At 35.3% G+C, this 72089-nt stretch overlaps 5 protein-coding genes across 7 annotated transcripts; 4 read left to right on the top strand and 1 right to left on the bottom strand.

The window, feature by feature from the left end:
• Window positions 1–1025: 1025 nt before the first annotated feature.
• Window positions 1026–2594, bottom strand: LOC140878575 (uncharacterized). Its single transcript, XM_073282184.1, has one exon. The coding sequence runs from the start codon at window positions 2592–2594 to the stop codon at window positions 1026–1028; it is 1569 nt and encodes a 522-aa protein (XP_073138285.1).
• A 16739-nt stretch (window positions 2595–19333) lies between these two features.
• Window positions 19334–22731, top strand: LOC140882407 (uncharacterized). Of its 2 annotated transcripts, none has more exons than XM_073288397.1 (6): window positions 19334–19661; window positions 20558–20652; window positions 20755–20884; window positions 20967–21260; window positions 21704–21805; window positions 21899–22731. In XM_073288397.1, the coding sequence occupies exons 2-6, from the start codon at window positions 20585–20587 to the stop codon at window positions 22553–22555; spliced, it is 1251 nt and encodes a 416-aa protein (XP_073144498.1). In that variant the 5' UTR covers window positions 19334–19661; window positions 20558–20584; the 3' UTR covers window positions 22556–22731. The 2 variants fall into 2 exon arrangements, with proteins under 2 accessions (XP_073144498.1, XP_073144497.1); XM_073288396.1 differs by having other exon boundaries at window positions 20572–20652; window positions 21899–22730.
• An 8786-nt stretch (window positions 22732–31517) lies between these two features.
• On the top strand, window positions 31518–36920 carry LOC140880233 (transcription factor LHW). Of its 2 annotated transcripts, none has more exons than XM_073284507.1 (10): window positions 31518–32486; window positions 33298–33522; window positions 33616–33697; window positions 33893–33934; window positions 34027–34086; window positions 34177–35571; window positions 35683–35784; window positions 35868–36014; window positions 36101–36226; window positions 36307–36920. In XM_073284507.1, exons 1-10 carry the CDS (start codon window positions 32392–32394, stop codon window positions 36460–36462), a joined length of 2430 nt encoding a protein of 809 aa, XP_073140608.1. In that variant the 5' UTR covers window positions 31518–32391; the 3' UTR covers window positions 36463–36920. The 2 variants fall into 2 exon arrangements, with proteins under 2 accessions (XP_073140608.1, XP_073140609.1); XM_073284508.1 differs by having other exon boundaries at window positions 31521–32486; window positions 35874–36014; window positions 36307–36919.
• A 4441-nt stretch (window positions 36921–41361) lies between these two features.
• LOC140878574 (uncharacterized) lies at window positions 41362–42807 on the top strand. The gene is made up of 2 exons (XM_073282183.1): window positions 41362–42073; window positions 42224–42807. Exons 1-2 carry the CDS (start codon window positions 41362–41364, stop codon window positions 42805–42807), a joined length of 1296 nt encoding a protein of 431 aa, XP_073138284.1.
• A 9265-nt stretch (window positions 42808–52072) lies between these two features.
• LOC140884056 (aluminum-activated malate transporter 2-like) lies at window positions 52073–54187 on the top strand. Its single transcript, XM_073290721.1, has 6 exons — window positions 52073–52424; window positions 52522–52662; window positions 52767–53039; window positions 53128–53240; window positions 53352–53495; window positions 53605–54187. The coding sequence occupies exons 1-6, from the start codon at window positions 52133–52135 to the stop codon at window positions 54070–54072; spliced, it is 1431 nt and encodes a 476-aa protein (XP_073146822.1). The 5' UTR covers window positions 52073–52132; the 3' UTR covers window positions 54073–54187.
• The last annotated feature ends 17902 nt before the right edge of the window (window positions 54188–72089 follow it).

Here is a 72089-nt window from a genome sequence, read left to right as displayed (position 1 = left end):
TCCATCATCCTTTGATAGGTGTCTCCTGCATTTTTTAACCCAAAAGGCGTAACCACATAACAAAATGTTCCCTCTGACGTAACAAAACTGACCTTATCCTGATCCTCCCTAGCCAGGGGAATTTTATGGTATCCCTGGTACGCATCCATAAAGTAAAGCAGCTCATAACCAGAGGTAGAATCTACTAATTGATCAATCCGGGGCAGGGGATAGCAGTCCTTGGGGCAGGCTTTGTTTAAGTCTCGGAAATCCATACACATTCTCCACTCCCCTGCACTTTTGGGTACCAGCACTACGTTATATAACCAAGTAGAAAACTGTACCTCCTTGATGTGCCCTGCTTCTAGCAGTTCCCGGACTTGCTCAGCAATGACCTTGTCTTTTTCTGCCCCAAAGTGTCTCTTCTTTTGTCTGACAGGCCGGGATCCTGGGAGGATATTTAGCCTATGCTCTGCCAAATGGGCCGGGACTCCAGTTAGCTCCTTAGGAGACCAGGCAAACACATCCGCGTTCTAGGCCAAGCAGGTTTTTAATTGCTCAGCCAAAGCAGGCTCCATACCCCGAGCCACCCGGGTGATCCTCCCCGGATGTCCAGGCACTACCTCCACCTCCTCATACTCTTCTTTTACTTCTCCTACCGCGCACACCTCTTCCTGTCTGGAACCATCCCTCCATTCTGTCCTTCGTGCCCTCTTGTTATCCATCCGGATGGTGTCTGCATAACACCGTCGAGAGGAGTGCTAATCTCCCTTTACTTCGCCCACCCGATCCCCCACCAGAAATTTGATCTTTTGGTGATAAGCAGAAGCCACAGCCCTAAAGGAATTTAAGGCCGGCCTTCCTAGGATAATATTGTAGGAAGAGGGGGCCTCCACCACGGTGAAGAGGGCCATGACAGTCTTCTTTGTATCGCCCGATCCTAACGTAATAGGCAACCGCACTTCTCCTTTGGGCCGAATGGTATGTCCTGCAAATCCATGCAGGGATGTTTTTACGGGGTTAACCTCACATCCCCGCAAGTCCATTTATTCGAATGCATCCTGGAAAATGACATTCACAGAACTCCCCAAATCCACGAACACCCTTCTTATGTCATAATTAGCCACCTGCGCTCGGATGAGTAAAGCAACGTTGTGGGGTAGACATACTCCATCCAGATCCTCAATCCCAAATGTAATGTCCAGGTAGGGGTCTGGTCTCCGGGCCTTGATTCCCAGGACTTCTCTTTTGCTCCAAGATTTCCGCACCCTATTAGAGTCCCCATCAGTGGATCCTCCCGAAATCATGTTGATCACCCCTTTGGAAGATCCCTCTCGGGGTCCTTTGTCAGGCCCCCGTGACGCTACCTCTCGGGCTTTCGAGGGGTCAGGCCTATTGTCTCGCGAGATGTCAAACCGGGGTACCCAGGGGCGTCCCCTCTGCTTTTTCTCCACATGCTTTGTTTCCTCGGCCACAGGCTGTCCTGGCTCCATGATGAGCCTCCGACACTCGCTAGTGTCGTGTGTGTTAACCCGGTGTATCGAACAGTATTTTCCCGGCCTTTTTGGAGGCAACGGCTGGACATTCTCCTCACATAAGTGGATTTCCCGATCCCGAGCTACCCTATGAGGAGCAAAAGCAGCAAGCCTCCCCGGTTGATCCTGCCTTCTTCTTCCTTGACTACCCTGGTTTTCTTTCTCCTTTTTCTCTTCCCTCCTGTCCTTCTCCCTCTTTTGTCGCTGGGCCTCCTCCATATTGATATATTTCTCGGCTCGAGCCAAGAGGTCCTCGAAGTACCGGGGGGCCCTCTTGACCAAAGACCGGAAGAATTCTCCTTCTCTAAGTCCTTGTGTGAAAGCAGTGATTTTGGTTTCAGGTGCACATGCAGGCACTTCCAGAGCCACTCTATTGAACTTTTTAATATAAGCTCTTAGAGAATCCTCGTTTAGCTGCTTTATCTCAAAGAGGCTGAGAGTGGTTTTCTTGTATCGCTTGCTGCTGCTGAAGTGTTGCAAAAAGACCTCCCGGAATTCTTTGAAAGTCTTAATGCTTCCTTCTTCCAGATTTTCAAACCATCTCTGGGCGGAGTCCACCAAGGTAGTTAGAAATACCTTGCACTTAATTTGATCACCATAACAATGCAACATTGCCACGTTCTCAAACCGGGTTACATGCTCCTCGGGATCAGCGCTGCCATCATACTCTTTGATTTTGGCGGACCTGAAATAGACTGGCAATGGCTCCCCAATGATTTTCGGAGAAAAGGGACAGCCCAAAATTTTGACCCGCGAAGATTCCCGCGGGTCAGTATTCTCCAATTTTTGTATTTTTTGTTTCAACATTTCCAGCTCCCCTGCCATGGTGACATTTGCCGATCCTGCATGTGAATTTCCCTCATCCTCCACGTGTATGCCTTTACTCTTCTCTTTCTCGGGCCTCGTTTCTGGCTCTTCTTCCCCTTCTACTTCTTTTTCATTATCCTTCCTTTGGCCCTCTTTTTCTCCTTGTTGTATCGCCATGATTCTTTGTAGAGCCGCGTCCACCATAGCGTCCACTTGCTCCTGGATTACGGCCACTGCTCGACGAGAGCTTTCAGGATCATTGATGATGGTCATATCTACGCCTTAGACTCACTTTCCCACAGACGGCACCAATGATGCGATTATCACAAAATGACTACCCGGGGGTGAGGAAACTCCCGGGCGGAAAAGATAGGTGAATGATTGTCCCCCAGAGAGTGAGTCATCTCTTGCTTTTATAATGGCCCCCTTGGGCTTTCAATGATTACTGGGTATGGGCAGACTGACGGCTTTTAGGTTGATGGGACGACCATCACGTGTGATTTAGACATCCGTAGTTCCAAGAAAAAGCCCACTCCGTTATAGCATGGTCCATAATGATTTGGTCGGGGATTTGCTTTTGGCACACTCTAAGCAGACGTGGCTGTTTCCTAGCCACCCGGACCTCCCGGGGTCTCCAGAGTGCTTATACTCCCCAGGTTATATCAGGTACACATAGATGCCCTTACTTAACCGAAATGTTCGGTCAACAATCTTCACTATTATTGTTCAATGGAAAACTCTCACATGAAACAACAACATGATCCTTTCCTGACCTATTGCTATTACTAAGAAATTGATTGGATCAATATCAGCTTCCTTCTTAACAAGAATGCACTATACTGGAAACTACCAACTCCCTTGCTTGTCTCCACTGTCAAGTTATCACCTAACTTGATCATACAAGTCAATTGCAATCTTTCAATAGATTCGTCTCTGGCAAACCTAGAGATTCTAAATCATCCAAATTGTCAAATGCTCTGAGATGGTATCCAGTACTCATCCCATAAGCACTACTCGAAAAATACTACTCCAAGTATTTCTTAATTGCTACATCCTGATCAACCTTGATTGGCTCAACCAATCAAACTCGTTGATCTACTTAAGCTCGTACTTATCAGATCAGATCACCACTGATCATCCAACCTACATGGCTCGGTCAATAACCATGACTCAGCTGCCAAAAAGAACCATTTCCAAACGTTGTCAGATCACGGTACATAAGTAGTTTACTTGACACAAGTCCTGCGCCTTTTCAGCACTACTAACCGTTGTCTTGTTCACCCAAGGCAAACATCAAGATAAACTAAGCTCATTTCCATCCCATGGAAAACCTTACGCTCAACCTTTGAAAATATCAGACAGTACTTAGCGCAACCACTAGACTCACTATCCTTACCTCGTTCATTCAGGATGAACATCGCGATTCGTCAAGTCCAAAGTTATACCTAAGGAATTCCAAAGATTCCCAACATTGCCGGACATGCTCCTGATTATATCCCACGCTAAGATTGTGCAACAAATTAAGACTGAGGTAGCTTACCACGATAACCCATCTGGACAATCACCAAGGTTTCACGGGTATAGGTCACGCTTCCCTCACATCTCAATTAATGCTTATACAATCCTTAGCATACGGTATAAACCATCACATATGAAGTTCATCATCATGAAGTAATTCTCCTATTCGAGTCTAAGTCTTGAATCAGTATCCCATCCAGTATCTCGGATGACTCCTATCACAAGAAAATTCTAACCACAACTCTGATGACAACCCCTAGTCATCGCTGGTAGAAATCCATCCACCTACTAGATACACACGTCTAGCAGTAACCCAAAGGTTAAAACCTATCTGCTCAGAGTATACTGTAGTAACCCGCATTTCTGATTAGTGATTAAATGAGTAATTAATCACGTGATCATGTTTAGATTAAGTAAAACATGATTAAGTAAGTTCATGTTGGGATAACGGACTTCAGAAATGGATTCAAAGCACTCAAACTAGTTGAATTGGTTCAGCAGGACCGGACGGTCCGATGAGGAGTTCGGACATTCCGAAGTGGATCGAAAGCTCCGTGCCAGGATCGGAGGCTCCGATCGAGATCGGAAGCTCCGTCGGCAAGATCGGAAGCTCCGATCGGACTCAGCATACACGTCATTGGTTACGTCAGCAAGGTGACGTCATGGCTGACGTAATATCGGGCGATCGGAAGTTCCGATTGTGATCGGACGTTTCGATCAGGGATCGGAGGTTCCGAACGCCGTCTATAAATAAGGGGTCCGAGCCCTCATTCTGTGCACCAATTTCCCCTCCTTTCCTCTGGTTTTCGAACCTTCTTACTAAGATCTACGGAGTTCTAAGCATCCTATTGGGAATCCGGAAGTTGCCTAGCAATCCCGGCGTCGAAGCGGAGGTGTGCCTAAGTTTTGAGACGATTCTACACCAGCAGGCTGACGACGGACGAAGATATAATTTGGCTTCCTAAAAATATTTAGGAGTATGCAATAGCTTAGTTAAGGCTTTTAGAGCTTAATTGTTGATGCAGGGATATTTGCATTGTAGTAGCTAGTAGACTGGACTAGTAGGCTTGGAGTCTAGACCAGCAGAGCTAGGTTTGACCAGCAGTGTTAGAAGTACGTAAGTACTGACCGAGATAGCCAGCATGATATAATTGCTTATATGTTGCATGAGTATGTGCTATATGTTTTATCATGTTTTAGCATGTTTTACCGCCTTAGCACATACATGATTTTACGTGTGACTGCATCTGGAGAGATGTGAGTCATTGACAGTCTCCATAGGGAACGATGATCTCATTTTGGACTCGAGTCAGGTATGACAGTTTCCATATGAGACTCGTATCCCGTTTTGGATTCGGGTCAGGATGGGGTTGGCTCAGCCCTGATATGGAATATACGAGTACCCCACGGAGTAGCTCTCTAGCCGGTACTGTATATTCCCGGCGCCATGAGAAAGTATTTTCAATTAAGTTTTAAATCATCTGTGTGCGCATATTTGTATTTATATCATTGCTTCGTATTGAGCGTTCTAGCTCACGCCCCTGTGGTTGGGTATTGTGTACCTTGTGGCGGGGCAGGTTTGAGGCTGGACGGTCCAGGCGGCTCTCATCAGGATTGAGCTTGGGGAGTGCGAGGTTGTAGAGGGAAGAGATTTATTTACCCTAAACCTTCGATTTGGTTGTATAACAGTATTTATACAATTGTGATAACATCGGTTGTATTCTGCCGATTGGATTTGTTGTATTTTAATTATCCGCACTTTATGCTTTAAAGCTTTTATTGCGTGCGCTTTTACTATAACTCTGATTAGTTAGTGGATCCGGGTTGGGTCACTACATTTTTGGTATCAGAGCGACGCATTGCACTGGGAATATCGTAAAGCGGATTAAGTAATTATCTGTTCTTATGTAACAGATGGCAGATTACGACGAGAGTCACGGTAGCGTAGACGACGGTCGTTGGGGTGATCCAGATGATCGTAGACGACGGGGACAGCCCGAGGAGCGCAGGCGAGTCATCATGCGTAGGTTTAAGGAAGTTAGCCCAAAGCCTTTGACGGGCGGTGAGACAGCCGAAGAGGCGGAGGATTGGATGGAGAGGATGGAGCAGTGCTTCCAGGAGTTCCGTTGCATGGCTGAGGATAGGATTGAGATTCTTGCCTTTATGCTTGAGGGCAAAGCGAGGAAGTGGTGGAGATCTACTTCCGCACCATTCATAGCAGCTAGAGGTGCAGATACTTGGGTGGAGTTCCGTACTGCTTATCAGAGATTTTATTTTCCTTCAGCTCTTCGTCAGGCGAAAGCCAGTGAGTTGTTGAGTTTGCGACAGGGGACGATGACGATCGAGGAGTACTAGCAGAAGTTCTTTGATCTGCTACCCTTTTGTCCTTATATTGCTGATAGTTCTATGGCAAAGTTTGATCATTTCCTTCAGGGTTTGAATCTTGATATTCATCGTATGGTTGTTGTGGGCGGCGATGGGACCTAAGAGGATTTGGTGGACCGTTGTCGCCAGGCCGAGGACAGTATTCGGAGGAATAGGGGACTTTTCTCTTCTTCTTCTAGGCCAGCGAGTGCTAGTGCTTTAGGCCCTAAGGGGCAGTCCTTCAAGAAGCCAGGAGGTACTTCTTCTTCTTCCTCTGGATCTGGTGGAGTGCATAACTTTGGTGGCCAAAGGCCAAACCGTTGTCGTCAGTGCCGACGCAGGCATCCGCCAGGGCAGTGTGGTCGATCGACCACTGCATGTTTCCAGTATGGCCAGGAGGGTCACATGAAGAGAGATTGTCCTATGCTGATTGGGGCAGCGAGTGGTTCTGGGGGTTCTCAGGCATCTGTTCAGCCACCTCAGTACCAGCAGCCACCTTTTCAGCAGCAGTATTCGCAGCAGCGCCAGCAGCCGCAGCAGTCTCAGAGACAGCCTACTCAGACTCCTTCTCGGGGTCACTCTTCTTTGAGGCCACGTGCCCAGGGACAGGTCTTTGCGCTTAACCAGGAGCAGGCAGAGGCTGACAGCGATCGGATGATTGCAGGTATCTGTAGTTTATGTGGTTTTCCTGCATATGTTTTAATTGATACCGGTGCATCGCATTCTTTTGTCTCAGCACGTTTTGCTAAGAAGTATAGATTGTCGTTTATTTCTTTAGACGTGTTGCTAGTGGTTTCTACTCCTATGGGTAGCGAGGTTTTAGCCAAGCGTCTAGTTGGGGGTTGTGTTTTGGATTTTGAGGGACATCAGCTTAGTGCTAACCTAATGATTCTAGCGATGGAGGATTTCGATTGCATCATTGGGATAGATCTATTGACTACCTACCGAGCGATAGTGGATTGCTATCAGAGGTTTGTCCAGTTTCGTCCAGAAGATGACGAGTCATGGTATTTCTATGGTGAGGGAGCGCGACCCCCGATGCCAGTGGTTTCAGCTCTGAAGGCCCAGCGTGCTTTAGAGTCTGGCGGGGAAGGCTACCTTATCTATGCCATTGACGCATCCTTAGGAGAGCCAGATATCCAAGAGATACCAGTGGTTCGTAACTTTCCAGATATATTTCCGGAGGAGATTCCAGGCTTTCCACCAGTAAGGGAGATTGAGTTTGGCATTGAGTTAGTGCCAGGGACTGCACCGATTTCCAGAACTCCTTACCGATTGGCACCGTCAGAAATGAAAGAGCTGCAGAAGCAATTGCAAGATCTTCTCGATAAAGGTTATATTTGACCTAGTGTTTCGCCATGGGGAGCTCCAGTACTGTTTGTCAAGAAGAAGGATGGGTCGATGCGGTTGTGTATTGACTACCGTCAGTTGAATCAGGTGACAGTAAAGAATAAGTATCCTCTTCCGCGGATAGATGATCTCTTTGATCAGTTGCAGGGTACTTCTGTCTATTCGAAGATTGATCTTTGGTCTGGGTATCATCAGTTGCGAGTTCGACAGGAGGATGTTCCTAAGACAGCATTTCGTACGCGGTATGGACACTATGAGTTTCTAGTGATGCCGTTTGGTTTGACGAATGCTCCAGCTATTTTTATGGATCCGATGAACAGAGTTTTCCGCGACTTTCTGGATAAGTTCGTGGTGGTGTTCATCGATGACATTTTGGTGTATTCTCGCAGCATGGATAGGCATGTCTACCATCTCTATACTGTAATGCAGGTCTTGAGGGAGAGACAGTTGTACGCGAAGCTGAGTAAGTGTGACTTCTGGATTGACCGAGTTGTGTTCCTTGGTCATGTCATTTCTCAAGATGGCGTATCTGTGGATCCTAGCAAGACAGAGGCTATTTTGAATTGGTCACGTCCGACTACAGCTTCTGAGATTCGTAGTTTCCTTGGTTTAGCCGGATACTATCGTCGTTTTGTGGAGAATTTCTCTCAGATAGCTAAGCCTTTGACTCAGTTGACGAAGAAAGACGTTTCTTTCGTTTGGTCTGATGCTTGTGAAGATAGTTTTTGTGATTTGAGACGTCATCTGACGACAGCTCTAGTTCTTGCTTTACCGTCTGGATCAGGTGGTTTTGTAGTCTTCACTAATGCTTCTCTCCAGGGTTTGGGATGTGTGTTGACTCAGAATGGCCACGTGATTGCATATGCCTCCAGACAGTTGAAGATTCACGAGGAGAACTATCTCGTACATGATTTAGAGCTTGCAGCCATTGTCTTTGCTCTTAAGATATGGCGTCACTATTTGTACGGAGAACGATTCGAGATCTTCACCGATCATAAGAGTTTGAAGTATCTGTTCACTCAGGCTGAGTTGAACATGCGGCAGCGTCATTGGATGGATCTGTTGAAGGATTACGACTGTGAGATCAAGTACCATCCAGGTTCTTCAAATCCTGTTGCTGATGCGCTTAGTCGTAAAGTTTATATGAGTTCCATTCGTACCAGTTTGGTTTCGAGGGCAGTGGAGGAGTGTTGTTCTTTGGGATTTACATTCCGTCATAAGAAAGAACAACAAGGGATTCGTGTCTCTTCTGTGCTTGCAGAGCCAGCGCTATACAGACGAATCCGAGAAGCTCAGAATTCTGATCCGAAGACTCAGAAGTTGGCCCGGCTGACTGAGGGTGATAATACTTCTGGTTTTCATATGCAAGGAGACGGTCTGTTGTGTCTTTCTGGTCGAGTTGTGGTACCCGAGGATTCTACGTTGAGGGATGAGATCTTATCGCAAGCTCACCGCAGTCGATTCTCTGTACATCCAGGCAGCATGAAGATGTATAAGGATCTTCGCACTCGATTTTGGTGGAAAGGGATGAAGCGCAGCGTTTATCAGTTCGTATCCCGATGCCTTGTGTTTCAACAAGTCAAGGCAGAGTTTAGACGACCCGGAGGGTTACTTCACAGCCTAGAGATTTTTGAATGGAAGTGGGAGCATGTGACGATGGACTTTGTCACCCACTTACCTATGTCTTCCAGGAATTGTGATGCTATTTGGGTTGTAGTGGATCGGTTGTCGAAGTCAACGCATTTTCTTCCCTATAACCGCGATTACACCTTTGATAGGATGGCACAATTGTATGTGCGGGAGATTGTACGATTGCATGGGATTCCGTTGAGCATTGTCAGCGATAGAGATCCGAGATTCACCTCGAGATTTTGGGGTAGTTTTCAGCGAGCCCTTGGTACTACTTTGAGCTTGAGTACGGCTTATCATCCAGAGACGGACGGACAGTCGGAGCGTACTATTCGCACTCTAGATGATATGCTTCACGCGGCGGTGATGGATTTTGGTCCAGCGTGGCATGATCATTTACCCTTGGTGGAGTTTGCCTACAACAATAGTTACCATCGTAGCATTGGCATGGCACCATTTGAGGCTCTTTATAGACGCCGTTGTCGTACACCTTTGCTTTGGGACGAGGTTGGCGAGCGTCAGGTTGAGGGTCCTCAGATGATTCAGCAGATGATTGATGCAGTAGAGTTGATCAGACGCAGGATTAAGGCATCCCAGGATTGACAGGCTAGCTACGCGAACACTCACCGCAGGCCACTTCATTTTGAGGTAGGGGAATATGTTTTCTTGCGTGTGTCACCTTTCCGAAAGGTGATGAGGTTTGGTCGCAAGGGTAAGCTGACACCTAGATTTATTGGTCCTTTTGAGATTCTTGAGAAGGTTGGGGATGTGGCTTATCGTCTGGCCTTGCCACCCGATCTTTCGGAGATCCACGATGTGTTCCACGTGTCCTTGTTGAGGCAGTATGTGGCAGACGAGTCGCATATTTTGCATCCGACCGAGGTAAAAGTAGACCGGGATCTATTGTACGTGGAAAAACCCCTGCGGATTCTTGACAAGAAGGACAAGGTACTTTGTAACAAGCGTATACCATTGGTTATGGTACAGTGGCAGTGCAGAGGTACAGAGGAAGCTACTTGGGAGTTGGAGAGCCGGATGTTAGCCGAGCACCCCGAGTTATTTTGAAATTTTGTACTTCCTTGTATCGAGTTATACTTGTTCAGTTGTAATAAAGAACATTGGTTAGCTATTCATGTCTTCCTCTAAGACTTAAATTTCGAGGACGAAATTTCTTAAGTGGGGGAGAATGTAGTAACCCGCATTTTTGATTAGTGATTAAATGAGTAATTAGTCACGTGATCATATTTAGATTAAGTAAAACATGATTAAGTAAGTTCCTGTTGGGATAACGGACTTCAGAAATGGATTCAGAGCACTCGAACTAGTTGAATTGGTTCAGCAGGACCGGACGGTCCGATGAGGAGTTCGGACGATCCGAAGTGGATCGGAAGCTCCGTGCCAAGATCGGAGGCTCCGATCGAGATCGAAAGCTCCGTCGGCAAGATCGGAAGCTCCGATCGGACTCAGCGTACACGTCATTGGTTACGTCAGCAAGGTGACGTCATGGCTGACGTAATATCGGGCGATCGGAAGCTCCGAAGGGGCGATCGGAAGTTCCGATTGTGATCGGACGTTCCGATCAGGGATCGGAGGTTCCGAACGCCGTCTATAAATAAGGGGTCCGAGCCCTCATTCTATGCACCAATTTTCCCTCCTTTCCTCTGGTTTTCGAACCTTCTTACTTAGATCTACGGAGTTCTAAGCATCCTATTGGGAATCCGGAAGTTTCCTAGAGATCCTGGCGTCGAAGCGGAGGTGTGCCTAAGTTTTGAGACGATTCTACACCAGCAGGCTGACGACGGACGAAGGTATAATTTGGCTTCCTAAAAATATTTAGGAGTATGCAATAGCTTAGTTAAGGCTTTTAGAGCTTAATTGATGATGCAGGGATATTTGCATTGTAGTAGCTAGTAGACTGGACTAGTAGGCTTGGAGTCTAGTCCAGCAGAGCTAGGTTTGACCAGCAGTGTTAGAAGTACGTAAGTACTGACCGAGATAGCCAGCATGATATAATTGCTTATATGTTGCATGAGTATGTGCTATATATTTTATCATGTTTTAGCATGTTTTACCGCCTTAGCACATACATGATTCTACGTATGACTGCATCCGAAGAGATGTGAGTCATTGACAGTCTCCATAGGGAACGATGATCTCATTTTGGAATCGAGTCAGGTATGACAGTTTTCATATGGGACTCGTATCCTGTTTTGGATTCGGGTCAGGATGGGGTTGGCTCAGCCTTGATATGGAATATACGAGTACCCCGCGGAGTAGCTCTCTAGCCGATACTGTATATTCCCAGCGCCATGAGAAAGTATTTTCACTTAAGTTTTAAATCATCTGTGTGCGCATATTTGTATTTATATCATTGCTTCGTATTGAGCGTTCTAGCTCACGCCCCTGTGGTTGGGTATTGTGTACCTTGTGGCGGGGCAGGTTTGAGGCTGGACGGTCCAGGCGGCTCTCAGCAGGATTGAGCTTGGGGAGTGCGAGGTTGTAGAGGGAAGGGATTTATTTACCCTGAACCTTTGATTTGGTTGTATAACAGTATTTATACAATTGTGATAACGTCGGTTGTATTCTGCCGATTGGATTTATTGTATTTTAATTATCCGCACTTTATGCTTTAAAGCTTTTATTGCGTGCGCTTTTACTATAACTCTGATTAGTTAGTGGATCCAGGTTGGGTCGCTACATATACACTTGTCAAGAAAATCCCTCCATGACTGGTTCCCATAGCAGAACACTCAAACTATATCTTTGGCACACCAGATGATATCAAACCATCGATATCAAACCTGATATCTAATCCAAGGTCATACCTCGTCGTGACTGTCACCAAATCCCTAGACTGAGTAGCCTTCCCACCGCCATCTCCTGATGCACAAAGGCTCCCAGGTAACCTCTGAAGTACAAAGACTCCCAGAGTAACACTGGCATAGGGTCGCGCCCCATCACGTCTAGTCCTGGTCATAGTCCACAACTCTCGGCATATACTGGACCTGTATCCCGATGAAAAACCCATCATCACAAGTCTCAACCTAACGAAGGTCAGACAGCCTGTTCTAAGGAAACAACCTAGAACAAAGCCCAAATGTTCTAAACCGAACAATACCCTTAATGCCTCTAGATGAGTCCACTCATCGCTGGCACTAACATAGTCCACTGACTAACTAGGTCAATCCTAGGAAAATGCATAGACTAACCGCAAGTCACACTGTCACAGTCGGCCCACTCAAATCCCATGAGTTACCACAGTTGAACACTAATCAACTAAAACAATGCCAATCCTAGCAAAATCACTCGCAATCATCCACGAATTGCTGGATAAATAAGACATGTATCACTTATTTCAAGTTATGTACAATTTCTCTTTTACAATCCCATGTAATACATACAGTATTCAAAATATAATGAAATGTACAATCGAACTTGATATGATACAACCATAGTATGATGATTCATTACAACTGAAATAATGTTTACAACTACAACGATACAGTATTTAAATCATCGTACTAGTCATCGTTTCTTGAGCATGAAGCTTCTAATCGACACACGCATCGATACAAGCATACTCCCGACCAAGTCTCTCTACATGTCCTCCTACGAAAAACTCTGGAGAAATGGCTCGTGATAGCTAACCATCTATGCTCTGTGTCAGTGCATGTCAGTCGACCCCTTCTGCTCACGATCTACCGTCAGCTTTCTTCTTGTAACCAAATCATGCTTCTGAACATGAAGTTTCCCGTGTGCCTACCGAACGCATTGATACAAGCATACCGGCAAAACTATGTTCCGCATGAAAATCTCTCCAACTACGACTGGAGAATCTTTAGAGTAGTGTCATCATGGTAATGACTGTACAGATGCAAGCATCAAGTAAGTCCCCACCAATCTTCTATCACTGCCTCTGGAATCCGGTACTCGATCCAAAGCTAGGACCCATATGAGTAGAAGTCTTGAAAACTCGGACACGATCCATCACTCCTGTCCGCACTTGCTGGTATCCCATAAGCTAAATCTTCAGAAATCCTGTCGATGATGATAGTCTTCGGGCAAACTAATTGCCGCATCATCACCTCTTTCAAGGTCTGATCAATCCTATAAGGATAACCCAAAGTCTTATTACTATATCCCAAGTCTCTTGCATGCATATGCTCTGATACCAAAAAGTGTAGCGACCCTACCCGGATCCGCTACCTAATCAGAGTTAAGAGCATAATTAAACATACATTAAATAAATCGTTGCGGAAGACTTAAATAAAAATAGACCGACAGAATACAACCGGTTAAACCAATTCGATTTATACAACCAAATCGAATAAATAGCCTAAAGGCAAAACCTACAGCTAATCCTGCTGTCTTCACTGGTCACTGGCTAATCCAAGCTCCGGGTGCTCAATCCTGCACCTACACCTGCCCCGTCGAATGGGGTGTCCAAATACACAGAAAAGACTGGACGTGAGCTCTAAGCTCAATAAGAAAGCACTGGGTAAAACATACAAATATGATGCATGCAAATGATAGGGTATCCATATCTGGGATAACTGTATATAACTGCTCAGTAATGGCGCCTAGGACATGAGTGGTACAACCCGGGGATCAAACCATGTCGACACTGCTCATTCCTATAGGACGTGGACTGTGTCCCCAGATGCTAATCACGCATGACCCGTCAGTCACTGGGCCCTAGACATCAACCGTCCAGACAGGGCTGAGCGACCCTATGTGGCTCATCTCACAAGATGGACAGACACAATATGATATGCACATGCTGCATAATAATATGACACACAAATGCAACATATAAGCATGCAAAACCTGCTGGCTATCTCAGTCTGTACTTACGTACCTTACTACAGGCATTTCCTAGCAGTCCCGCTCTAGGTTTCAAGCCTATATCAACTCTACAATGCAAATACCCATGCATCAATAATTAAGCTCTAAAAGCCTTAATTAAGCTATTGCATACTCCTAAATAATTTAAGGAGACCATAGCTATACCTGCATCCGTCGTCAGCCCGCTGATGACAATTGCCTCAAAACTTAGGCACATTTTTGCCTCGACGTCGGGATCGCCATGCCACTTCCGGATTCCCAATAGGATGCCTAGATCTCCCTAGATCTGAGTTAGAAGGTCTAGGAATTGAGAGAGGAAAAGAAGAGGTGCGAGTTGAAAATGAAATTTCGGACCTCTATTTATAGGCGAAGTTTGGGTCGTCCGAACTCGACTTCGGATCCTCCGAACTGGTTCGGATCCCCCGTTCCTGACTTCGGTGCCTCCGTTCCTGTTCGGAGCCTCCGATCCTGACTTCGGATCCTCCAAAGTCCCATCAATGATGTCACCCATGATGCATTATCTTCGGAGCCTCCAATCCGAGCTCGGATCCTCCGAACCCGTTCGGATCCTCCGATCTTTGGTTCGGATCATCCGATCCAGTTCGGAGCCTCCTAACCCGGTTCGAAGCCTCCGAACCATCCGAACGCTCGAAACCTTCTCGGCCATTTTCGAGTGTCCTGAATCCATTTCTGGACTCCATTAACCCATTTGAAATTTCCTTAATCATGTTTTACTTAATTTAAACATGATTACATGATTAATTACTCATTAATCGTCAATTCTGGATACGGGTCACTACATATTTTTTGGTCCTTGGATCCAAATATAACAATGATGGTACATACCATGTGATTTATTTTTCGATGTGTTTCTTTTCTCCTCTAACATTGGGAAGATTTCTTCATTAAAATGACAATCAGCAAAGCATGCTGTAAACACATCGTCTGTCTGAGGCTCAAGATATCAAATGATTGATGGGCTATCATAACCGATATAAATACCGATTTTCTTTGAGGACCCATTTTTTATCGTTGAGGTGGTGCAATATGCACATACACCATACATCCAAAAATTCTCAGATGAGAAATATTTGGTTCTTTACCAAATGCAAGCTGCAATGGGGAGAATTTATGATATGCACTTGGTCTGATGCGAATTAATGCCGCAGCATGTAAAATTGCATGTCCCCATATAAAAATAGAAAGTTTTGTTCTCATAATCATTGGTCTAGCAATTAGTTGTAGACGTTTAATCAATGATTCAGCTAATCTATTCTATGTATGAACATGAAAAACAGGATGTTCAACAGTAATTCCCATTGACATACAATAGTCATTGAAAGTTTGGGAAGTAAATTCTCCAGCATTATCAAGTCTTATTTTTTTGATTGTATAATCGGGAAATTGATTCCGCAATTTTATTATTTGAGTCATTAATCTTGCAAATGCCACATTCCGAGTTGACAATAAACATACATGTGACCATCTGCTAGAGGCATCGATCAATACCATAAAATATCGAAATGATCCACATGATGGATGAATTGGCCCACAAATATCACCCTGAATACGTTCAAGAAATATGGGTGATTCTGTTTGGATTTTAGCTGGCGATGGTCTTATAATAAGTTTTTCAAGAGAACATGCTTTACATTGAAACTTATTATTCTGAAAGATCTTCTGGTCTTTCAATGGATGACCATGCGTATTTTCAATAATTCTTCGCTCATTATTGAACCAAGATGTCTCAATCGATCATGTCAATTGGTTAATATTGAAGAACTATTAACCACCATATTTGATTTGATTGGCCTTATATGTGTATAATGCAATCCAGTAGGGAGCGTTGATAATTTATTTCAATCAAGTCTACAGGACCTGATATTGTATTCACCATTGTTTTTGTTGATTTTAATTTCAAAAAATATCTTTTATCTCGGAGAATAGTGTGCGTTGTACCACTATCGGGTATGCAAACTTCCATGAGATTATTTCCTTGTTTAGCTTTGTTTATACCATTTTCCATTTTGAACTTCAAAAGAAAATATGCAATAAATAAAATTAATGATATTATATGAAAAATATAACATGTTTCATAATACAACAATACATGAAACATACAGTATGTTACATTCTATTTCCACCAATATATTAATCAATGTCTTCGAAATCATTTAAAAAATCAGCAGCATCGAAATGAGTTGAACCACTTGAATGGTTACTGTTTTCAACAAAATTGGTCTTTTTTCCTTTCCCATTTGTCGATTCTTTATAGAGCTTACATAGGTGCTTAGGGGTTCGACAAATATGTGACCAATGTTCTGGAGTGACACATCTATAACAAATACTCTCAGGTCTTTTTGAGTGATTTTCATTTTCACTCGTATTTTCATGCTGTCTTTTTGGTGGGTGGTTCGTGACGTTCTTTTGAGATGAGTTATTGAAGTAACTATCTCGATTATTTTCATATCCACGGCCGCGACCACGATCGCGATCATTTTTACGTCCACGTCCACGCCCACGTCCTCGACCTCGTCCACGACCAAAATCTGGTCTATGCCTTTGATTTTGGTTTTCATTTTTAATTACGACATTTGCTTCTAGAAATGCCGTTGATCCAGTGGGTCGGGATTGATGATTTTTTACTAACAATTCGTTGTTCTTTTCCGTCACAAGAAGACATGCGATTAGTTCAGAATATCTCGAAAATCCACGCACTCTATACTGTTGTTGTAGAGTTAACTTTGATGCGTGGAATGTGAAAAATGTTTTTTTAAGCATTTTCATTTCAGTAACAACATGTCCACAAAATTTCAATTGCGAGACTATTTGATACATCACAGAATTGTAATCACTGACTTTTTTAAAGTCTTGGAATCTCAACGTATTCCATTCATCAAGGGCGGTCGGGAGTATAACTTCCCTTATATGCTCAAATCTTTCTTTCAGCCATTTTCATAAAATCATTGGGTCTTTTTCTGTGAGATACTCACATTTCAATCCTTCATCAAGATGTCTACGTAAGAAAATCATAGACTTTGCTTTTTCTTGTGAGGATGATATATTATTTTATTTGATGGTATCACTTAGACCCAATAACTCAAGATGCATCTCTACATCGAGAGTCCATGACATATAATTCTTTCCAGTGATATCGAGCACAACGAATTCAATCTTTGCCAAATTTGACATGATGGTACTAGAAAAATAACAATGCATTTTATTAGTTAATTTTCATTAATATGAGAATACAAAATAATGGATAAACGACGAGTACAATTATGTTTAAAAATAGATGAAAAGTGTTCGGTGGATAATCGCTGGTGAGTACAAGACTCGTGAGCATGATGATCATAATCGTTATGAAAAATAGCCTTAGAAATGTCATCATCTTCATCTTCGAAAACAACCGAGGAGAAAATAATTTGAGAGAAAGAGTGAATTTTGGTGTGATTGAAAATGAGTTTGAGTGAACATATTTATAGGAAAAAACTAGCTGTTTACCGTTTGTGACCGTTGGGGGTAAGAAAAAAAATTGAGTATGTGTTGAATAAAAATTCGTGATAATCATGTGATGCATATAATGATAATCATAATTAAATAATTATGTATATCATATCACATTTTTATAAATTCGGTGTCATAGACATCCTTTTATATAATAATATGAGATTATACGAATATGATTAGTATATAATACACAATAATATATATCATATCACGTTATTATAAGATCAGTGTCATAGACAATCTTTTATATAATAACATGAAATTATATATTAATACAGTTAGTATATATACATAATAAATATATATCATATCACGTTATTATAAGGTCAGTGTCATAGACAGCCTTTTATATAATAACATGAAATTATATATTAATACAATTAGTATATATACATAATAAATATATATCATATCACGTTATTATAAGGTTAGTGTCATAGACATCCTTTTATATAATAACATGAAATTATATATTAATATAGTTAGTATATATATATAATAAATATATGTCATATCACGTTATTATAAGGTCGGTGTCATATACAGCCTTTTATATAATAACATGAAATTATATATTGATATATATACATAAAAATATATAAACAATAAAATAAATATACTTACTTGTTGAATATTTTTGTCTTCTCTTTGTATTTTGGAGCGTCGGAAATTATAGAGAACCTTCGAGCGATCGTGCTGATAACGTGTTGTGAAAAAATAAAAATATATGATAAAAAGTAAAAATTCCAAAACTCAAAATATATCAAACTCTACACTTTATAATGTTTTTCTCTCAACTCAATTGTGTTTTTTTACACAAATGGAGAGACCTATTTATAGATCTCATTTGGAGATTAGTCCAAATATTAATACATCATCATCTACATCATCACACACTAATTTTCCACATTTTACAACTCAATAGTCAACATTCAACATTCAACTTTAAATAATAATAATAATAATAACATATTTTCAACAATATATACATATATATAAGGATTTCATAATTAAATATACAAAATACTAATATCAAGCAAACAAATTATATATATATATATATATGAGTTTTGCTATCCTGCCCACCCACCGTGCCCACCTAATGTGCCCACCATGAGGTGACACTCAACTATTGGACGCACAATTCATCACATCCAATAGTTGAGTGCCACCTCATGGTGGGCACATTAAGTGGGCACGGTGAGTGGGCAGGATAGCAAAATTGTATATATATATATATATATATATATATATATAAAGTTTTGTTATCCTGCCCACCCACCGTGTCCACATAATGTGGCCACCATGAGGTAACACTCAACTATTGGACGCACAATTCATCACATCCAATAGTTGAGTGCCACCTCATGGTGGGCACGGTAAATGGGCAAGATAACAAAATTATATATATATATATATATTTCATAGCTAATCATTTGACAGGTAGTAGAATAATGGAAGCCGTAAAAGAAAAATTAGATTGGAAAATTTTGTATAAAGTGTATTGCAAAAATTAGATTGGAAAATTTTGTATAAAGTGTATTGAATTATGGATCCCACTATCAACCAAATTATATCATATTTAAAAATATAAAATTTCCCAGAGAAACTACTCGCTGTGCGTAATTAGACATGAGGCATGCCCGTGGCTATACGGTAAAAATAATTCATCATCCTCAAATTAACTTAGCCCAACAATAAATAAATAATAAATTATGTATATTATTTTTTATTTCACGAATTTCTATTTCAAATCAAAATATACAAATTAAATGGACATATATATGTTAATTGTATGGCCTTTTCTCTCTCGGCCGCACCTTCTTCTTCTTCTTCTTCTTCTTCTTCTTCTTCTTTTTTTTTTTTTCTTCTTCACCATTTCGATCCTTTAACCGGTTGTCTCTGATTCTGCGGTCGGTGATCAAAATTCAGAAACGAGAGTAGATTTGGAATCTTCGAGACGAGGGCTATCTTTCCATACCCGTTTTTCTTAGTTTTAAGCGCGGCCCTTCGAACCTATTTTGCGGCAGCCGTCGTTTTGCCGCCCTTCGCCGTTTCCGACCGCCGTATTGACTAGTAGAAAGGTTATTTAGGTTGTTTGGAGCTCTAATTCGAAGTCTTGAGGTATATTTCGAAATTAGGGTTTTAAATTTGGGGTTTTTTTATAATTCGACTTGTATAATTGATATGTGATTATTTGTTGGTTTTAGGTGCTATATTTGAGCCGAGTAGAGTATCGATCGAATTTCTGAATTTTCTGGAATTTATTTCGAATTTTCAGATTTAATTATTTAGGGTTTCGAATTTTCGGAATTGAATTTATTGATATTTGACTATCTAAATTAGATAGTAAATTAGCCATGGTTTATGAATATCCGTGGTAAATTTAGCCGCGGATTATTCCAAAACCGTGGCTACGGTAGAAACCTTGGTCGTGGCTAAGTTTAACCACGGTGGAATTAGTCACGGTTTCAAAAATCATGGCTAATTTGCTAAACTTTTTTGTAGTACGTAAACTTCGTATGTGTCGTCCTTTGTCATAATCTTAGTGAAATGATGAGAAATATATATTGTCTCCATGACTTCGTACGTAGATATCGTTCTTTATCGTTATCATAGTGGTTTAATATCATTCACAAATTAAGACATGCAATGTGTTTGATAAGAAAAAACAAAAGAGCTGTTATCACTTCGTAGATGTCTTTTTTTTTTAATTATTGTAGTGCGTGATATGATCAAATATGTAAATTATGTCTACAATTTGTTTCATAAAATGTATTTATCAATTCGTACATTAGTTAGATCACTTTTTGAAGAGATGGAGCACGGAGTAGGAGAAACTAATTTGAGAACAATGGTTTACAGAACTTAGGGATACTTAGGAGGCTTTCATTCCATTGTCTGAATAGTTAATACCCTTTGCGCTGAAATATAATAAACTTTGCTGCCTACTCAATATATTGTTATTGGTTATTTATCCTTTAGAATATGAACTACTTTTGAAATATGAAACTGTGTAGTTCTGTCGTGACAGAAAATATTCCATCATGGTAGCAAATACAGATTATGATGAGCCTGGGGATCCTAGGGAGTTCATATGGGTGGAATATGACAAGTAAGCTATAAATTAAAAATATATATACTAATCGTTGCGCATCATTTTGATTTTGTTACACGTGGTTGTCTGTTATCAATAAAGACCTTTAATATTTTCGAGGTTTGCGCCTGAAAATCACAAAGTATCCGCCTTTATCACATCACAATTCAAAATACAAACATGTGAGGAAGGAATATCTTGGAAACATGTGACGCAAGCTCAACGACAATGGTATTGGGATAAGTTTGTGGTACGAACTCTTAACATACCCTATAACTTTTGGCAATATTTTGGACATTGTAGCCTTGGTAAATGTGTTTTGAATTGTGCAGAAGAACTACAGATGGGAGGAGAAAGATGACCCACAGATCCGGCAAGTTTGGTATAATAATACGAAAGAACTTTACCGTCAAACCATCCACAAATGGCGATCGAAGAGGAAACATCCAGAGTCAGTCAATGAAGAACAGTGGGAAAATTGGACTTCTATTTGGGATAGTGCAGGTTGGAAGAAGACGTCTGCCAAGTACAAGAAAAACAAAAACTCCGAGCCAGCGGGTCCAGGGACCGGCACGACAAAACATATTGCGGGATCAAAGTCTTATGCCATGCATGTACTCACTATGGTAACTCATTTCTTCCTACAATTTATCATGGATACAATTTTGGTGATATTGAATGCTTTTATTATTATTATTATTACGATTTTTGTGGCTATGGCTAATGTTATTCATGTTAAATAAATAGTTGATATAAAACAAAAATTTTTGTACTGAGTCTAAACATCACGCTTTTATCGTAAATAGTAATTTGGTATGTATAAAATTGCTATGTAAATTAATTTTCGAAATAGAAACTAATATTTTTAAGTAATATACATAATTATTCATCCGAATAAACCAAAAAATATTCTTCAATCACACGTATCGATGTTCGAGACATCAGCAGCAGCACTGGTACAATACCTTTCTACCGAAATTTATTTATCTTAATTCAGAAAACATTGCTATATAATTGTGTTCAATTAGTAGCATGCAGTTAACAAGTATGTGTTCATGTATTCCTATAGCGTAAGCAATTGAAAAAGGAGCCTACAAGCTGGGAGATATTTTTGCACACACATCAGAGACCAGATGGCACCTTTGTGGATGAGCGCTCAAGACAGATTCATGTAAGTTTAGAAAATTTATTAGGTTAAAAAATTATTAGAAGAATTAAGTTAAAATGAACTATAACTAATTTAATCTCTAATTATTACGTCCAGGAACAAATGGACGCTTATTTTGAGCAGGCTATGACTCCATTTGAGGATGGGACTATGCCCGATGCACCTTCATCCCACGAGATTAATAAACAGTTTATGACCATCATTGGTGGCCCAAGAAAGGGGAAGTTATATGGTTTGTCAACGGTAGCGTCTACGATATATCCCGAGGCCATGACTCCTCGTCCGCGAGGCTCTGTCGGCGCAGGGTCATCTTTACATGCTTTACGTGAGGAGGCACGTAAATCACGAGATGAGGCACGTGAATCACGAGAGGAGGCACGAGCAGCTACGCAAAGGGCCAAAGAAGCAGATGAGTGGGCAGTAGAAGCACGTCGAGAGCGCGAGGAGTTGAGGGCACGCGTGTCCTCGTTGGAGGAGTCGGTTCGTGTACTAGTTGGTGGTATGCCACGTGGATCCCACAGCAGACATTCGTCACAGGGCCGAGGATCAACACAGCTACCTCAGGTTTCACCACATACAGGGAGGTCGTCACAAGGTAGCAGGGAAGAGAGTAGGAGTTCTCCTGCGTCTAGGGGGTCACCGGAGGACAGGTTCATCGATGGAGAGGGGTTCGACGGCGGACAGATAGATCATCACACAAGGGGCCATCGTTCCAGGCACGTGCATCATATCAGCACATGGAGGAGTACTTGAACGTGGGTGATGACGAGTACGACGACGCAGTCGTGAGGAGTTAGTTTGTTCAAAACTCTTTCTGAATTTGTCTCTAGTTTTTATCTATACTACTGGGTGTTCGTACAATATTTATACATTTGCGTATGAAATGTTTTTCTTCCTTTTAATTATCGCAGTTATTATTGACTGTTGTAGTTGAATTATGTACAGATAATGGGTAAATTACAGTACTTTAAAATTTTGGTAATTAAAAAAACGGTTTAAATTAACCAGAGTTTTTGAAATGCGTTGTTAATTGTTAAGTTTAGCAACAAAAACCGTGGCTAAACGATTAGCAACGGTTTACTAAAATCCGTGGTTAAGTTTTGCCACAAAAACCGTGGCTACGTTTGGTACCAGATTTAATCAAATCGTGGCTAATTCAGACAAGGTTTTAGTTGTGGTTAAAACCAAAAATTTTTGTAGCGAAATAATGCAAAGATGTTGAATCTCATTATTTACATAAAATGTGGCTAAAATAATATAGAAACATTCGTACAAATAAAGAAAATTTTGATTTTATATATATTATAAAGAAAATTCAATCTCATATATCATAAAAAATTTGGTAAGATCGTCCCACAAATTAATTTTGTGACCTTTTACTTAGACTTGAAGCATGTGAAATATTATCTTATGTTTAAAGTATAATTTTTCATTACAAAGTTACTGTTTTCTTTTTAACAAATAAATATTGTGTAATATATGTTTATTTGAATAAAAATATTATTATATTAATTTTTTTTTTTAATTATGAGTCTCACGCGTATAAAGCTTTTTAGAGGATACGAGAAGTTAAAATGTCGGGAACCCAATGAAAACGTGTCACCATGGCATTGGTATTATCATAATAACGAATATGCTTTAAGCTATATTTGTTTTCTTTTAATAAGTTTCAGATTCATTTCTAATCTGCGACTATTGAAAATAAATTATTTAGTTTTCCCTCAAATTTTTAAATTTCGTTTTGATCAAATACAACTTTAATTAGATCGTTGTATCAAATCATAAAAACTCTGTTTGACGGATCTTCTATTTGAGCCGATATATGAAAAATATTAATTTTTATATCAAAATTATAATTTTTCATTTTATATATAGATTAAGTTAGCATATCTCACAGATAAATACACAAGACTGTCTCACATTACACTGTCAAATGGGGTCATCCCCACTGAATCACAGACTTAGGTGAAGTTGACTTGATATATTACCAAATTCATGAACATGAAGTCGCCTTAGCAAAATCTAATTTAAGTATCCTAAAATATCTAATTTATAGCTTGATCAAAAGAAAATTATTTGGTTGGATTTTTAAATTTTTTTTTTCATTTGAAGGACTTAATATTAGGTTGGATTCTACCTAAATGAATAGTGGGCCGGAGACACTGCATTTAGTTTGATTGGCCCACTCTGAGGCCCAGTTTAACGGTGAGAACAGAATTTAAGCCTACACAAGGTCATTGTGTGCAAATTTAGGAAAGAAATTAAGCCCACAAAATTTGCGGTGGTACAGCCCTTGTTCCATGTTTGTACATTATTTTTATTAGATGGGAAAATACTATAAATCCATGCTCGAATTATATATATACATATATATGTATATATATTAGAATTTTATAATTAAATTTACAAAATACTAATATCATGCTTTTTACATCATACTAATATGTTATTTTATAATATAAATAATTTAATTATATACAATAAAAATGTTTTTAACCATATGCTTATATGTAATTATTTTTTAATAATAGAAAAGCTAAAATTAAAATGTCAAATTAGAAGAAATGATTTACCACGTGGACACAAGGTTTTTCAACTAGTTAATAAATATTTTTCCACTCAAAATGAGGTGAATTGAGCCCATTAACGACTTCAGGCCCACCGCAAGTTCCCATCAAAAACATATATCAAGACTCGCATATTACCCCCACTACAAACAAACAAACAAGAAATTATCCTCGATCATCTTTTTTAAGATATAAATTTGAGATGTAAAGTAATTTTTTCCAATTTTTTTTAACTTACTAATTTTCTTTATCCGTGCTATTAATTATCGATAATAGCAACCAATCGGGACAGCTATTTGATCTGATTTATCTCTAATTCTTTGTAAAATTCTAGCCAAACAAAAAATATATGAACATTTTATCATTCATATCAAATAGTCAACACGAGTAAACAATTAAATGGACATATATATATATATATATATATATATATATATTTATTTATTTATTTATCTTTCATAGCCAATCATTTGACAGGTAGTAGAATAATGGGAGCCGTAAAAAAAAAAACAAAGAAAAATTAGATTGGAAAATTTTGTATAAAGTGTATTGCATTATGGATCCCACTATCAACCTAATTATATCATATTTAAAAATATAAAATTTCCCAGAGAAACTAATTATATCACATCACTCGCTGTGTGTAATTAGACATGATTTGGTCAAGGCATGCCCGTGGCTTATGGCCTACCCAAGCTACTCTAACAATAATTCATCATCCTCAAAAACAATAAATAAATAACAAATTATCTATATTATTTCTTATTATTTCACGAAAGTACATTACAAATTCACAATAATACGTAAACCTTTATATTCTGAATCTATTTTCTTCAATTAATAAAAAAATGAGTGTTAAAAGTGGAGACACAATGAAGACTAAAATGAAATGAAATTAAGAACGTCAAGATTATCAAGCTCTGTCCCGTTGTGGCGTATCTTCGATATGATTCTAATTTTTTTGCCTTTTTGAATCGGGATTATTTGCAAATGTCATCCCTTTGTCTGCAAGCACTAGCTACTTGCTATATAATAATAATAATAATAATAATAATAATAATAATAATAATAATAATAATAATAATAATAACAATAATTACTAATAATAATAATAATAATAGTTATAATTTTTGAGTTTTTACCATGAAAGGCATAAAATAATGAAGCACACTAAATTATATATATTTTATGGATTTATTACATGTGCCTTTGAAATAACAACCAAGATGGTTTTTATTGATATAAAAACCAAGATGCCATTATATCGAACTCAACAAACAAAATAAGGAGAAGAAGAAAGATCAACACGTATTTGAATCGATGCGTTACGTATTTGAATCAATGCGTTTGGATCCTCGGTAGTGTACAATAACATGTTCTTCAAAGCACAATAATTCGATCACGTGGCCGAACATAAGGTCGGGCGACTTGATTCAACATCTCTACCGTACGCAATACGTTGTTGTGCACCGCAGAAAATCTAAATCATCGAATCCAATTCTTCTTTTATTTTTCTATTTCATCATATGGAATTTAAATTTATAATTTTGATAATAACGAGTAATCACATAGTGTAATTAACAGATTTAACACGAGATCTAAGGCTCGACGAGGTTTAAAAACGAACAGAGCAACTGAGCTATCCCCAAACTTGATACCGTTTAGTTTGTCCCTGATTGTGTATTTGTCCCCAATCTCGGGTCCTACTAGCCTGCTACTCGGGTACCTACTCCCTTTTATTATATAGTGTGAAATCATATTTATATTTCAAAGTTTTCTGGGTTGGCTCCCTTGCTAGCTAGCTATTATAAAAATATTCATGATCTTATATGTGGACCAATCAAATTCCATCAACCAAAATTCAGAAATATAACCAGAGACAAAAAGGAGCATCTAAAAATCCAAGGAAAATTTATCAAATATATTATATAGTATAGTTTAAAAAAATGAAAAATATATATATATACGCAAGAAGAATGATGAAATTGAGTAGTTGGGATGGGAGTGGTTTCCAAAAAAATACAAAAAAGCTTTCGAGTAAGTGACAATGAGTAAGGTTAAAAAAAGTAGTAACAAAACCCAAAAGGTGCACTAACTCATGTGCATCCAACTACGGATCCATCTTTTTATGCCTCCTCTCTCGCTTTCTTTATTATTTCTATTACCAACTTTATTTTAATTTAATTTAATAGCACATAAAGTTTAATGGTTTATATAAAAGTTTCTTAAGTTAATGTACCATAAATTTTTTGAAGTTTTAAATATTCCATATATTAGTCTACCATAAATATATATATATAAAATAATCTGACTAACCATATTATTATTATTATTATTATTATTATTATTATTATTATTATTATTATTAAAGAAAAGATTCGGAGAATGGCGTTTCATATTTCATATATATAACCGGCCGTTGATTTTGAAAACTTTGAACCATCCCACGGTTGGGATGCACTTCACAGTCCGAGAGTAAGAGTTATATATATATATAGGCTGGAATTATTGCATGTACAATTTTGATAAAATCTCGAAAATTAACGTTTAAATCAGACCTAAATAAATACAATCTCACAACAAAAAGATTACTGTCGAATACATACGTGTCATTTTCTTAATACCTTCTTCTTAATTATATAGGCTAAATTTTCTTTTTTTTTAGGTCTGAAATATATAAATGCGTACTATATATATTTAGTAATATTGTTCACTTTTTTACAAATATGTCCTTATTAACTAAAATTTGAAAAATACATAATTATTTTTGAATGAATTAAATATGATTAAAATATAAAATTTGCATATAATTAGTTTATCCAATAAATTTTTTAACCGGCGAGGAAAAAAATTTATATGATCAAGACAAAAGACAAAAGAAAGATACTCTCTCCGTCCCAATTACATTGTCCTATTTTATTTTTCACACATATTAAAAAAATTTATTGAAAAAATAAATTTTATATAAACTTTCTATTTTATTCTTATTTAATTATTAAAAAATGATCACAGTTTTTCAAGGTGTAGTTAATAGGAATATATTAGTAAAAAAATATAAAATATATTACTAAATATGATATATAACTATATATTTGAGACAAAAAAAACGTGTACAATATAATTGAGACCCAGAAAATATAAAGTAGACAAATTTTCATGTCTCTAATAGGTTAAAATTCACTGGCGTAGGCCATTTAGCCTAGTAGCACTCAATGTTTTAGCACGAAACTTTCATACCCCAAATATATGTATATTACCAGTAATGTTTCTAATCGCATTAAAAAATCACTGACGTATCCCGTAGGTCACTTAGATTACTAAAACATAACTTTCTTAACTAAAAAAAAAAAGAAAAAAAGAAAAAAGAGTAAATCAATCTGAAAAATTAGCATTAGTTACAGGCACACACTGACCAAGACGAATAAAGATGTATTTATTAGTAGAATAGAAACATCATAGTTTCACAATTATCAAAGCAAAAAAAAAAAAACATTTGATTAATGGGAGTACTAGTACATATTAAAAGAAAAGAAAGTGATTGTTTCGAGTCAATAAAAAGTTAGAGGGCAAGAACTGGGGTTTGTCAGTTAATTACAGTCCCCAGCATACTGTAATTTTAAGTAAGGTTTTAGCCTGTACTTTGAACACCAAAAGAATTCAACAACTTGACTCGAATAATCAACATTATCATTACCCTTTTTAATTTATTAATTAATTTCAGGTAAGGTCTCCATCACTGGCCAAAATAATGTCACCGCCCAGGTTTAAATTATATGTGCCATTCCAGCAACATTTGGAAATAAATTCACTAATTTTAACAAATCAAGCTGATAATATGTATTATTTATTTATAACGAGACGAATGTTTTGTTTCAACGTGGATTTAATCCACAAGTTTCTACGTATAAAATTAATAAGACCTAAAATTAATTTGGGACTTCGAAATAATAATGTGACACTTGCATGTATCAAGGGTTGAGTTCAACCTAGCACATGTGTATTACTCCAATGATAGATCTAATGTCCCATGATTTATCACGTCAACATTATATAATTAATTACGTCTATGTGTGAAAAAAATAAAACATTGGATATATAATTTGGGTATTACCCATTTGATAAGATCTCATTAACCTGTATAAAGTGTCTTTGGACATCAGGCATTTACCATTCAGAATTATACATACATAGGTAGGAATAGGGTGGGGGGAACTTTATGGGCTCAAAGCAATCTTTAATCTCCCAAGAAAAATTACACAACACTACCGAGAATTATTCCCATTTCTTCTCTGGAAAATTATTTTTTTTAAAAAAAACTTCGTTCTTTTTTGTTAAATAAATAAACTTAGTCTCCAATTTTATTAATAAATTAGCTCACAAAATACATGGCCATCATGCTATAAAATGCTTGAATTTGTCCAATTGCGCATCTAATCATTTGGGAGTAAAAGGGCCGACGAATATCATCATTAACGTGGAGATACCTTCTGATAATTTTTTTAAAATATATTATATATATAAAAAAAGTAACATTATTATACAGTTTTCGGTGACCTTTTCAGGTTTCCACCACACAAGAATAATTATATGCAAGCAATATTGGAATTTAAAAATACAAAATTCGCAATTGTTATTCAGGTTTTTAATCTTTAATTAATTGGAACTTGTTTTTTGGAACAATTTTTTTATAACTATGACTGTAAAATATGTGGGAAATACTAGTTGTATTTAATTAAGTGGTGAATAACTAATTCTTACCTACGTCGTGTCACGCTTTTATATTAAATTAAATCATGGAAATATTTAATTAACTAGATGAGTTCGTTGGCTTATTAGTAATACGATATAATATATCACATACATAGACTTCATCACTCATAATTTTTTTTAACATATTTTAATCGAGTATAGTTTGAATAATAATTTTCACATAATATTATACGATTTCGGAATGCTTGAATTTTCTCAACAATTATTTAAAAAAATTAATTAATAATTAAACACCTTTTTTTATTTTCTTTTTTTTCAAAAAAACAAAAGTATCTATCCATCTTCTAGAATTTCTTACTCTTTTTACTTCTTTTTTTTTTTTTTTTTTTCCTATTTTCAATGGATCGGACTCACGTTTTTTTTTTCATATTAAGATAATTTTATATCATTACACTGTTAGAGACATCGTCACTGTCTCGTTTATCAACATAATAAAAATAAAAATGTAGATTAATAAATTTAGTACGTCATTAGAGTTTCACAGGCCATTTTTTAATTTAATTTTAGTTAAACAACCACGACAAATAAAATTATAGTAAAAATTATTATTATTATTATTATTATTTATTTTGTTTTTTTTTAAAGAAAAAGTAAACGAAGTGACAAAAGATTAGCGTCATTGTCCAGTGGTTCGTGGTCCTGACCCGACAGAGATCCTGCGGTGGAGAGAGACTCCTCTTTTTTAAGATTTGTGTCTTTCTCGTAATTTCAAACAAAGTGCGAGGGTAATATTGGGAATTCAGCATCAGAGACCAGTCATCAAGTCCCTCGGTGTTGTGCAACAATAACCTCTGAATTCTGCTTCCGACTCTCAATTCTAAAATCTAAATCTTTAAACTGGCAAAATTGGAACGAAACAATCATGCAACATTGTCTCGTGGATCAGACGAGTTTATGATTTGATTCAAAATCGTGAAAATTATTGTTTTATATGTCAAAAATATTACTCATATCGATCATATGCATTCAACTCATAAATATAAACTTATGTAAAATGAAAATGTATTTATGGGACAATGCAACTTAATGTTTCAACAACCTAATTACCTTTTTCCCCAAGATTAAAGACACAACTCGGCTATGTTAATTGAAATATTAATTCAAAAAAAATTAAAAATTATTTGATTTATCGGCAATTGGATTCACGTGTTTGTTTGAATGAATTAAAAGATGAATACTACAGTCCAACACGAATTTTCGCATTATAAAAAACTCAATACACAAAATTTATTTATCAAATTTTACTATACTTTGAATAAAATACAATTGTTGTAAATATAATCGTGCGATATATTAATAGGGTCTTTAACATTATTAGAATTGAAATTAAAATTGGGTGAACATCATCATTCATCAATTTCATTTAGATGTATTTATCAAGATCATGATGGATTTCAAATTTGTGCCATATAAACACTGTTTTCATGTAAGGAATTGCTTTCTGTGAAACAGTTTTATATATAACAAATCAATCTTATTCATATCATAAAAAATAATATTTTTTTATTCACGTTAATATAATTTTTGAATGAAAAAAATAATTGGGCCACACTGAAAAAAAAAAGAAAGAAAGAAAAACGGACGTGATGTTTTGTGACTTTTGTCTATGAACTCTGTTTTAATTGGTACTATACGAGCATCTAGCTTTTATTTCCCTGGTATGTCAGGTTATAGTTTGTATGCAAAATATGTGATATTAGTAAAATAACACATTTCCAAATAATGTAAAAATTAAAAAGATAATAATTTTTTTTTAAAAATGGATATGTTCCAAGGATTTGGATTCCCTGCTCTGCTCTAGGGTAAAAGCACAAAACACTGCATTTTTGTATATAAGATGATTAGTTGATCATCCAATTTATCCGATTATTTTTTTTTTTTTGAAACAATATTCGATAATTTATTTAACTAATATAAAAATAGTTGATCATTCGAATTTTTTTTAAATTTTGTATATAAAATTTTTAAATAATTTTGGTTTAATTTGGTGGTAGCTCGGGTAGTTTAATTCAAAATATTAAAGGATGTAGGAGCTTAGAATTTTAGCCCGATAAACTAAAAATCTTGGTCCGTCATTGAATTTATTCGTATATTAAAAAAAACACGGCACACGAATATCGTACTTACCCAAGGAAGAGGATTCAAATCTATATTTCAAATCTATATATATTTTTTTAAAATAAAATCTATGTTTGAAATTGTTTTTGTTTTTGTTTTTTCCAGCTTTTGGGGTGATAATTTAAAGAATACAGTTCTCTGGACTGAACCAATTCCAAGATTCTTCGTTCAGTCCCAAAACACAGACACAAAATTCGGACTGCCCCTCAAGTCACCCCACCCACCTCACCCCCACCATCATACCCCTGAAATTAGTTGAAAATCAACAGATAAAAAAAAGCCGACAAAAAACAAAACCCCACAGCCCAAAACCTTTGCACCAGTGGCAGCAATGGCAATTCCACGCAAAGTGGAGGCCCGTTTTGGTCACCCTATCTTCTCATTGATTAATCATCATGGCGCATTTTAGCACACTCCCACCAATCCCATCCATCATCCACACCTGTAGTCAAGTAGTGTAACAAAAGCAAAAGCAGTGCACAGACATCATTCTTTCATACATAGTTCGCCCCCAGAAAAAGAGAACACAACACATTTTACTTCAAGAAAGACACATGCTAAGAGTGACATCCCACGTATTCCTCCAACTAAGTTTCGCATAAAGCTCCGATCTTTGCTCCCACACTCGAGATTTTGCACAAAGATTGTCGTAGCTCGCATTTCTTTCTGTTGTTTCAAGATGGAGAAACTCATTCTTGTGGTCAACTGCGAGCTCAAAGCTTGTGGGATAGTGTAGGATTCGCCCAAGGATCTGCTACTTGCGGCGGTCCTTCTTCCGCTTCTTTCTTTTTCTTTTTAGTTTTCCAACACTCCTCCGTTTTTCAGAGGAATGGGTTGCAAGAGCTTGATAATAGGTGATTTGGGACCGGAGAGGAAAGGGAGCGGTGGGTTGAGAACACAACAGGCTGGGCGTGCGTCTTGCAGAGGAAGTTAGGCTAATATTTTTGTGGAAAGAGAGATACGAAAGGGGATGAAAATGGTTTCGCTCTAAGGGGAATAGTTCAATATTCCTTTGTCCTCTCGGTTCTTACTTTGAATCTCGCGGTACATTTTCTGTTATAGATAAATACAAGAATATTCTCAAATTCTGCTGTTCGTTGGCGCATGTTGCTGCTCTTTTAAGTTATATATACCATGGGGTACTTGTTGAAAGAGGCTTTGAAGACTCTCTGTGGAGTCAACCAGTGGTCTTATGCTGTTTTCTGGAAGTTTGGTTACCAAAACCCCAAGTGAGTTTGTCAAAATCAAGCCTGTTTCTTTTCAATCTTTTTTGCAGGATTTGTGGAAAAACCATCCTCTCTCTCTCTCCCCTCCTTACAAATTTGATTCCTCTGTTTCTTTGAATATAAACTTTCATTCTTTAATTTCATATGTTGATGATAATCATTTTTATTATGGATGGAGGCATTTTAACATGCTCCTTTTCCAGTTGCCTTTGATTACTTGGGATGCAACAATGCTCTGTTTTCTTGAAATTTTGCTACCATGGTGGAGAGCAAATAGGGGATAAAAAGATTAGCTCCACATGTTCTTTTTCCCTACGTGTAAATAACGGGCCAAGTGCAACCCAACAAATTATGGTCATATTAATGACATTTTGTTGTTTGATCCTTAATTATAAGTTTAACTACGTGTCATATACAGTTAAAGCATCCAAATTTAGCGGTAAACAAGATTTTGGTTTGACATTTTCAGATTTATTGGGTACGCTTGTCGTTTTTTCTCTTTGTGATCAAATAACTTTCCTTTTCTAACTTTGGAGTTTTGTGGTTGGTTCATTCAATTTGTCTAGGGGAATCTTAGTAAAGGGTACAAATATATTTGTTTTAATATCATGAAAAAAGCCTTTCAACTGTTATGATTTCCTGTTTAAGAATTTGTTCGTTTCTGATATTGTCCTTATCTGCACCAAATTTCTAGCTCCTTGGATCTTGTTTCCTTTTTTGAAAATCTTCAGTTTTCACCACGAGTTCACATGGTGTTTATGTGATATTCTTAAAGTTTAAAAATGCTAATATGAGCTAAAATCTGAATTGGCAGGCTTTTAATTTGGGAAGAAAGTTATTATGAATTGGATTCGAATTCGAGACGTCCATGGATTGTTTCGGGAAACAAGAATCTGGAAAATGTTTTCCAAGATTTCAGTAATTCTTGGGTTTCAGAGGAAAATTGCAATTTGCCTTCTGGTGTGCAAGCACAGGACACAGTTCATTTGCTAGTAAACAAGATGATGATGGAAAATCATGTTAATATTGTGGGCGAAGGGTAAAGAAATCTAATGTTGTGCATTCCTTGTGCTGGGATTGCATTAAGATTCTCTAAATGTACTTAGATACTAGCCTGATTTTGTTTTTGCAGATTAGTTGGAAGAGTTGCATTTACTGGTAACCATCAGTGGATACTATCTGAGATTTATTATGGAGAGGCCAATCCTCCAGAGGTATAATATCAAATGCTTGTGTTAGATCCGTCGTGTCTCGAGGCTCAGTTTTGCTTGTTATAAGCTCAAACATCCGATTTGCAAATTCGTTGTTAGCTTAGGAATACTGTTTTATTCCTCTTGGGGTTTTTAGTACTGAGTGTTTTACAGTAGCGGTCAAAGGACTAATTGCTTTATCTTTTTGTGGCCTTCTAGGTTGTGAAAGAGGTGTGCCAACAATTATCAGCTGGCATTAAGGTATCAAGATCAAGTTTTTGTCACGGTTGATCTTTAATTTTTTTGCCATGATTTTATCCTTTAGCTAATTCTCTTATTTTATTGTCGAACAGACAATTGTCGTTATTCCTGTTCTTCCTCATGGTGTTGTGCAGTTTGGATCTTACTTGTCGGTATGTCCTTTCCATTTGATTATTTCCATTCAACTTTTACGATCATAAAAAGTTCATTTCCTAAAATGAAGTTGTTGCATGCTGTCTCAGATATCGGAGAACATGGGATTTATTAACAATGTAGCATCATTAGTACTTCAGCTGGGAAACATACCTGGTACCTTACTGTCTGATGACTATGCATCGAAAGAACTCGGCCCAAAAATGGGGGTTCCAGCATGTCTTGGAAATTCTACTCCTTGTGACCCGTCTTTTGAGTCAAATACTATCGCTACCTCATCTTTCGTTACTGACAGCCTAGACCATGTCGGTAGCTCGATTCCAGTTATTCCCTCGACTACAGGAATATGGAGGAACCAACATGCTTCTCTTTATGTCCCAAGTTCCTCTCTTGTTTTACCTTCTGGCAGTTCGTCTTTAGCGATTGGAAATACGAAAACTATATCATTAATAGGTTATGGTTCAGATGGAAACAGAACTGGTAATGAAAATATTGCTTCCAAGTGTTCAGCTTCTAGTGGGCATATAAATGTGAATTTGTCTAAAATGGAGTCTTCTTTCTCTGTTTCTGTCGACAATTTGACAGCAAATTCCTTGCATTGTTATAGCTCTGTAAACCAGCCTCATCACTTCGACAAGAAGTGTGCACAAGGTGAGTTCTTTGCTAGTAACAAAGAAATTGGACAAAACGTAAATGAAATCAGTGATACTACGCTGCCTCAGCAGAATAAGCATCTGAATATGAGTCATTCTGGTAATCATTCCAAGTACGATGATCCATGCTCTCAACTTCAATCAGGGGACGATCTGTTTGATATTTTTGGTGCAGACTTTAAGAATAAAATGTTCCGTGGTTGCTGGAGTAGCTGTATGAACAACGAATCAACCCCTGAAAAGTATATATCTGATAACAATAATATTTGTTCCAAGAGTTTGGCTTCTTTGGAACCAAATGGTACTAGCCAAGGCAACTTGGATAGTGTGATTTTCTCGACTGGCACTGACCATCTCTTGGATGCTGTTGTCGCTACTGCTACACCTACTGTGACAACAAATGACAGTGTTTCTTGCAGGACGTCATTGACAAATTCAGGTACCTCTTCTGCACCAAATGGTTCACTTCTCCCCTATGGGCGCTTTGACCAGGTGAAGGGAGAACTATTTGGTGTTCCAAAATATTTGGCAACGGCAGGAGCAGTGAGTTCTTGTTCATTGAGAACCTTGTCTTCCAAAGAAGAGAAGGGGACATATTCCCCGAGTAGTTCAATTTATGGATCACAAATTAGTTCCTGGATTGAAAAGAGTCAAAACACGAAGCAGGATAACAGTGTGTCTACTGGATGTTCCAAGAAACCGAGTGAAACTTGCAAAACAAATCGTAAGAGGCTTAAACCAGGAGAAAACCCAAGACCTAGGCCAAAAGATCGCCAAATGATCCAAGATCGTGTCAAGGAGTTGAGGGAGCTTGTCCCAAATGGTGCAAAGGTAATATTCCTGCTCGAGTGTCCATTTTTTCTGATTTTCTTTCTGTGTAAAGTTTGGCCGGCCCGTTACTTAATTTGTTGTACATTGTTTCTCCTTCCCTTGTGTTAACAGTGCAGCATTGATTCTCTTCTGGAACGGACCATCAAACACATGCTTTTCTTGCAAAGTGTCACCAAGCATGCAGATAAGCTAAAGCAAACTGGAGAATCCAAGGTGCGAACACCATATTTCCGGCTTTTTTTTGTTGGTATGGACCTTTTTTGATGAACTAATGTTCTTATGCTTGTCTTATCAAGTTTCAGTTAATTGGAAAAGATGGTAATTTGCTTCTGAAAGAAAACTTTGAAGGAGGAGCGACGTGGGCCTATGAAATAGGCTTGCAATCCATGGTCTGTCCTATTATAGTCGAGGATCTAAACCAACCCCGTCAAATGCTCGTGGAGGTAATAACAGCCGTCTTTTGGTAAACTTCCCTGAAACCATAAACCACTGCATAAATATTAAAGCTCAAAGATGTTTTTCCTGACAGATGCTCTGTGAGGAAAGAGGTTTATTTTTGGAAATAGCTGATATAATCAGAGGACTGGGATTAACCATTTTGAAAGGGGTCATGGAAACTCGTAATGACAAGATTTGGGCTCGGTTTGCTGTTGAGGTACGCCTTCTTCGTTAAGAACAGTGAAAATAACTATTAGAATTGCTTCCTCTCTCTTTACACGTCCTCTGCGGCAACAGGCTAACAGGGACGTCACGAGGATGGAAATCTTTATCTCATTAGTCCGCCTGCTGGAGCAAAGTACGAAAGATGTCCCACAAGACAAGAAAATGGTCCAACAATTTCACCAAACCGCCGCTCTTCCAGTGTCTGGTATATCAGATATTATGCACTGATCAAATCCGTGACTAGTAACTTGTTTTGGAAGCTTTAAGAGCGGGCAAACTCAAAGCTTGCTATGACTAAGATTTCCAACTGAAATCACTCATCGTTATGATGGAAACACGACTCACTGTCTTCCTGGAGCAAAACCGAATGTTTCTGATGTTCGGTTTACAGCTGTGATTGGATATATATATGGATTGAATAAGTTCAAGGGCGATTCGATTATGACAATCCTGATCATAAGGGACGAGTTCCTGTTTCTGCTTGCTGGTGTTTCAGGGGCCTCGGAATGTATAGAAATTGTGTGCAATGGTATAGCTAGGAGCCTAGGGAGACTGGTTTGTTTGTTTTGCTTGTTTAATTTACGATTGTATCTTTCTTTGTTTCAGATTTATGGATTTGTGCTTTTCAAACTATGGCAGTGTCTGTGTTTTTGTTACCTTTGTACAAGTTCAACCTGCTATTAGGACAACTTATATATACACATACATTCATTAGGACATCATACGGGCAAAAAAAAAAAAAATGTAAAAACCAACAAAACAAAAATTAGTAAATTACTAATATAATTCATTAAACTAATTTTGTTATTTTTAATAATTTATATTTCTTTTTTATTTTATCTTTTTTCGAATTTTCAATTTTTAAAATCAAGTGATATTTCATTTTAATATTATATATGACCGTACGTACACATTTTTCACAATAGGGAAAAATGACCGTAAGTTAATTTTCAAATTTAATCAAATCAATATATTTCACAATAATATCTTTTATAATTAAAATCATACAGTGTATCATTAGATATTTTGTTAAAAAAATGATATAAGAAAAATAAAAAAATTATTTTTATTTCAAAATTTAATATATGTTGTATTTTATTCCAAGCTTTAATAAAATATCGATAAATTAAAAATTTTCACTCCCCAATATTTTTAAGTATTTTCAGAAAATAATTAACTGATAATTTGCTTACCACTACAAAATTTTAAGATAAAACAGGAAATATATTATGCGTCAATATTAAAAATAGTATTTTTTTCACTATTTTTATTAAACACACATAAATGAATAGTATTATTTACACTCCAAAAAGTGTTAATCACACTCCAAGTTATATTTTTATTATACTTGTTGACAAAATTATCCTTACTTATGACTTTCTAAATATCAAGGTTCTAAAACGCGTGAAGCGCGTCGAAGCGTGGAGGTCAGGCTTCAAGCTTTTCAAGCTTAAGCGAGCTTAGAACGAGCTTAAGCGTGAAAAAGCGTTTTCAATTTTTACTATAATTTTAATTATTTTAAGACAAACATTAAATAAAATGTTAGATTAACCATAAATATATGATTTAATGGATAATTCAAATTCCAAACTATAAATATACATATTTATAAAAATGTTTTCATTTTAAAAAACAAATGAAATCTTTCGTTCTAAAAAGCGGTTGCTTAATCGAGTTTAAGCGTATTAAAGCTTAAGCGAGATTAAGCGTCGCTTAAGCGTGCTAAATATATATAAAATCTTGTTTGACCTTCCAAACATATATTTGCATTCATTATAAAAATTATTATGTTTAAATCACTCATATTTTTATTCTAGATATAATCAAACAATAATATTTTAACAATTAACGTGCAAAAATATTTATATATTTTATGTTTTATCTCGAATTTCACAAAATATTATAAAATTTTGGTTAAATCAAATTAAATATTAACTATTATCTAAATTCGTGTATAATTTGATTTGGTTATATCATGATTAACTCGATTATTAGTTTTAAGAATATATATTATATTACTTCAATTCATTAAATATTTGAAAATTTGACCAGATAATAAATTGAAGTTCCAAAAAGATATTTTTTAATTTTATTTTTTAAGAGAGTATTTAATTTCTTTTATTTATTGAAAATATTTACTTAATTTTATTGCTTAGAAATAAATTATTTTAATTAGTATTATTTTAATTATTTTATTTTATTGGTTTCTAAATCAAGTGATTACACAATATTATATAATTTATACTGAAACTAATATTATAAATTCACGACATATTTATAAAAAAAATAAAAATAAATATTATATTCTACCTTATGAATATACTACATTATTATTGAAAATTATATTATTACATTGATAAGAAAAGTATCTAGTCATATAAACTAATGCAATTAAAATGTATAAAAAAAATAGATAACTATATCAATATTTAAGAATTCATTAAAATTTTAATATTATTGCTATATGTAAAAAAAAAAACTCTCCAATAAGATGATAAATTATATTTGTAGGCAATTTACTATATAATTTTTTTTTTTTTTGTATATTAGTTTAAGATTTTCTCTAAAAATAATGGATTGCTTATTTATTTGTTTATTAATTATACAAGGAAGTTAGTTTATAATAATAGGTATTGATAAGCACGAATCCTATAGCTTATTTGACATTTTATTTTGTCTTATTCGTGCTTATCTGACATTTTTATTCTGAGTTTTGCGCCTAAATCGTCATACTTTTATGTGTTTGTAGGTTTGACTAAAATTTGAGAAGACTTAAATATTGAAGAAAAAGTCAAACAATGCGATGCCACGTTGGAACTTGGCCGAAAGACACGGAAAAATCATAAGAGATCAAGAGTATTGAAGAGAATAAAATACACGGACCCCGTGCACCTTTTGGAAGAGGGTCCGTGTATTTTGTGTAAAGGAAGGATTCGGTTCCAGTTTAATGCACGGACCCTATGCATGCTTTGGAAAAAGGTCTGTTCATCCTGAAGATAATGAATATTCACTCTAAAAAATGCACGGACCCCATGTATGGGTCTTGATAAGGGTTCGTGTATCTTCGTAAAGAGATCGGTGTTCCAGTTAAATGCACGGACCTAGGCACGAACCTATGTCCGGGGTCCGTGCATATCACGAATTTGTAAAAAAATATATTGCTAGAATTTGGAAATTTCGAGATTCTGATTATTGGAGGCAATATTGGACATTATTTGGGACAAAAAATAGGGTTTTTGGAGAAAAATATAAAAGAGAATCAAGCCCTAAATTGAGAGAACTTTTGACTTTTGAACTTTTGCCAGATTTTAGAACTGACGACAAGAGCTTAGAGAAGAATAAGCGCGCACGGCGCAACACAAGCAAGATTCGGCACCATCACTAAGAATTTTCTAATTCTTCTTTTTATGTTTTATTTGTCATGAATTCAAACATGAGAATTTTGTCTCTTTTTTATATTATGGAGTATTCGTCTTTTGACCGGGGTCACGATAGAGCCAGACTATTGATTTTTGTTCCTGGAATGGATTGATTGATGTTTTGATTTATTTTATATTTATTGATTAATATTTGTGCATAATTTTTACTTTTAATCTGGCCAATTAATTGCATGTCTGTTGTTCGATCTAGACTTGAAAAAGAAAAGATTGAAATTAGCTTCAAAAATATTAATCAACACATAGTTATACCGACTAAAAATAGTATTCGGTTTCAGTGTGCGATTTTAGGCAAAAGCTGAAATTTCATAGTTGCGAATGCGTTTTTGTTTAATTAAATTCAATTAGATTAATAATTATTCTAGAAAATTTCGTCGTGAATATGAAGAATTCTTGCTTGATTAAATCCAATATGTGGCAATCATCGATGTCTGGCACCGTTGTGTGTTCCTGGTCATTTTCTTGAAATTTGAATTCGTCTTTAATTTATTTTTCTCTTTTAATTTAATTAAAATATTTGCTTTAGAATAATTTAGTTTATTTTCGTTAGTTTAATAATTCATAAAAATCCTTCCTTTTATTTAGCCTAGATTAAATTGAATAATTTATATCTTAGTATTTAAACAATAATTTCTGTGGGATCGACTTGGACTCTATCCAATTATATTATAACTTGACCTAGTTCACTTGCTAGAATTTCCCAACCAAAATCGTCGGTCAAGTTTTTGGCGCCGTTGCTGGGGACTATTTGTTTACTATTATGATCGATTATTTATTTGAGACTAGGTTTTTATTTTATTTTGTTTACTTTTTAATCAAGTGGTTGATTTGTGCGCTTAATTTTTTTATTTCAGGAGTATATTTCATGTTATATGAGTTGTGCTCGAGATATTGAAAACATCATACCACTTGACTTGGAGATTTAAAGCACTATTCGTCGCATACGTAGAGCTCAGAGACAACATAACTTGGTCTTTGATTTCGAATCTGAAGAGGAGTTAGAAGATATGGCCGAAGACGAGAGTAATCGCACTCTGATGGACCTTCATCGACCATTGGTTGGAGGATATGGATCCAGCATTGTTCGCCCTGCAGTTCAGGCGAATATTTGAGCTTAAACCATCCATCATTCAGATGATTCAAATGCAAGTCAGATTTGGAGTGGCGCCTTCTGAGGATCCGAATGCTCATCTGGAGAAATTTTTGTCAATATGTGACACCTTCAAATTTAATGGAGTGACTTCTGATGTTATTCGGCTGAGGCTATTTTCATTTTCTCTACAAGGAGAAGCGATTGAGTGGCTTCGAGATTTGCAAGAAGGATCGATTACTACCTGAGATGGTCTGGTTGAAGTCTTCATGCACATGTATTTCCACCAACCAAAGTTACACAGTTGCAAAATGAAATCATGTCTTTTAGGCAGAAGGATGAGGAATCATTGAATGCAGCATGGACAAGATTTAAAAAGATGTTGAGAGTGCGTCTTGTGCATGGGTTATCAGTGGGCCAACAAGTAGAGACTTTCTACTATGGGGTGGATTCATCTGTGCGTTCTATGCTTGATGCAACTGCCAATGGCAGCCTCTATAGAAAGACTCCTACAACAACACTCGAAATTATATCAAATATGGCTGAAAGCAATGTTGGTTGGCAAGATAGTAGGAGAAAAAAAAAGTCGGATTTCTTGAGATGGATTCTCTGACAGCAATTACAGCAAAATTTGATGAACTGACCCATAAAGTGTCTCAAATGCAAGCTAATAAATCGGCACCAGTAAAACAAGTGAATCAAGTCCAAGGAAGCACTGAGGCAGCTGAAGGATCAGCGAGTGGCATTCCATTCATGCCAGATTCATTTTTTGATGGGATGTCAGTTTTTGAAGGAGATTCAGTGAATTATGTCGGGAACCAAGGGCGACAACAATATAATTCATTTAGTTTCTCATATAGTCCGGGTTGGAGAGGTCACCCAAATTTTGGGTGGAAACAAGCTGAAAATTTGGTTGAGCCACAATATTTCAATCCTGCTCAACAGCCTACACAACAAAGACCCCCTCAGCAAACAGTTAGACCTCCACAAGGTGTTGGACCTTCTATGCCACCGGGTTTCAAGCCATCCGAGAATAAATCAAATCTTGAAGATATGCTTGCAAAATACATAGCTGGGAATGAGATGAGATGGAAAAATCATGACGCCATGTTGCAAAGAGTGGAAACTCAATTAGGACAGTTGGCGAACCAGTTCTCTACAGGGGCTCCAAGCTCACTACCTAGTGACACAGTGAAAAATCCTAAGGAAGTGAATGTCATCTTTGTACAACAAGCTATGACAGTCAAGACAAAAAAGCAAGAAGTCAAAGTAGAGCACACACCAGAACAAGTCATTCTCTCTCCACGCAAAGGTAAGAAAGGTAAGAAAGATGACTTAAATTCTTATGTTGATATTTCTAGTATTTATTTTTCCCAAAGAGTTATGCAATTAAAATTTGATCATCAATTAAAAAAATTTCTTGAAATTTTCAAGAAACTCCATGTTAACATCCCTTTTGCAGATGCCTTAGCTCAAATGCCGAGTTATACTAAGTTCTTGAAGGGAATTCTAACAAATAAGAGGAAGCTAACCAATTTGGATACAGTGACTTTGAATGAAAAATGTTCGGTGGTACTTCTAAACAAGCTCCCACCAAAACTTCGAAATCCAGGGATTTTTTCTATACCTTGTAGTATGTCATTTGATAAGGCTTTATGTGATCTAGGTGCTAGTATAAAATTAATGTCATATTCACTTGCAAAAAAATTGGATATAGGAGTGATGGAACCTACCACTATGTCCCTCAAGCTTGCTGATAGATCAATTAAACATCCTAAAGGAATAATGGAGAATGTGTTCCTTAAAGTTAATGAATTTATCTTTCCTGTGGACTTTGTGGTACTTGATATGGATGATGATCGTGAAACTCCTTTGATATTAGGACGTTCATTCTTGGCAACCAGTAGAGCACTAATTGATGTTCAAAAGGGGGAATTAATACTTAGGTTGAATGAGAAGCAAGTTGTGTTTAATATGTTTAATAATAATTCCTCTTATCATAAAGTCAATTATTCTTGTCTGAATGTTGATGCTCGTAGTACATGAATAGGTGACAATGTTGAGGTATGAAACGCAGTGAAATCGTCCTCTTTGAAGATGAAAGGATTAACTACAACCTCGCAAAATACAAAACTTTCTATCGAAGAGCCTCCTGGACTTGAATCTAAATCTTTACCCTCTTATTTGAAATATATAACGTTGGAAGATTCAAGTATACCTGTAATTGTATCATCATCTTTGGCAGGTAGGGAATAATCAAAGCTTGCTAGGCTCTTACGCGATTATATTCGCACAATGGGGTGGAGCATCGATGATATAAAAGGACTTGGACCCATAGTGTTGGTGGATGATAGCGTAGGCAGATATCGTGGTGTTGAAAGACATAGATCCACGAAATCAAATGATCCACCTTGAAATTAAAAAGGGAAGCAAAGTCGGGCTATAGACTATAAATTTAGCCCTTGCTGGGAGGCAACCCAGTTTCTTTCCCTTTTGTTCGTTTAATTCGTTTCATTTTGTTTTAATGTTTAATTTTTTTTGTCATTTTTTTAGTTAATTCCAGCGATTTGTTATAGGTGCAGGTAATTTACTGAAGCGGATACATCATTGATTGAGGAGGAGAGCGCGTATATTTTTGGCAATCGTATCATTCAGGGGAGTCTCTTTAAAATTTAGCATCTTGTGTGCTTGAGTGTTTTAACTGAAATTTTTAGATGCAAATTAATTTGTGTGGATTCAATTTGTGAGTTTTGGGTGTCAACTTTTGTGCCATTTTAATTTATTTTTTTTTAAAAAAAGGCACGGACCATGTCCGAAAACCGTGCAGTGGTCCGGATATTTAAATTGCTCAACTTGGTCAAAATGTGAAGCTACACGAACCCTAATCCGGACCCATGTCCGAGGTCTGATTAGTCCTCGAAGCAAGAATTTGAATGATTATGACTTAGAGATGATTTAGACGATCTTTGGACCGTTTAAGCCTTTCAAGCCTACCTAGTGCATCACTTTTGTCCCTAGTAACCCTATTGAGTCTGATAAAAATCGAATGGTGTGTGCCAATGGCACACAATTAGACCTCATTCGTCATTTTTTCTGTTCTACACTGACTACTTGATTTTTAGCATATACACTATTTTTTCTACCTGAATTTTGAGAGAAACAAATATTTTAGCGTTTTTAAATTTACATAAACTCCAAGTATTCACAAAAAAACATTTGAAGGAGTTGGTGAACTATTTTTTAATGAAGAAAAAATTGAAAAAAAGAAAAAGAAAAAAGAAAGTACCTGAAAAGAATTCAAGGGCTATTGAGAAAAAAAGATAAAAAAAGATAGGAAATGGTTGTATTTATGAAGCAAAAGGAAGCGATGAAATTCAATAATCGATGGGAATTGGAGTTATTTAATTATCCTAATTGACATGTTTGTATGTTGTCTCTCACTTTTGAATTTCTATCATTTATTATAACTGTGAGTCGTGGCCTAACGTTATAAGCTTAAAAGACCTTTTGACCATTCGCTCCACATATAATAGAGAGGGATATGAAAGACAAGCATATGGGGCGAGAAAAAGAAAAAAAATGATGAATAAACATGAGGGATCCTTGAACCGAATAACTTCTGAGGAGTATAAGTTCTGACACTCACACTACACATGTCTCATTCTGTTGATTTTTTCTGGGTAGTGTTCGAGTTTTGAATTGCGACGAAAGTGAGGCTTGTGATTTTCGAAGTATGAGCTTTTGACTGTGTGTGACGAGATTTGGTAGATTGAAAGATTTTGATTGTGCACTCTGTGTTGTAAATCATTGATATTTCTCATCTCTAATTTCTTCTGATTTGTTCGAGGACGAACAAAGGCTAAGTGTGGGGGGTTTGATAAGCACGAATCCTATAGCTTATTTGACACTTTATTTTGTCGTATTCGTACTTATCTGATATTTTTATTCCAAGTTTTGCGCCTAATCGTCATACTTTTATGTGTTTGTAGGTTTGACTAAAATTTGAGAAGGCTTAAATATTGAAGAAAAAGTCAAAACAATGCGATGCCACGTTGAAACTTGGCCGAAAGACACGGAAAAATCATAAGAGGTCAAGAGGATTGAAGAGAATAAAATACACGGACCCTGTGCACCTTTTGGAAGAGGGTCCGTGTATTTTGTGTAAAGGAAGGATTCGGTCCCAGTTTAATGCACGAACCTCGTGTATGGGTCTTGATAAGGGTCCGTGCATCTTCGTAAATAGATCGGCGTTCCAGTTAAATGCACGGACCGAGGCACAGACCTATGTCCGGGGTCCGTGCATATCGCAAATTTGGGAAAAAAAATATTTTGCTAGAATTTGGAAATTTCGAGATTTTGATTATTGGAGGAAATATTTGACATTATTTGGGACGAAAAATAGGGCTTTTGGAGAAAAATATAAAAGAGAATCAAGCTCTAAATTGAGAGGACTTTTGAGTTTTGAACTTTTTCCAGATTTCAGAACTGATGGCGAGAGCTGGAAGAAGAAGAAGAAGCGCGCACGGCGCAACACAAGCAAGATTCGGCACCATCGCTGAGAATTTTCTAATTCTTCTTTTCTGTTTTATTTGTCATGAATTCAAACATGAGAATTTTGTATCTTTTTCATATTATGGAGTAGTCGTCTTTTGACCGGAGCCATGATAGGGCCAGACTATTAATTTTTGTTCATGGAATGGATTGATTGATGTTTTGATTTATTTTATATTAATTGATTAATATTTGTGCATAATTTTTGCTTTTAATCTGGTCAATTAATTGCATGTCTGTTGTTCGATCTGGACTTGAAAAAGAAAATATTGAAATTAGCTTCAACAATATTAATCAACACATGGTTAAACCGACTAGAAATAGTATTCGGTTTCAGTGTGCGATTTTAGGCGAAAGCTGAAATTTCATAGTTGCGAATGCGTTTTTGTTTAATTAAATTCAATTAGAAATAATTGGACTGTTAAATAAAAATAGGATTGTTAATTCTAGAAATAGATTAATAATTATTCTAGAGAATTTCATCATGAATATGAAGAATTTTTGCTTGATTAAATCCAATACGTGGTAATCATCGATGTTTGGCACTGTTGTGTGTTCCTGATCATTTTTTAAAATTTGAATTCGTCTTTAATTTATTTTGCTCTTTTAATTTAATTACAATATTTGATTTAGAACAATTTAGTTTATTTTAATTCATAAAAATCCTTTTTTTATTTAGCCTAGATTAAATTGAATAATTTATATCTTAGTATTTAAACAATAGTCTCTGTGGGATCGACTTGAACCCTATCCAATTATATTATAATTTGATATAGTTCACTTGTTAGAATTTTCCAACCGAAATCTTCGGTAAGGTATGATTTTAAATTTTAGAGTGATTTAAAAACTTACTAAACAATATGAAAGGATAATATTTTCAATATATAAAATAAAAAACTAAAGTGGAGTGTGATTAGTATTTTTTGGAGTGTAAATAACATTACCATACATAAATATTTAAAGAAAAATTAAGTTAGATAAACATAATGCATGCCTATACAACCACTTAACTAACACACGCACATCCGCACACAGTAACACGCACTGTTCACATACTGTTCACACACTTTTCACTCTGAAAAATACAAACACAGAGAACACACACTGAATTTTTATATATGTGTACATAATTCATCAAATCACTTCTAAATTATTAAAAACTCGTAAAAATCTTTTAAAACAACTATGACTTCAAAAATACATCAAAGAAACGGATTTTTTTTGTCTTAAACCGAAGTGGAGATTATTCTAAAATGTTTCTGCGATTGAAATGTACCAGAGCACGTTCGGAAAGATGAGGTTATCAAAAATCTCTCCTTCAACTCTCACACCCTAGTCGCCTGCCTCTTCTTCCTCACCTTTTCTCTTCTTTTTTTTTTTCTACTAATACATTTTTTTTTCTCTCCTTTCTCTTTTTTTTTCTAGGCTTACTACCCTGCCCAATAAGTTGTATTAAAACCCAAAATACTAAACTTTAAAAAAAAACCCAAATAATAATGATTAAAGAGGTTCAGCCCACTCTCTAAATTAAAATTTTAACATAAATAAATAATAAATTTTTAAACTTCTAACCATGCTCGGATATCTCTTCTCCAGAAAATGCTAGGCATTAGGGCATCTTCAAGGGGCGAGGAAGCCTAGCGAGGAAGTGGGCTTCCTCTCCTCGTGCGATGTTGCAGCGGGGCCCGCGCGGACCCTCCGAGCGGTGACCCAGTCTGCAATCTTCTTTTTATTTTTTTTAATTTTTTTAATTTTGTTTTTAAAACTTGAAATTGATCTAATGGCCAGATTAATCTGGTCGTTGGAGATCCAACGGTTCAGATTAATCTGGTCTTTTAAATTATTAAAAATAATTTTAAAATTTAAAAATTAATGATAAAAAATTTAATCTAATTGTTCTAAATCAATGGCCAAGATCTGTCTATCCTTAAAAATTATTTTAAAAAATCATTTAATTATTTAAAAAAATTAAAAAATTTCTTAATTCGTGTATTTTTTAATTTTCTGTAATATTTAAATTTTAATTATGTGTAATTTTAATTTATTTTAATTGTGCAAATTTATTTTGTGTTTAAATAAAAATATATTTAATAAGATAAAAAAATTAACATTTAAAACATTCTATCTACAACACCATCTTACTCTCGCAAAACCAAGCAATGAAGTCTTCATCGCTGACATCATCATGCAATGAAGTTACCAACTTCATCTCACCAATATCATCCCACCATTGAACATGCTCTTAAATATTTAAAAATCTAACACCCATAAAATTCAAACTTTAAACTCTAAAAAAATCAAATAAATAGAATTCATGCGGTCTAGACGGTCACTTAAATTTCTTGACATTACAGATAGAGTGTAAATAACATTCCCTAGCCTATACAAACTATATATATATAAATATTTTTAAAAAAATTAAGTTAGATAAACTTAGTGCATGCCTATACAACCACTTAACTAATTCGAAATCACTTTTATTTTTCTTTTAGACGAGAATAAAAAATGCCTTACGGAATTACAAAGCAGGCTTCCCATTTTGGCCCCAACATTGGTTTTGTTCATTCATCACCCCTTTTTTTTGACATGAATGCTCAAGAATTAACCGTCGCCTCATATCAGAATATGACTGGTACGGTTAATTAGATTTTACGGTGCATTGTTATCCTCATTGCAAATCTAATATTATCGTTGGTTTAAACATGTGAGATTCATATTCCACTCGATCGTACAAAAAATTTAAAAAGACATACTAACAATGATGGTCATTTATTTGATCTATGCTAGCTGACTCGAGCAGATCGAACTAAACCTTCGATAAATTTGTCTAGTCTTAATCAAAAGTCTACTTCATGGGAAAATGACATGAATAATTAATATATATTTAATAAATTTATATAAAAATAATAATATCGCGCGACGTGAACCTAATCAAGCTACAATGTTTTGATAGAAAATCGTTGCACACTGACCACTCAAATGTTGATTAAACATAAAACATGTCAAAAACCAAGTTAAATTGAAATTATTATGCAAGTTGTCTGATGCTTTTTATATACTTTATATAATTATTATGGGGAGACCACATTGTTAGATTGAGGGGTATATTTTAATGTTTTTATCAAATTAATTTTTTTTAATAGGGAAATCATTAGGATAGGATATGATAATATTTGTTTTGCAAATATAGAGTAAGCAGGATCAGGTTCACTTTCCCTTTTCATTATCAATTAAGTATTGAAGACAATACTAAATTCTAATTATTTAATTTATGAAAATTATATCACCCGTCAATTCACTCTCTCTTTGGATTATTTTGTTGTTGGCTAAGGATGTCTATTTATTTCTTATCACAGTAGCATCAAACAATAAAGGCTCTTAATTGAGATGCTAGAATATATATTATTATAAATAAATAAATAACAAAAATTGAATGATTGAATCGTGTGCAAACTCAAAATGTCATCTCAATTTGAAAAAAAAAAAAAGATTTTGAAGATGTAAAATGATTTTTAGTAAAGGAGGAAAATACTTTTTTTTGTCGTGTTAATAGTCCATTCACAATTTTAGTTCGCTAATTTGTAATTTTTTCCTACAATTTTAGTTTTTTTTTTATATATCGAAGTATTGAAGTGGTATTAGTTAGATATATGATCAGTACGTAACATCTCAAGACATGTAATCAATTTTCGATGTTATATCATCATTCTGTGTCATGTCAACATCCCAATAAAAAATGACTAAATTTTAAAAAAAATACAAAAAATAATAAAATAAAGTATGAATTGTCTGATAGTAAGATAAAAAAAAATGAAACTCTCCAGAAAAAATAAAAAATTCCTTTCGTTAAGGTTTAAATTTTATAGCACAGCCATCATACTTTTATTTCACATGGCAGATGCATTCTGCCTAGAATTTTATATATTATACATAAAGGAAAAACTGCAAATTTGATCATATATGTTTGTCACTTTGCGATTTTGGTCCTCTATGTTTTCATATTTCAGTTTTAGTCCCGCATGTTCCGATTTTTGGCAATTCGGTCCTTTTTACTCAAAAATTCTTACGTGACACTTACACGTCAGCGTCACGTCGAAAAAAGACTAAAATTGCCAAAAAATAAATATAACGGACTAAAATTGAAATCTAAAAATATAAAAAACTAAAATCTCAAAGTAACAAATATACAGGAGAAAAAAGGCATTTTTTCCTACATTAAATTAGAGCTTAATAGAGACAAAATAACATTTCAAAATACCCTTATTTTCTTCTTATAAAAATATCTATACACTCCATTATTTATCCAGTAGAATCACTTCAATCACGTGATCATTATCAATTCTTTATCTTAGGGATAAAATTTCTAATAAAATTTAAATTTGACTTTTAATTTTTCTAAATATAATTTGTAATTAATTTTAACAACAGTACTTATATTTAAAAAATAGATTGAACAAATTAATTAATTCGTAACGTGTACAACATGACACTCATATAAATTTATGAATGACAAAACTAAAACTCAAATAAATTGGTGGTGACTGGTGATCCCATTAAATTCTTGATGATCTCTTAATTGGGAATATATTCATTTCAAGTTTCATATACCGAGAAAAAAAAATTCTCTATAACTCAACTAGAGCATAATAAAATTTAAATATATATATATATATATTTTACATATATATGCACAAATTACTGTAACTCTATTAAATTGAAACGATTTCAAAGGGTTAATGAGACCCTACCCTACGGGTAATATCCAAATCCTATATCAAATGGTCTACATCTCAACACGTAGGCATAATTAATATTATAGTGCTGACATGGCAAATCATGGGTTGTTAGGGTCTTGTCTATGCTACCTCATTGGGGTAGTGCCGAAATGAGATCCAACGGTCCATTATTTTTAGTATTTGATATGATATTATTTTAAATGAGATCAACTCAAATAAAAAATATATGGGCCCTTTGATCTAGCACTGTCCATGTGCTAGCATAGACAAAGTCGGTTGTTAGATAACAAATCAGAATAAAACCCGTAAGATAGGTTGAAATAAATCATTTCGAAGAATGGAAAACTATTAATATAGCCAGCATGCATGCATGCTAGCTAGCTACAAGATTTACTATTCTTTTTCTATATATGCAACATACTTCATTCCGAGCTCATCCTGATATATAAGAACACATATTCGTAACTGATATAAACAGCAAAGGGATTATAAAATATATATTAATCGTGCTGAAAGTGGAACTTAAGTAATATAAATCAATATATAACAAGTTTATATTTTAAATACGGTATACATAGCAAGGCACAATGCAGGGAGCTAGCTAGCTAGGTGGACGATTGCTGAATACAATCTATATGATCATATATATATATATCCAATTTAAAGTTGGAGGATTGGTAATTAATTGGAATTATGGGTGTCTGATAATATGAGTAACTTATGAGTTAAGATATTCTTTTTGAAGGGTTGAAACACAATATCTCAGAAGAGAACGTACGAGTGAAACAACTTTAATTCCAAGAACATATTCACTGCCCGATTAGATCAATGTTTTTTCATCTGCCAAAGCAAAAGATACACAGGGCGCTCCAAATTACAATACAATATAATGGGGTACGTTTCATCGTTGCATACTTCAAATCAGAATAAAATTAGAAGCCTTCACATTTACGTACGTAGATCGTGTCTGCAAACCATGATCTTTTTCATTAGTGGCCTTAACTGAAATTTCACCAACATGGCTACGTTATTTAGCTAGATTCTTATGTTTCTTGTCTTAAAAGCTGGGTTCGTCGCCTTTCTTTTCGACTCATATACGGTAATCAAGATTTCATTCGAGATAACCGGTTAAAAAGCAATTGATACCAATTACGCTCTTTTCTGGTGTAGTAACATAAACCTCTCTCAATATAGAGACACGTCGACTTGAATATATATTTGTTAAAACAAATCAATATCCCATCCTACCCATTGTAATAATAATAATCATAAGAAAATAATGCATTGCAATTGACAAATCTGAATATTATTAATATATAGTTCAGTTTAAGGAAATTAATCAATGCTCAAAAAGATATATAATCCGGAAAATATAGGATTTGTATACTCTGTTGTGAGAGTAAGTATAGTACAACATGTGATGCTGTGCATTTGTGGGATCATTTTGCAAGATCCATCAATTATTTTTAAAAAAAAAACGCGCACAACACCACATGTTGTCCTAGTCCTCACAGCAGAGGATCCAAATCCGAAAATATATACTGCAAATTATAAATCTGACACCCCAAGAACTGTGATATATTTTCATGGAATACAGACATGTCAAGTGTGTGTATGTATGCGTTACAGTTCATATAAACACTCGAACTATCAACTTGGCTTGAGATAACTATCACCTAATGTTAAGTGGACCTATCGATCTTTCTATTCCTGGCAAATATCTGAGCATGTTTTTAACTTTACCAGAAGAAAAACACTGTAAAATAGCAATGTCAAAAGACCCTTTTCACCTTTAATTTGGTGCATTTGTTTGTGGATAACAGATACATCTCTCGTGGTTAAAATCCCACCTTGCTCATCTCACTATGGAGACCCCTTCTTTCCTTTAACTTTCTAAGTACTTGCATGGTACATATTAAAAGGCACCAAAGTAAAAATTTTTTATGAAAAATTAAAGATGAATATATTCTTTTGTCCATATCTGAATACCTTCTCTTCTTATATAAGTCACTCACTTGTGGAGTTGTACTCTCACTCAACATTTCATGTAAAATAAGTTACTGTTTCCTGGTTCTATTTATTAGATGACGATGGAAATGGAGTTCGAAAATACTGAAAAGGAGAGTGTGTTTTTTAGTGGATGGTTGTGGATTAAAGGCATTCTAGCAAAGATGATGGCGAAAATTGATGAAATCGCAAATCAGACGACAAAGATGGCGAAAGAGGATCCTAGAAAATTGATACACTCACTAAAAGTTGGGATCACACTAACTTTAGTCTCATTGTTTTACTACTTTGAGCCTTTGTACAGCAACTTTGGTGTATCTGCAATGTGGGCTGTGGCGACTGTGGTGGTCGTATTTGAGTTCTCTGTCGGTAAGCTTCCGTGTATTTTTATGTTTTGTTATGATCAAATCATCGTAAATTATCGACGAACACATGAAATATGTCTTAATTTCCCATTCTTTGACAGGTGCAACACTAGGAAAAGGACTAAACCGAGGAGTTGCGACGCTGGTAGCCGGTGTTCTAGGCGTTGGAGCACATCACTTGGCAATTGTAAGTGGAAAAACAGGCCAACCGATCTTGATTGGGCTATTTGTCTTCCTACAAGGTAATATATATTTAATTTCCTAGGAAAAAGCTTAATCCCTAGAGTTCTTAAGTTCATTTTTCACTGATACATATTGTCCTGTGGCATGTATACATATGTTGCAGCTGCGGTGTCTACGTTTATACGATTCTTTCCCAAAGTGAAAGCTCGATATGATTATGGGATGCTGATATTCATCCTGACATTTTCTATGGTTTCTATATCCGGTCTGCGGACGAATGAAATACTTGACATGGCGCAGAAGAGGCTATCCACGGTACTTATCGGTGCAGCTACATGTGTCGTAGTATCCATTTTGGTGTGCCCGGTTTGGGCCGGTGAAGATCTTCACGTGCTGGTTGCTCAAAACATCCATAAGCTCGGAAATTTCTTGGAAGGTATATATATTTATGATGTTGCTTCATTAATTCCCATATGTTAGCAGATTATGTAACGTAAATTTGATGATATATAAAATTGTGACAGGTTTTTCTGATGAGTGTTTCAAAACATCAGAAGGGGGAGATTCAAAGAATGAAAGGTCAACACTTGTTTGCTTAAACAGTGTTCTTGATTCAAAAAGCAATTTAGAGAACTTGGTATGTGAATGAAATCAACATTTTCTCCTGTCACATTCATTTTTTAAAAAAAATATATATATACATCTGCATATATAAAATATTGATTTTTTGAATGTTTCCTGGTGACAGGCAAATTTTGCGAAATGGGAACCGTTCCATGGCGGATTCATGTTCCGACATCCATGGAAACAATACCTCAAGATCGCAAACTTGACAAGGCAGTGTGCTTGCAGAGTTGAAGCCCTTAATAGCAACATAAACTCCAAAACTCAGGTATATACTATATATATATATACATATATATAGCCAACCTTAAAAGTTAAAACAGTCTTTTTCAATGGAAATAAAATATATATATTTATTTTGATTACCACTATTGCAGGGGCCCGAGGGGATCATGGGGATAGTACAAGAAACATTTTCAAGAATGAGTTCAGAATCTGGGAAAGTACTAAAAGAACTTGCTTCGAGCATTGAGACGATGACTAAACCGCCCTTCCCTAATCCTGCCGTGGCGAACCTAAAAATCGACTCCAAGAACCTGAAATCTTTGTTGAACTCTAAACTGTTGGAAGATGCCAACCTTCTGCAAATAATACCCGTTGCTGCAGTTGCATCGCTGCTGATAGACACCGTGATTTACGTGGAAAACATCACAGAAGCCGTTACCGAGCTGAGTTCCCTCGCGAAGTTCAAATGCAAGGATGCAAATGGCATTCCAGGTGATCAATCAGCGACCAAGAATAGCAATAATCCTAAACATCATGCCACGGGTGACATTTCATGTGTTAGAATTGACATTGATCCTGGAGCTGATCCGATAAAGAAAAAAGGGTTACCCTCTGTTTAGAATTTTGAAATAATGTAAATATATATATTTTTTATATGGTAACTACTTCAAGAACAATATACAACTTGAAATACATACATACCCGACACTGTTATTCTTTTGTAATAAAAGTTTAATTACCTAATTCTTGTGTAATTCGGGGAATAATTATAATATTTATTGAATTCTGATATCTTGAAAGTTGAAATTTTTGTGAGGTGTAAAATTATATAATGCTTAATGATTGAATTTTAGGTGCGAATGTTGCCGTAATATCGAATAATGCATGTATCTAGCTAGTGTGTAGAGCTTGAAAATTTAAGGGTTTCAAATAAATCTATTCCACTTGAAATCCATAAATTTAAAGTTATATGTCCTTTATGTTTTTACCTTATTTAGTTTATTAACTAACATAATGGATTTACAATTCTTATCCCGACTCGTCATGTGCCTAAGCGACTGTGTTTTGTGCCATATATAGACGTTATAATTACTAGAGTCAACTTATCAAATTTAATGATGTACATGTATGGTTAATAAGCATAAATTTTACTGATTTGTGGCTCTAAATATTGTCAATCAATAGGCGAAATAAATATATAACTTTATTTATGATGGCGTTTGGTATGTAAAGAGACGTAAACAATTCAATGAAAATGAGATTTGGGTGAGAAACAGTGGAGTTTGAGTTGATTCCCACTTAAACTTTATTCATTCAATTCAATGCATATTGTTGAACGCGGTGTCGCAATAATTTGGTTACCTTGAAATCTCGATCAAAATGTATATATATATATGAGACCGGTGGTATTTGGGGAACGCTTGATCAATATTTATGAATTTAATTCTTTTTATCGATACTTTTTTGGATTAACGTATTGTTAGATATATGTTTTACATCGGTTGGATAGATTGTTTGAAATTTTATATATGGACTTGGACGATCTTTTCATTTGAGCTAGTTTTTGGTCGAATTAGGTCTAAGTTCATAATCTTAACATCGTATCAAAACCTAGGTTTCATTATTATGTGTTGGACTATCCATAGTTGGAAAATCAGTTCTACTCATAGCTGGGCGTGAGGGGCGCGTTAGTTTCCCACATCGGTTGAATAAATTTTCTGAGAGTTGCATATATGAATGTGGACATTTATCACCCTTTTAAGCTGGTTTTTCGGATTGAGTTAGACCAAAATACATAATCTTAAGTTCTTAACACATGTTACATAGAGAGTTTGTCCAATGCGATTGATGTAGCAAAAAATTGATATTACCCGATTAGAGAAAATTTGGGTAACGTGTGGAGATCTGGATAGCGGGATTAATACTCGAACTGTTCCAAAGATCGAACTTCGTGGGTTGTCACCTGCATCACAAAGCAAAGTGAGTGGCGCCGAGGGTTGCCCGGCGAAGACACTCCGACGCTCAAGTCAGTATTTGCCCAATAAAAGTTCTAGAGAACTAGAACATGTGACTATAGAGATCGTACCTTAATAATGAGAGAACTTGAGCTATTTATAGATAGTCAGAGAATTTCATGAGCTTGAGCCTCTTATGGGTTTTGAGGTATTTATGGGCCTTGATAAAGTGTTCAAATAAATATCGGAGTAATATGAGACCCATATGGATTGAGCCATTGGGATGGGGCCCGGGAAAAAGTCAAATTGGGTAATAACCCATCATAAGCCCCCCCACTCTCGGGCATGTCGTTTTAGCGAGATGACCGAGAGTAGAAAATTGAGATACCGTTACAGAGTAATTGTAGTAGAAATGTGTTGCAATTGAATCATATATAGTAGGAAGCAAAGTACTAAGTTGAATTAAAAATTGTTGGATTTACAGTCCTGTCTGAATAATGATCGTAGAATTGCAGTAGGATTGTGGTGTAATATGATATGAATCAAAGTCCTGCCAGAATAATAATTGTAGAAACTCAGTAGAACTCTGGCTGTATTACTATTATAAATTCAACACCGTAGTGTTTTCATCACAACTTACTAACTCAATAGTGTTTCTGAATTTTTTTTATTGCAGCAGCCGCGGATGAAAAATTAACAGATCAAAGAGAGTCAAAATAATATCATGATAGGTACAAATCAAATCTATTTTTCTCTCTCATCTTTTCTTCTCCTATCCCAATATAAAATATGTATTGTATGTATATGTGTATCTATGCTTGCAAATATGTGTATATCCCCATCTATGCAATCTTCCATCATCACCATGGATCATCGCCAATGAGTTGAGAGGCGACGGCATGGCGGAGAGAAGGAGAGGCAGCGACGGCGGCGGCAGCTGGGAGATTTGGCGACGGCTCATGTCGATTTCCAGCCATGGATTAGCTTCCAAGCTTTCCTAATCTGGCTCGACAGAGGCGGTATCGTTCGTGGCATTTCTGTTCAAAGAGCATGACCGCGCGAGAAGATGGAGAAAAACAGTGCCCGGAGTCGACTTACAGCATGGAACGTCCACCGCCGGTGGATGCTCCATTTTCTGGCTCGATTTGGGCGCGTACGGCAATGACGCGGCAACGAAGCGATGATGAATTCCTTGGGCCGTGAGATGGAAGGATAGATGCATGTATATACACGCATGTTATTTGTTGTTGATAATAATTATTTTATTTGTGTTTAAATTCATGGTCTGCTTCACCATAAAATCGTGAGAATTTTTATTGTCTCACTTTTACAACTTTTGTCTAATATTTTAAAAATATTATGACTTGGTTATTTGCATTGAGTGGTAGTGAAAAAGGTGTACTAGATATATATTTTTAAAAAATATATATATTTGATGGGGTGTCCGTACCATGATAGGATATTGTTCTTCTTGGGGGTGAAGCGAAATACCAACATGTTTGTTGATCCCGCGCAACCTTCTACGTATTAGTTCGAGTCTACGTCAAGACTTAGATTCCAAGCCTTCGTCCGTAGTTAGTCCCGTTGATGTCGAAATTTTGTGTTCGAAATTATATTTCAAAAACTTTGAAACACGTCCCAACAACTAAACCTAGTCAACCCAACACTGACAGGCGGTCGACGGCGGCCGGCTGACGGCGGAGATAGGCGGCACGGCGGCGGTGGCTGGAAAATGGGTTTCTGGGAATCGCAATAAAACTTTGCAAAATCGGTATCAATAGATAGCTCTTGTCGAGACGATTCCAACTGTACATTTGGTTTTGATTTTTGGCGACCGGAGGCGGCCAAACGACGGCGAAAAAGTGAAGGCTGCTGGAGTTGGGTTCGTCGGAATCGCGATTAAAATGGGCAAAATGGGTGTCCGTCGATTAGGGGTGCAAATGAACCGAACCTGTTCGTGAGCTTTACGAGCCCGCTCGATAAATATTTGATTCGTATTCGAGCTTATCGAACTCGAGACGAATTCGAACATGTTCGAACTTTATTTCGAGCCAAGCTCGAGCCAAAATTACTCTATTCGATAGTTCGCGAATAGTTCGTGAGCCTTAATATTTAATTAATATAATATAATTATATAATAAATATATATATTTTTCGAACTTTTTCGAACATTTCGAGCTTTTCGAACCATAATATCCGAATAGTTCATGAATAGGTTCGAATATTTCGAACCGAACTCGAGCCAGAATATTTGAAATTATCGAACTTCGAATCGAGCTCGAACTCGAATATACTCTTATCGAGCCGAATTCGAGCCTTAAAATTTTACTATTATTCGGCTCGATTCGGTTCGTTTGCACCCCTACCGTGGATAGCTCTCGTCGCGAGGAGTCCAACGGTATATTTAGTTTTGAGTTTTGGTAACTGGTGGCGGAGTTACGGTGGTTTGAAATTTTCGTGGAGGAGAGAGAAAAAGGTGGACAGAAATATGAACGAAGATGATGATGAATACTGACGTGAGGGAGAAATTAACGTGATATACATATATATGTATATCTCAGTGTAATCATGTACACGTGTTTACATATGTGTGTATTCTTTTATTCTCTTGGCCCGATTTGAATTATTTTAATTTTTAGTCGATATGACTTTTTCTGAAAAAAAAATTTATAGTCACTATGACTTCTTCTGAAAAAATTTTATAGTCGTTATAACTTGATAAATTTTTTATAGTCACTATGACTTCTTCTGAAAAAAATTTTATAATCTCTATGACTTCTTGGATTATTTATAGTCGCTATGACTTTTTTGAATTGTTTCTAGTCGCTATGATTTTTTCTGAAAAAAATTTATAGTCGCTATGACTTGATGAAATATTTATAGTCTCTATGACTTGATAAATTATTTATAGTCACTATGATTTTTTTGAATTGTTTATAGTCATTACGACTTTGTGAATTATTTATAGTCACTATGACTTTTCCTGAAAATTTTTTATAGTCATTATGACTTCTTCTGAAAATATTTTTATAGTCGCTATGACTTCTTGGATTATTTATAGTCGCTTATGACCTTTTTGAATTGTTTATAGTCTCTATGACATTTTCTGAAAAAAAAAATGTATAGTCGCTATGAGTTGATGAATTATTTATAGTCGCTATGACTTTTTTGAATTGTTTATAGTCATTATGACTTTGTGAATTATTTATAATCACTATGACTTTTTTGAATTGTTTATAGTCACTATGACTTTTTGGATTATTTATAGTCGCTTATGACTTTTTTGAATTGTTTATAGTCGCTATGACATTTTCTGGAAAAAAAATTTATAGTCGTTATGACTTGATGAATTATTTATAATCGCTATGACTTGATGAATTATTTATAGTCGCTATGACTTTTTTGAATTGTTTATAGTCATTATGACTTTGTGAATTATTTATAGTCACTATGAATTTTTTGAATTGTTTATAGTCACTATGAATTTTTGAATTATTTATAGTCACTATGACTTTTTTGAATTGTTTATAGTCACTATGACTTTTTTTGTGCTCTAGGAGAAATAGCGTAGTGCTTAACATGGAGTACTTAGGAGTGGATCAAGTTCCTAAGATTTTGTCTCATGGGAAAGTCCTGAACCCACTCTATTTGCTAGGTGGTGAGGTATCCCGGGACTGTAATTTTGTCGTCTTGACCTCTTACAGCATCGTGGCTTAGGTAGTCCTACAGGGCTGGCCAAGCATCTGATGGATGAGTAGCCTTAACGAATGCATGGGTCGTGACGTATGAGATAAGCATTCGTTGACGGAGCTGTGTTCCTTCCTATATAATTAAATAGAAAAGTAAACAAATCAACGTAAGTTTATTATTAAACTTAAAATAAAAGAGAATTAAATAAAATTTTTGATCTGCAGAGCAAATAAAGTAGCGGCAAGAAATTTATTTTAGCTTGCAGGTGTTTGCTCTATGAGTATAGAGTTTCTGTAGATTGACACGACTCTCTGTCCTGCGTTATATTTCATTGTATTCTTTATTTTGTTTTCTTTTCCTCGAGGTGTGCAACTCATCAGTTTCCTCGATGCGAATGTATTTTTCCGCTCTAGACAACAACTCCTCCAAGGTGTCCGGAGATTTTCCTGCTATAGATTTCTTGAACCTTTCAGGACGCAAGTTCTGCTGCATTATTCCAGATAACATATCGTGGTTCACGTGTGGGACTTCGTGAACCGCGTGAGTAAATTTCTTAACATAGTCTCGCAAACTTTCTCATTCTTTTTGAAGAATTATGAATAAGTATGCTGCTGTTTTTGGGTATTTCTTGTTAATTGAGAATTGTTGGATAAAGCGCTGGATGATTTTCTCCAAGTTGGCGATGGATTCAGACGACATCTTATTGAACCATGTGAGAGCTTTCCCTGATAACGTTGTTCGAAATATCTTGCAGTAAGCCGCATCTGTGATGTCATATAAATCTGCTTTCGCGTAGAATTTGTCAATATGATCTTGAGGATCACCAGTTCCATCGAACTCAAGTAGGTTGGGGATTTTGACTCCCTTAGGCAATGATTCAGATAAAATGACATTAGTGAATGGGCTCCGACGCACAGTCAAGATTGTTGACGAATTCTCTCCAGTTACAATCATTGGTTTTATTTTCATCAGAGACGTCGTGAACTGTCAGAGCATTTGTTTCACCCTCTTTATGAGTAGTATTTTTCTCGGTCCCCTCAAGATCTGTCTTTCACTTTAGACTTAGTTTTCTTTGGGTCTTTGTTACCGGGGTCATGAGATGAGAGCCCTCTTCTATGAGCTGTCTTGTCGGTGCATCGGAGTTGACGGGATTCCACGAACTGAGTGACCGCTTCAGTTGCTGCGCGTGAGGCTGTTCCTTCCATTAAGACTGTCAACGTTTCTTGGGTGAAACTAAATTCAGGCGGTGGTTTGGATATTGGAGGTGGGTCTCCATTGCGATTGTTTCCTTGAGATGTTTGTGATGGAGTATGCATTCTCAATGATGCAGTGAACACTTTCCCACAGACGGCGCCAAGCTGATGTAGAAAAAAATTGATATTACCTGATTAGAGAAAATCTGGGTAACTTGTGAAGATCTGGATAGCAGGATTAATACTCGAACTTTTCCAAAAACCAAACTTCGTGGGTTTTCACCTGCATCACAAAGCAAAGTGAGTGGCGCCGGGGGTTGCCCGGCGAAGACACTCTGACGCTCAACTCAGTATTTGCCCAATAAAAGTTCTAGAGAACTAGAGCATATGACTATGGAGAGCGTGCCTTAATAATGAGAGAACTTGAGTTATTTATAGATAGTCATAGAGTTTCATGGGCTTGAGCCTTTTATGGGCTTTGAGGTATTTATGGGTCTTGATAAAATGCCCAAATAAATATCAGAGTAATATGGGACCCATATGGATTGAGTCATTGGGCTGGGGCCCGGGATAAAGTCAAATTGAATAATAACCATCAGCGATTTACTTGGATAAACAAGTTTGCAGCCCAAAAGTTTGCCTTGCACGGTTGCACCGAGAATGTGTTGTGCTACGATCGTCATAAAAATATATATATTATATATAAGGTTTTAAAATTGTTAAAAATGTCATATAAATTATAAATTTCAGAAATTAAATAATCTCGAAAAAAAATTGAAATATATTGTATAATTTTTTTAAAAATTTATGAATATAATTCTTTTATTTTTTATCTGAACAATATTAAGGGCTATCCCTATGTCGGAACTGTTGATGCTACCAACAGGATAGTGCTCTGTGGATAGCGTGACGAGTTCTGATTGGTCCAAATCAATGTGCCCCACGTGAGACCTACTGATTTAAACAAATCATGGGGATATATGTTGCCCACAGAACACTACCCTGTAGGCAGCATGTACAAACCCCCTATGTCATCCTTGGAATAACATTAATGGTGTAATTTTAAATTTATCTTAAACACCGTTTATATCTTATTATGGTTTTATTGTATCATAACAATATTTTTATTTATAGTTTATTTTTTTCTCATATCGTTTCAATTTTAAAATTTAATTAATCTTATTTTAAATATTTATTTTTACCGAATGCGTTCACATATTTCACGATCCGCAAATATATATGAGATAGAGTTTTAGACTTGGAAAAAATGAGTGATAAACTTAACGAGCTACTTATGAAAACGTTATCATATGAAAAAAAATGCATATTATATTATTACTAGTAATCATAAACATATTAGTGAGACTACACAACTTATAAGAAAGTATTTTATTAGAACTCTAGAAAATATATTAATTACAAATTTTATCAATTTTCTATATTTTGTTACTTATTAATTAAAATTCGAAGATAACCAGAATTGAATTAATTATATTGCCACGAGGACCCTCTCGCGACATAAAAATTAAAAACTACTCCGAGGTTTCTTTTTTTTTTTTTGCTGGACAAAGAGTAATTATTGCGAATCTGTCAAAATTAAAAGTAGAAAATAAATACTTTAAGCTTACATCATGCGGAAGAGAATGCGGAGAAAGTTGAAAGTTTAATTAATAAATTTCGAAATTTGTTGTTTAAATGGAAAGAAGAAAGACCCACTGAAAGTGCCCATTTCATTTGCTTTTATTGGTAGCCCAATCCCAATGTAGTTCATTCGATCAAATTTCAGCCCGAAAAGAAAAAGAATGGCATCCCAAAAATGAAAAAAACCATCGCCAATGTTTTATCTATTTGGGAAGTTAAATACTTAAATATGTGGAAATTTTTTTTTTTTTTGCTAAAATTTTTTTTATGGTAATTTGAATTCATTTTTTTTTAGAAATAATTGGTTTCGTATGTATCAAACATATTACAAGTAGTATATTATTAATTTAAACTTTTTAAGGAGATACTTTAGATTAGATGAGTACGATAAGTAAACTTGTATTTTTAGTTTTTTGTATTTGTTTAATTGTGTTTTTTATACTCTTATGACCTATGTTATCAAATTTTAGAATATATCATTTATTTTTTTGATTTTTGATAATATTAGTTATTTTTTTATCTGAAACATCGATGTGTGATAGTACACACTTTAGCCAAATTAGCTCCCCATTAGTGACATATCAACGTCACGTTGGAAAAATTACTGAAATTGTCCCAAAAAAAAACAAATAAAGATAATTGACCACGACTGAAATTTGATTATATAAAAATCAAAATTGCAAAAAGATAAATATATTATACCAAAAATACAGTTTTTTGCAATATAATATAATACAACGTCATTTTGGAAAAAATAATGGAAGAAAATAAATATTATGTTTAGAATTGAGAAAATGAAGAAAGATTCATTTTAAGAAAAGACTAAAATAATGAAATAATATCCAAACAATAGAATGAGAAATGATTTTGGTCCCGTGACATGGTAGCAGCACATCATATGACTCCGATTGAAACCTTGAAGTATGTCGCGTCCATATCATGAAATTTTAGGAAATGTTGAATAAAAAGAAATCATCAAAAAAAATTGTTTAATAGTAGAGATTAGTTATTAATTATTTCTGATTTGACTGGGATCTGTGCTAATTAAGTGTCTTTAGGATTTCAGTTGAGGCCTGAGGGGACAAATTAAAATGATTTTATATATATCACGAATTAATGTTTTTTCTATGTTTAGTTATTATTATCCAAAATAGATTATGGTTAGTAGCGTTAATTAGATAAAGCAAAGGAGGTCAACTGTCATCATATTATTAATGATTTTGCTAACTTTATGCTTTGAATTTTCGACTTGCATTGATTTCAAGAATCCAATGCTTTCTTAATCATATTGAGGTAATTTTTTGAAAATGTTTTGGACTTCTCTTTAAAAAAATTCAAAATTTGTAAGAAAAGTCCATAAATACTTTTTTAAGTATTTGCATACACTAATTAAATATTTGTTCATCGGCTAATCCAACATAATTTTCTTGAAATATATATACATTAATAATGATGATCCCCTTTTTTTTGTAAATTTATTATAACAATATAACTTCTAGGATAGGTGGCATAGGTTCGGCCGCTGGGGCCTAAACGGCTAATTTAATGTGAATAAATTGTACGTGCTATATATATATTATATAAAAATTTAGATTTTTTTAACAATTTTAAATTCGGTTTTTAAAAAAATACTGAAAAAAATATCACTTGGACATATACGTAACGCGTGCGCACAGAAAAATAATATATATCACTTAATTCCTTTAATATTAATATCCAAATCAATATCATATAATAATACTGATACATCTCATGAAATCTATTTTTGTTTTTAAAGGCGATGGATTTATTACGGTGGATGGGCGTATATTTAATTGATATTAATACAGACGTGTTGTGTGTGTATAATTCATATTTTTTTTAACAAAAAATATAAAATTAAAAAAGAAATCACAAAAACATCAACACATGAATAGAAGTATAGAACTATAGAAGATAGAGTTCCTAAAAAAAGGACAGAGAATAATTAAAAAATATATTTGTTCCTAAATAAATACTCATAAACAATAGATGTGCATTAATTTTTAAACGTAATATTTTTATCAAAAAAAAATTGAGATTGGTCGTACGGACGAGTTCCAACACAGAAAAGAAGATAGAGATTGTCAAATGCTGAAAAAGCATGACACGTGCGAGTTGAGAATGAGGGACCCTTATTCGGCAGACACGGATTATTCTGCGTGACACGAATTTTTTTGTTTTTATGATATGGTCAAATTATAATTTTTGGATCATTAATATTTAACACACATGTTAATTTTTATAAAAATATAAGAGTTTTACGTAATTTTATGATATTAAAATAGGAGAAAAAAACTTTCGATGTAGCATATACTAACCCAACAGACACATCGAGCCGATTCACTTGTTTAAATTGTGCATATTTTTATTTTTGTAAAAACAAACGATGATTGCTCGTTTTCAATTTACATTCACCAAATTATTTAATGCAAATACAATATTTAATTGTTTTTTAAAAAAAACAAAATTTAGAAAATATTTGTAACTTCTAAAAATAAATATTTACAAATTTTTTTTCTTTACAGATTAATATACTAGTATACTAGTATTTGGGTACATACAATAACATTATATGTATAATTAAATAAAATTTAAAGATATTTAATTATTTAAAATATAATTCCAAAATAACTACTCATCCATTATCTGATTAATAATATGATTAAATATTTGAAACCAAAGTCATTATATAAAAAAAAATTAAAAAATATTCAAAAAAAATTACACAATAAGGAGTTAATTGTAAATTTATAAAATAAGGTTTCAAATGCTCAAACATAATAATTACTATTAATAATATGTTGTAAAGGTTTTTATCGGTCGGTTCGGTTTGATTTTCGGTTTGTTATTTTGGTTTTTGGTTTAGAAATATATAATCCGATATCCGAACCGTTTTCTTCCAGTTCGGTTCGATTTTCCATCAAAACGGTTCGGTTATTTCGATTTTAATTCAGTTATTTTTATTAATAATATAAGTATATTTTAAAACATAATATTTTATCTTTTTACATGATTTATTTGTAAAACCTTTAAATTCAAAATCTAAATGACTTAAATAAACAGTAATCAACTTCAAATTATTATAAATGATCTTTCATTCATTAAATATCATCTCATAAAATATATAATATAAATAATATTATTAATTTAAATGAAATTTTGTTTTTTCGGTCGGTTCGGTTTTGACATATATAATTTGAAATCAAACCAAATAAAATTTGATTTTAATATTTATATCCAAATTTCAAAATTCGGTTTTCGATTCTGTTCGGTGTTTGGTTCCGAAGTTTGAACATCCCTACTCTGGGGCTTTTTTATTAAAATAATATAAAATTATAAAAAAATTATAAAATAGACCATTTTGTAAAACTTTATAAAACTATTATAATCTTGGACACTAAGTCCCGAATTTGGCAGGCCTCTGCCATGGTGGACAAAGTGTCCCGAATTATTTTATTTATTTATTTATTTGAAATTTGTAAAAATAATAAATAAAATATAGTTAATAATATTTAATAATAAATCAAAGATTTTAAATATTTTTTATTAAAATAATTACCGTAAAATAAAAGTCATTTCATTTAATTAATTGCTCTAATGTTTCATAAATGAATTAATTGACTAAAATTTTAAAATAATTAGAATTAGTTTTATTAATTACACTATTAATATTAATATTAAGTACTTAAGTTAGAAACAAATTTCTTGTGCTACATAAGCACACAACTTTCCAGTTTTTTTTTTAAAATAAAAATAAAAATAATTTTTTTTAAATAAAATAGACTAATTTTAAAAACTTCATAAAACTAGTACAATCCGAAACAATTTGTCCCGGATTCAACCGGTGTTCTACCATGAGTTCTTCCATAGTGGCACAACACCTGTTGAATCTGGGACAGAGTCTCCCGAATTCAAAAAGTTTCATCATTTTTTTGGCCAATAAATGTTTTTGAATAGAATAAGAAAATGAAAGAAAACTTATTCTTTAATTGAGTTAATTCACTAAATAAAAGAATATTTAATCAAAGGGTATTATAATCATTTTTTTTTTTGAAAAAAAAAGATCTCATAATTTTATAGAATTAAATATTTAATTAAAGTAATTTTATGTTTTTTAATTATTTATTATTATAATATTTTTTAAATATATTTAGATTATTATCATATTTGTTGAATTTGTTTTTAATTTCATTCGAGTGATTTGTTAAAAGGTAATATGTAATAATTAATTATTTTATTAATTGTATATTTCTTGATAATAATGCATTTAATGTTTTTTGTACAATTTTTACTTGTAATATGAATTAATTTTATTTAAAAAACGTAAATTACTTTTCATTAGTTTTTGTGTCGTAATTTATCTATTTTTTTGAGAAAATATTTGTAAATTAAATTAATTATTATGTTTTATGAAAAATTAAAGTTATAAATTCTAATATTTTAATACAAAATATTATCAAATAAAACCATAATAATAATATTATACTAAAACTTATAACTGTAATTTTTTTTACTTTATATACTCATATTAGCAATAATAATACACTACTTAATATTTATATTAATAGTGTAATTAATAAAACTAAATCTAATTATTTTATAAATTTAGTCAATTAGTTATTTTATGAAAGATTAAAATTATTTTGGTACCTGAACTATTGATAAAATGTTAAATTGATACATGAACTATTGAAAATTGTTTAATTGGTATATGATCAAACTTAAAATACAATTTTTCCCTTGAACTAAATTACTTTTAAGTTGAATATTGTTATTAAATTGATTAATTGAATACATACATATTTTTGTCTTTGAAATTATTATATTAATTATAATTTTAAATATAAATTCATATTTACCAATTACTATACTATAAAAAAAGATTATATATTATGTATAAGAAAAAAATTTCAACAAATTTGTAGATCATAAATGAAAAGATACACACACATATATCATTTTTAATTTGATTAATATCAATAATAATTTTATAACATATATGAACAGAAAAATATCTTTTATTATATATTTTTAATATATATTATTTTTTGAATATATAATCAATCAATTGTTATATATATGTGTGTGTATGTACATGTTTGTTTTAATTAATATTTAAAATATTTCGTACAATCAGTACTATCTTTTTTTATAATATAAAATTTAAATAACTATAAATTTATGCTTATAATTGTATTAATAAAATACTTTTGAAAAATAAAATATGTATCTATTTTAATTTTAAAAAATATTAGGCTTTAAAATAATGTAGGTAAATGGTAAAATTGTCTTTATAAGTTGATTATGTATCAATTAAACCATTTTCAATAGTTCATGTTTCAATTTGAAATTGTTGAATCCGATATTTTGGTGATAACAAACAACAACTCATTGTATAGGAATGTGCTGCCAACCATTGTATTTCAGGAACCTACTACAACTTCTACCGAAAGCTTGTCAACCGCCTTTGTTCTCGACCGGCTGAAGTCACAAGCCTATCAACTGGCTATCAAGACCAGCAGAGGATAAATCTATCTACCGGAAGCTTGTCAACCGCCTTTATCTCTCGACCGGTTGAAGTCACAAGCTTATCGACTGGTTATTCAAACCAGCAGAGGACAAATATCTCTACCGGTAGAATGCCAACTGCCTATCTAGATATCTCGAGACAAGTACCTATGACAAGATGTTCTTTGCAGGATCTTTTATTAAAAGCAGAACCGGCGTTTCAGAAGATTTGTTGACTCCTGCAAATCAAGACAACAGGTTGTACCAAAATGGCAAAAACACAGAATGACTGCAGATAAAGCATTCGACCGTTTATTCCAGTTTTGGACCCTGGAAGTTGTCTGCAGTGTACGATCCTCATGCAGAATCATCAATGCATTTATGAGCATTAAATGTGCATTCAATGCAGCATCAGAACGTTCAAAATAAAGACGTTGATGATTGACCTATATAAAGGGAAGATTGCTCAAACAACAACAACAAGTGATACGAGACAACGAAGAGAGACAAGCAACTCAGAAAAATTTCAATCACTTGACTAATATCAGAAGTCCTCATCTGATATACTTGAGCACACTTACAAGATCAATCATCTGCTGCTCAAATAAACCCTCGCCTACAGTTCACATATCTGATCGTCAAGGATCATCCTAGGGTTTTCAAGCCTCTCGACCGCTCTGCAGTCTGAGAAGCTCAACTCAACTATACTCAGTGTTGAAGAGACTTGAAGCTGCTCTGAAAGCTTCCACCAGTCTGATAAGAACTGAGAATCTTATCTGTGTAAATCTAGGAGTTTCGGATTAGGCATTGGATAAGTCCTAAGTCTGAAGTGGGTGTATTACAAGACGTTGTAATAACCAAAGTCTTCTAGTGAATTCCTTCCTAAGTGGAAGAAGGGGAGACGTAGAAGGATTAAGCCTTCGAACTTCCATAAAATCGTGCTTTAGCATTTACTGCCACTTATCTCACATCCTGCTCATACATTGCATTATAAACTTTGCATCACTAAAACCTCTGAACTATTTCCGCACTATTTAAGTTGTTCAAAACGTTTTAGAAGTTGAGAAAACTGATTAAGTGAACTAAACTTCACTTGATCATTTTAAAGAAGTAGAAGAAAAGTTTCAGAGTGTATTCACCCCCCCCTCTACCCTCTGAACCGATCCCAACAAGTGGTATCAAAGCGGGTTCCTTTCTCAACTGCTGATCTGAAGTTTTCAAATCATGACTTCTTTCAACAGAATTCCTATGTTTTCTAAAGAAGAGTATGATGATTGGAAAATTCGCATGCAGGCACATCTTGCAGCACAGGATGATGACATGCTATATGTCATAACAGACGGTCCTATCAAAATTACGAAGGTCAACCCAGCTCTAGCCGATGGTGCAGGACAAATGATTGAGAAACCAAGAGCTGAGTGGACCACTGAGGACAAAAAGAAGGCCAATCTTGACAATGTGGCCCGGGACATCCTATACAAAACACTGGACAAGAATATGTTCAGCAAAATCAAGTCATGTTCCACAGCAAAGGAGATTTGGGAGAAGCTCACTCAGCTGTGTGAAGGGAATGACCAGACAAAGGAAAACAAGCTCACTCTGGCCATTCAAAAATATGACAACGCCAAAATGAAGCCAGGGGAAACCATGGCTGAATTTGATGAACGGTTCAGTAGTATCATCTGTGATCTTACTGCTTTAGGTAAAACTTATACTAACCGAGAAATTGCTGTGAAGGTTATGAGAGCTCTGCCCAAAGAATGGGAGATCAAGACAGTGGCCATGAGAGAGTCAAAAGACTTGAGCAAGGTTGAACTGCATGATCTCTTTGCTGATCTCAAAGCCTACGAGTTCGAGCTCAACATGAGAACAGAAGATGAACCATCCACATCTCAACCAACCAAGGCCTTAACCTCAACCGTGATACGTCCACCGGTCGAGGAACCTCCAAAGAGATCAGCTGAGCAAATCAGCAATGAAGCCATGACACTCTTTGTCAAGAAATTTGGTAAATTTATGCGTAAAAACAATTCTAAATTTAAAAATTATCATAAATCGGACCATACAAACGATGGTCCTACTTGTTTTAACTGTGGAAAGCCAGGCCATTTCATTGCAGACTGCACCAAGCCTAAGAACAATGATCAGAAGCAATTCTCCGAAAGAAGAAGGGGTAAGGAGGATAAAAGGACGTTTAGAAAAGGAAAAGACCAAAGGGTTCTAGTAGCAGATGAAAGCAAAAGCAAGTGGGCTGAGTCTGACTCTGACAACTCCAATACCGGAAGCTCTTCAGATGACAGCGATGATGAAAAAGTGGAATGCCTTATGGCCGACATCGAAGAAGAAGCTGAGGAGGTATTTGACTTTGGCTCACCTGAATTTACTCACAGTGATTTAGTTACTGCTTTACACGAAATGGCTAATGAATACAAAGCATTATCCAAGGAGTTCGAGGAAGTAAAGGCAGAAAGAGCTAATCTAAAAGATAAGTCAAGCAAATCAAGCTGCATGCAGCAAAAAGAGCTTGATGGTCTTAAGGTCAAGCTAAGTCTGCTGGCTACTGAGAACGACACCTTGAAAAGAGTATTCCAAGCTACCTTGATTGAAAATAAAAAACTACTTGAAACCATTAAGGCTTGGAATAAATCTTCGGTAACCATTGACAAGATTCAAGAAATCCAAAGACCGGTACATGATAAAACCGGTCTAGGGTTTGGAACAAATGAACAGTCTATGGAATCCTGTATTCAGTCAAGCCTGGACAAAGGCAATCTTAACAAAATAAGATTTGTCAGGTCCAGCACGTTATATGAACACGATGAGTGCAGCTTTGACAAAAATCAGAAAGTATCGAACGAACGAAGCTCTAAGCATAAAGGGCTGGGATATGTGGATCCCCAGACCTCTAATCAAAGAGGAACTTGGATCAAACCAAAACCTAATGAAAGAAGAAAGGAAAACCAATCTAATTTCAAAAGGCCATGGAATGAGTCTAACTACTCTAAGAAAATATGGTCAAAGGAGAAGCCTTACCAGTACTTTAATTGCAGGCCAGTTCAAAAGAGGTACATGCTAACTGATGAAAATAAAAAAGGCAAGCAGCACACAGCAACCTCACAAGCACACACATTTACTGCCTATCAACCGCACAGATTTCTGGACACACACACGGGCAAACCTGTAAGGGTGTTCCAGGTGTGGGTCCCGAAAGGGCTAATCCGACCTGGACCCTACTAGATATGGGTACCAAAAGTTCTTCACTCTTTGCAGGTACTAAAAGTCCAAACGGGCGAGAAAACCACTTCTATCAAGGACACTACCTGGTATTTAGATAGCGGTTGCTCACGACACATGACAGGGAATCCAGAACTTCTAACAGAAGTGGTGTTGTGCAAAGGACCAAAGATCAGCTTTGGAGACAACTCCAAAGGTAAAACCGTGGGTAAGGGTAAGATCATCCATGGTAACATCATTATTAAAGATGTGTTACTTGTTGACAAACTATGCTATAATTTGATAAGTATTAGTCAACTATGTGACAATGATCATTCGGTCGAGTTTCACAAACACACTTGCCTCATAAAAAATGACAAAGGTGAGACTCTTATGACCGGTGTACGAGACCTAAACACCTACAAGGTAAACTGGTCTTGCTCACATATTTCTTCACCCACTTGTCTTACTGCTCATCATGATAAACATTGGTTGTGGCATAAGCGGTTAAATCATCTAAATTTTAAGTCCATTTTTAACTTGAGGAAGCATGATTTGGTTTCTGGTCTGCCCGAAGGAGATTTTATAAAAGACAAAGTTTGTCCTGCTTGTCAACTAGGAAAGCAGGTGAGAGCAACTTTTAAAAATAAAGGGTGTATGTCTTCTTCCAAATGTTTAGACTTACTTCACATGGACCTATTTGGTCCTATACCAGTAAGAAGCATAGGGGGAATGAGATATGCTCTTGTTGTTATAGATGACTTTTCTCGATTTACTTGGGTCATCTTTCTCTCTTCAAAAGATCAAACTGCACCTCACCTGATTAAGCTTTTTAAACGCTTGCAAAATGAACAATCTACTGTGATAGATAGAATCAGGAGTGATAGAGGGACTGAATTTTTAAACACCACTCTTATAACTTATCTAGATGATCAGGGAATCAAGCATGAGTTGTCAGCTGCTAGATCCCCACAGCAAAATGGGGTGGCTGAAAGAAGGAACCGTACTTTAAAAGAAGCAGCCAGAACTATGATTGCTGATTCAAATGTTTCTCAAAGACTTTGGGCAGAAGCAGTTAACACAGCTTGCTATACTCAAAACAGATCTATGATTAATAAACGATTTAACAAAACTCCATATGAGATCTGGAATGGCACAAAACCTGACATTTCTTATTTCAAAATTTTTGGGTGCAAATGCTTTATCCACAACAATGGCAAAAACCATTTGACAGCCTTCGATGCCAAAGCAGACGAAGGAACTTTTATTGGTTACTCAGCCGTTAGCAGAGCTTATCGAGTGTTCAATCAAAGATCACTAACGGTCGAGGAAACCATTCATGTTGTTTTTGATGAATCTACTCTATGTACAGAACAAACTCAAGGGAGCATAAATGATCTGAGTCACAGACTGGAA

Source organism: Henckelia pumila, chromosome 2, assembly GCF_033568475.1.
Source record: "Henckelia pumila isolate YLH828 chromosome 2, ASM3356847v2, whole genome shotgun sequence".
Lineage (NCBI taxonomy): Eukaryota > Viridiplantae > Streptophyta > Magnoliopsida > Lamiales > Gesneriaceae > Henckelia > Henckelia pumila.
Note: the sequence above shows the minus strand (reverse complement) of the source record. Positions and strands in the feature narration are given on the sequence as shown.

Excerpts from the sequence above, each read along its gene's own strand:
- LOC140878575 (XM_073282184.1), bottom strand. The coding sequence starts at position 2,594 with ATGACCATCATCAATGATCCTGAAAGCTCTCGTCGAGCAGTGGCCGTA.
- LOC140882407 (XM_073288397.1), top strand. The coding sequence starts at position 20,585 with ATGGTAGCAAATACAGATTATGATGAGCCTGGGGATCCTAGGGAGTTC. Across the intron at positions 20,885-20,966 it reads GGTATTGGGATAAGTTTGTG|AAGAACTACAGATGGGAGGA; the intron begins GTACGAACTCTT and ends TGAATTGTGCAG. Across the intron at positions 21,261-21,703 it reads CCATGCATGTACTCACTATG|CGTAAGCAATTGAAAAAGGA; the intron begins GTAACTCATTTC and ends GTATTCCTATAG.
- LOC140880233 (XM_073284507.1), top strand. The coding sequence starts at position 32,392 with ATGGGGTACTTGTTGAAAGAGGCTTTGAAGACTCTCTGTGGAGTCAAC. Across the intron at positions 32,487-33,297 it reads TTTGGTTACCAAAACCCCAA|GCTTTTAATTTGGGAAGAAA; the intron begins GTGAGTTTGTCA and ends CTGAATTGGCAG. Across the intron at positions 33,935-34,026 it reads AATTATCAGCTGGCATTAAG|ACAATTGTCGTTATTCCTGT; the intron begins GTATCAAGATCA and ends ATTGTCGAACAG.
- LOC140878574 (XM_073282183.1), top strand. The coding sequence starts at position 41,362 with ATGGATTCTCTGACAGCAATTACAGCAAAATTTGATGAACTGACCCAT. Across the intron at positions 42,074-42,223 it reads CATTCTCTCTCCACGCAAAG|ATGCCTTAGCTCAAATGCCG; the intron begins GTAAGAAAGGTA and ends TCCCTTTTGCAG.
- LOC140884056 (XM_073290721.1), top strand. The coding sequence starts at position 52,133 with ATGACGATGGAAATGGAGTTCGAAAATACTGAAAAGGAGAGTGTGTTT. Across the intron at positions 53,040-53,127 it reads GCTCGGAAATTTCTTGGAAG|GTTTTTCTGATGAGTGTTTC; the intron begins GTATATATATTT and ends AAATTGTGACAG. Across the intron at positions 53,496-53,604 it reads ACATAAACTCCAAAACTCAG|GGGCCCGAGGGGATCATGGG; the intron begins GTATATACTATA and ends CCACTATTGCAG.